The sequence below is a fragment of the Arachis ipaensis genome, chromosome B6, assembly GCF_059453495.1.
Source record: "Arachis ipaensis isolate K30076 ecotype BB chromosome B6, ASM5945349v1, whole genome shotgun sequence".
Classification (NCBI taxonomy): Eukaryota; Viridiplantae; Streptophyta; class Magnoliopsida; order Fabales; family Fabaceae; genus Arachis; species Arachis ipaensis.
This window is the reverse complement of record NC_142441.1, coordinates 72,813,114-72,882,955: the sequence shown is the minus strand read 5'-3', so window position 1 is coordinate 72,882,955 and position 69,842 is coordinate 72,813,114. Positions and strand designations below refer to the sequence as shown.

The 69,842-nt window shown below is 33.6% G+C and overlaps 9 protein-coding genes across 13 annotated transcripts; 6 read left to right on the top strand and 3 right to left on the bottom strand.

Moving 5' to 3' along the window:
• Nucleotides 1–998: 998 nt before the first annotated feature.
• LOC148561321 (lecithin-cholesterol acyltransferase-like 1) lies at nt 999–3,390 on the bottom strand. Its single transcript, XM_088489278.1, has 2 exons — nt 2,891–3,390; nt 999–2,005 (listed from the first exon to the last, which is right to left on the bottom strand). Exons 1-2 carry the CDS (start codon nt 3,322–3,324, stop codon nt 1,075–1,077), a joined length of 1,365 nt encoding a protein of 454 aa, XP_088345404.1. The 5' UTR covers nt 3,325–3,390; the 3' UTR covers nt 999–1,074.
• Nucleotides 3,391–10,094: 6,704 nt separating this feature from the next.
• Nucleotides 10,095–10,803, top strand: LOC107608515 (uncharacterized). The gene has a single exon (XM_016310285.3). It carries the CDS (start codon nt 10,206–10,208, stop codon nt 10,716–10,718), a length of 513 nt encoding a protein of 170 aa, XP_016165771.1. The 5' UTR covers nt 10,095–10,205; the 3' UTR covers nt 10,719–10,803.
• Nucleotides 10,804–15,561: 4,758 nt separating this feature from the next.
• LOC148561320 (serine carboxypeptidase-like 17) lies at nt 15,562–22,053 on the top strand. Of its 4 annotated transcripts, none has more exons than XM_088489610.1 (13): nt 15,562–15,834; nt 15,952–16,106; nt 16,529–16,610; nt 16,870–17,090; nt 17,182–17,219; nt 17,985–18,083; nt 18,193–18,279; nt 18,369–18,512; nt 21,018–21,089; nt 21,169–21,287; nt 21,383–21,496; nt 21,590–21,635; nt 21,718–21,983. In XM_088489610.1, exons 1-13 carry the CDS (start codon nt 15,656–15,658, stop codon nt 21,727–21,729), a joined length of 1,368 nt encoding a protein of 455 aa, XP_088345736.1. In that variant the 5' UTR covers nt 15,562–15,655; the 3' UTR covers nt 21,730–21,983. The 4 variants fall into 4 exon arrangements, with proteins under 4 accessions (XP_088345736.1, XP_088345735.1, XP_088345734.1 ...); XM_088489609.1 differs by having other exon boundaries at nt 15,563–15,834; nt 21,734–22,053; XM_088489608.1 differs by having other exon boundaries at nt 15,563–15,834; nt 15,952–16,163; nt 21,734–22,053.
• A 371-nt stretch (nt 22,054–22,424) lies between these two features.
• LOC148561319 (calcium-transporting ATPase 3, endoplasmic reticulum-type-like) lies at nt 22,425–38,211 on the bottom strand. The gene is made up of 34 exons (XM_088489607.1): nt 37,873–38,211; nt 37,439–37,489; nt 37,265–37,298; nt 36,912–36,929; nt 36,634–36,770; nt 36,305–36,379; nt 35,980–36,025; nt 35,485–35,544; nt 35,303–35,383; nt 34,485–34,570; nt 33,937–34,038; nt 33,068–33,121; nt 32,265–32,366; nt 31,946–32,004; nt 30,720–30,864; nt 30,075–30,182; nt 29,562–29,714; nt 29,350–29,454; nt 28,974–29,170; nt 28,120–28,231; nt 27,663–27,761; nt 27,430–27,575; nt 27,224–27,281; nt 26,800–26,892; nt 26,642–26,692; nt 26,385–26,516; nt 25,904–26,005; nt 25,716–25,770; nt 24,923–25,008; nt 24,135–24,283; nt 23,737–23,842; nt 23,563–23,616; nt 23,150–23,198; nt 22,425–22,844 (listed from the first exon to the last, which is right to left on the bottom strand). The coding sequence occupies exons 1-34, from the start codon at nt 37,903–37,905 to the stop codon at nt 22,777–22,779; spliced, it is 3,006 nt and encodes a 1,001-aa protein (XP_088345733.1). The 5' UTR covers nt 37,906–38,211; the 3' UTR covers nt 22,425–22,776.
• Nucleotides 38,212–40,186: 1,975 nt separating this feature from the next.
• Nucleotides 40,187–42,975, bottom strand: LOC107606355 (heptahelical transmembrane protein 4-like). Its single transcript, XM_016308413.3, has 4 exons — nt 42,779–42,975; nt 41,891–42,149; nt 41,275–41,560; nt 40,187–40,961 (listed from the first exon to the last, which is right to left on the bottom strand). The coding sequence occupies exons 2-4, from the start codon at nt 42,145–42,147 to the stop codon at nt 40,326–40,328; spliced, it is 1,179 nt and encodes a 392-aa protein (XP_016163899.1). The 5' UTR covers nt 42,148–42,149; nt 42,779–42,975; the 3' UTR covers nt 40,187–40,325.
• Nucleotides 42,976–43,191: 216 nt separating this feature from the next.
• On the top strand, nt 43,192–44,333 carry LOC148561318 (uncharacterized). The gene has a single exon (XM_088490097.1). The coding sequence runs from the start codon at nt 43,201–43,203 to the stop codon at nt 44,131–44,133; it is 933 nt and encodes a 310-aa protein (XP_088346223.1). The 5' UTR covers nt 43,192–43,200; the 3' UTR covers nt 44,134–44,333.
• Nucleotides 44,334–45,278: 945 nt separating this feature from the next.
• On the top strand, nt 45,279–48,666 carry LOC107606356 (uncharacterized). 2 transcript variants are annotated; one of them, XM_016308414.3, is made up of 9 exons: nt 45,279–45,596; nt 45,968–46,126; nt 46,227–46,320; nt 46,785–46,904; nt 47,024–47,072; nt 47,337–47,436; nt 47,552–47,613; nt 47,791–47,849; nt 48,276–48,666. In XM_016308414.3, exons 2-9 carry the CDS (start codon nt 45,975–45,977, stop codon nt 48,378–48,380), a joined length of 741 nt encoding a protein of 246 aa, XP_016163900.1. In that variant the 5' UTR covers nt 45,279–45,596; nt 45,968–45,974; the 3' UTR covers nt 48,381–48,666. The 2 variants fall into 2 exon arrangements, with proteins under 2 accessions (XP_016163900.1, XP_016163901.1); XM_016308415.3 differs by having other exon boundaries at nt 45,315–45,596; nt 45,971–46,126.
• A 6,224-nt stretch (nt 48,667–54,890) lies between these two features.
• Nucleotides 54,891–59,314, top strand: LOC148561317 (GPN-loop GTPase QQT1). Its single transcript, XM_088489402.1, has 12 exons — nt 54,891–55,339; nt 55,451–55,682; nt 55,805–55,849; nt 55,940–56,019; nt 56,352–56,426; nt 56,792–56,895; nt 56,976–57,132; nt 57,235–57,322; nt 57,987–58,059; nt 58,137–58,268; nt 58,765–58,855; nt 58,965–59,314. The coding sequence occupies exons 2-11, from the start codon at nt 55,591–55,593 to the stop codon at nt 58,819–58,821; spliced, it is 903 nt and encodes a 300-aa protein (XP_088345528.1). The 5' UTR covers nt 54,891–55,339; nt 55,451–55,590; the 3' UTR covers nt 58,822–58,855; nt 58,965–59,314.
• A 1,960-nt stretch (nt 59,315–61,274) lies between these two features.
• LOC107606359 (uncharacterized) lies at nt 61,275–62,487 on the top strand. The gene has a single exon (XM_016308418.3). It carries the CDS (start codon nt 61,437–61,439, stop codon nt 62,217–62,219), a length of 783 nt encoding a protein of 260 aa, XP_016163904.1. The 5' UTR covers nt 61,275–61,436; the 3' UTR covers nt 62,220–62,487.
• Nucleotides 62,488–69,842: the final 7,355 nt, after the last annotated feature.

The window sequence follows — 69,842 nt, the reverse complement described above, 5'->3', positions numbered from 1 at the left end:
TTCACATAGTGATTGGGTTTTGGGCTTTTGGCGACAATTCACCACACGTGTAGTCAGTCATGCATATAGTTCAAAGTTCACTCTTTCGAGTCAGTAGCAGTGTAATAACTAATAACTAATACGGTCATGTTTGCTTTTCTTCTTTAATGTGGTAAAAATTTAAAGTTTGATTCTCTTTGCGTGAGTTGTGGACCTGGGAGGGGACACCAATCTTAAAACTAAAGAGAGGCTGCGACACATAGTCAAAAAGGTTAAATAGATGCCACCAATCGAATCATAATATCCACATATTCTTCTCCATTGGTCCCAATAAGTTCAAACTCTGCCAAACTTTCACAATGTAATGGTTAAACGTATAGTATTTGGGTCAATAAAAAAATGTATTCACTATTTCGCATGGTCATAGAGTAGTCACTCTGTTTAAGAACAGGCACGATATCTTAGGTAGTAGGAGAGGCAATAGTTCAAACATTCAATATCGTAATGCACATAAAAAAAAAAACAAAAAAGATAATGTTCATGTTCAATACCATTTATGAACCCAAAAAATATTGCTTATTTATTTGAGCTATAAGTTTTCTCACATTGCTTATATGTATTGTAAGGCTCACATGATTCCTTGTTCTCGGTTGGTCTATCTAATCCACAGCACAAAATCAGAGGAGGACCATGACCAATTGACCATAGACATAGATACAAATAAAATACAGGGTTGAGAAGAAGTATTGAGCACTCACCCACAAAAAAGGCAAGTGCACGAGGGGTTGTTCCGCTTTCTTTTACTTAACTTCAAAAAGTAGTCAAAAGTCAAATGCTTCCATGAAAGCATTAGTTCCTATGCCAAAGGAAAGTGAATCTAGTCAAAAACTCAAGAGTGCCTTGTCTGAAGCCTTTGGAATTTGTACCCTCCACTTCCCTTCCCCCTACCGTTATGATGGAGTTCTCTTCAACCATTACTCAAATACATAATCTATTACTAATATTGCACATATGATCAATTATTCAATTACTCAAATACTATAAACTCCATAGGAGGCATTAATTTTTGCATACAAAAACATATATGACCATCATCTATCTACCTACAAAAATGTTGCCAAAACCAGTATGTGAGTGATGAGAATTAATTCTACTAATCTCACCAATTATTTGTTCAAGTGCAACTTCATCTTTTAGTATTGAAACATGAGACACACCATCAATCTTAATCACTTTGATGCTTTGGTTTTTATTGTCTTCTCCCACTAATGACTGAAGCGCCAGCAAGCTCACCATGTTCACCGTTCCATCACCATCCCCATACAAAATTTCTGGCCCTTCATCAAAATCACCATTCCTGTAAAACAAAATCTCCGGGGTTCTGACCCCACTCCCTATAACACAAGTAATAGGAACTTGTTCCGGTGCTTTAAGGTTCTCTATTAACGGCAAAATGCGTGTTTTATAAGGATAAACCCCTTCCAGAAAACCAATATCTATGAGAAAATCAGGCATGTCATGTGCTGAATAGCTTCTATTTTCAGTGATGAGCAACTTTTGATGATGACCATATACTTTGGGATTAGGCAAAAGCCATAAGTTACTCTCGGAGCTTCTCTGCTGAGGTCTAACTATCAATGGATCCACCAAGGGAACACCAAGAGTGTTGCCAGATGCAAAAGTGAGCATTTCGTCCATTGCACCACCCCATGGTGCAGAAAGTGCCACCAAGTGTTTGATGAATTTCCTGCTCCATGAAGGGTCGTTTCGGTTAAGGAGTTCCAAGGCGAATAGACCCCCTAAGCTGTGGGACACAAGAATCACTTCCTTCCCACCGTTTGAAGCGCTTGCTTCTTCTATCAAGTTCTTGAGATCTTCAAGGAACTTTGATCCCACTTCACATGGGTGCCCTTCGCCTGCAAGACCATAACGAAAATCATAGGGTGCTCCGAACAGTGTTTCACCTTCAATGTAACCAAGCTTTTCTAATGAATTTACCAGGGAAGCCATATATTCCGTCACATACCTGTAAAAAACTAAAGAGGTTAATGTTCAATGCTAAATAACCAAACTAAATCCCCAAAGTGGTTGTGAGATTCCACATTTAACATGCACACTGTAGGTACAAAGTAGGATTCGAACTTCTAACACTTATGTAAGCTGATTAGTAAACCAACCACTAGACGAACGCAATTTAGTTTGTATGCACACACGAGTTAAATCTCAATTTGATCCCTGAAATTTAGTCTGATGTTCAGAATGACCCCCACAATTTCGTTGGCCTCAATTAGAACCCCAAATTTGTAATTGTGGCTTCGACTTGCCCCTGCGATCATCTCCGTCACCAGAATGCTGATCTGATGCAATTGCATGACATGGCGGACACTACTTAAACGACAGCGCATTGGTTTCGCCTCCAAATCCTTTGGAAACCACGTCGTTTTAGTTTTTTGTAAGTTAAAATTCTCTTTCTTTCCACTACGACGATCATAAATTGCAAAACATCAAGAAAACCCTTACACTACGTGGTTTTCAAAGGGTTTGGGTACAAAATTAATGCGTCGTTGTTGAAATAGTGTCCACCATGTCATACAGTTGTGCTAGATCAGCATTTCGGTGACGGAGATGATCGCAGGGACAAGTTAGAGCCGCAATTGTAAATTTGAGGGTTCTAATTGAGACCAACGAAATTGTAGAGATCATTCTGAGTATCATGCCAAATTTCAGGGACCAAATTGATATTTAACTCATGCACACACACTTTAATTAAGTGTTTCTATTTTGATTGATCGAGGAGCACTGTGGTACCCAATGCTCCATTTTGGAATGACAATAGTGTAATTAAAACTTCAAAGATAAAATTAGTGTGCATGTGAGAGACCCATATGCGTAAAGAAGAATGAGCACTTACTTAAGACGAGGATTGAGATAAAGAAGGGAGGAGGTGGAACCAAAGTGAGGGACACGGGTGAGAACTCCAGGGGTATTAAAGTAATCATCTCGGTCTTGATTATAGTGAAGCATCATGCGGTCAGCGAAGCATTTGGTGAAAGGAGAAAGGAGGACAGAGGAATCGAACCAGAGTCTGAACCAACCATTCTTTTTCTTGAAAAGAGGGTACCAGGAGTTGCAAACGAAGCTAGAGGCTTTGTAGTCTTGGGTCAACTTAGCTTCTAGTTGGTTCCCTCCGGCGCCAGGTATTAGGATCAACGGGTGAAGATTGCTGTTACCGTTAGCGCTGGGGGTTAGTGTTATTGCTCCACATGTGCACAGCAACGATAACATCGCAACTGCCACTGTAACCGTGGCATCATCACTTCCAATGTTTAGGACATGCTGCTTCATCACAAGAATCAATCAATGAATGATCACCAATGGATATGTGGATATGAGTGTAGTAGTAGTAGTAAGATATCTGAATTCTGAAGCATGTGATTTTTAACTAGATTAGGTGACACGTGTAATTTATGCTACGGTGGATATTACTTGGCCACGGCGATGCCCCGTTATCACTCAACAAGACTCTAGCTGCGGGTTACAATAAAATACACAACTATTATATAACTTCATGATAATTTAAAATAAAATTGACTTTTATGTAAAAAAAATATTACATTATCAATTAATAATTTTTTTTAGTAATTAAGGATCTTTTATATTTAGTGAGAAATTTTCGATTCCATATTCATTTAAAACATATTTTTATATGAATATATAACATATACATATATAGGGTGCGGGTTGGTGGGGGTAGGATTCGGGTTGACCACAACCCTACCCGACCCGCACGAGAATACAACTCGTACCTTACGTTACTCGTTGCGGATCGGGTTGACAACCCTACCCGATCAGGTGGGGTCAGATTGGGTACCCACAGCCCGCGGGTAGAATTCATGTTGCCACCTCAATGAGATATGAGATTTCCGGCACATAAATTTAAAATTTTTATAAGATACGAAGAGACAATATATATAAAATATAAAATAATTTTAAGATAAATTATAATGATAGTTTGATCTTTTATATTAAAATATAAATTTATTTTTAATGTATTTTTTAAAATATTTTTATTTTAGTAAATAGTGTTGTTATTTCTAAATTTATTTTAGGGTAAAGTACTAAATTGGTCCCCTATGTTTAGGAGTAATCCTGTTTTGGTTCTTAAAGTTTAGAGTGTCCTATTTGAATTTAAGAAACTTTCATTTAGCTTCAATATAGTCCCACCTAGAGGTCAAAGTTAAATAATTAATGAAATATCCTACATGATAGCAGTACAAAAACAAGGTCGATAATCTGGAGAATAAGTACAAGCTCTAGAGGCACAAAATCAACCGTAGATACATCAATACAGTTATTTATCATTTTTCTTACAATTTAAATGAAATATTTTCTATAAAACTAAGAAGAATGATAAATAAATATATTGATGCATCCACGTTGATTTTGTGCCTCCAGAGCTTGTACTTATTCTCCAGATTATCGACCTTGTTCTTATATTGCTGTCATGTAGCACATTTCGTTAATTATTTAACTTTGATCTCACGGTGGAACTACATTGAAGTTCTTAAGGACCAAAACAGGATTATACCTAAACGTAAGGGATCAATTTAGTACTTTATCCTTTATTTTAATAATATATTTTTTTTAAATAATAGTAATATTTTATTTAATAAAAAAATAAATACAATATCTAAAAGTTAGGATAAGAAAAATAAAAAAAATTTTAAATATTAACGAACAAGTGAAATTGTAAGAAGAAAAATAACAAAAAAGTAGATAGGAAAAAAAATCTTAGGACACTGTACATAAGGCAAAATAGATAGCTCCTAGTTTAACTTAAGCGATATTGTTAGTATTTTTTTTGGAGGCTCCTGGACATGTTCGAATATTCGCGACACATCTCCTTCCAAATATTCCAAGAGCTCTTTGAGGGCTTGTTCCTTGAAATCCAGTTTGTAACACAGAATCTCTTCACCAATTGAAGAACAAGGAACATCTATGGTCTAGAATAAGCTAAGCCAAAGAACTCTTCTTCCCCACTAGATTATTAGCGTCTCCACAGAAAAATAGACAGTGCATGAGTGATTCTGGAGCTGACTTGTAGATTGGACAAGTTGTCGGAGTGGATAGAAACTGCTGATGGATGAAAAGCAGAACAGGAAGTTTACCATGGAGGATTTTTCACGCAAAGGATAAAATCTTGTTAGGGATTCTCAGCTTTCATAAATGGCTCCAAACTGGCCTCTGTTGCATGAAGTTCGAACAAAATTCAATAAAGGTATGGTAAAATTGGTAAGCAATCCTGTATGCTTATGTAATATCATATGTTTTTGCTCTGTTCATTACCCATTGAATTGTGTTTTCACCTTCTCATGGGGTTATGGAAAAGATTCGCTGAGAAATTTTTGGAGGAAAAATATTTGAGATTAATACTTGATTCCACTGTTTATTTGACAAAAAGTAGGTCTTTCACCCATAACAGATGGTAACTATCTGATAGTAGTGTTGCAGATGGTGGAACAGTGAAGGGGTAAGAAGGAGGAAGCCATGGTTCACTGAAGATTCGAATATCACCAGAACTTACTTTTCAACTAATGTCTTTCTCTACAATTCGCCTCTCTTCAAGAATATTTTGCCAACCCAAAAAGGCAAGGTTCTCACTTCTATTGTAAAGATAGAATTAAATTTGAAGTATTTACCTTCAAGTATTTTAGAAAGAAGAGAGTTAGGTTGAGTCACGATTTTCCAGCACTGTTTACTCAAAAGAGCCAGATTTTGAGCCCTGAGATATTTAAAACCAAGTCCGCCTTCTTTCTTAGGCCTAGTTATCTTATCCCAATTAATCCACACTATTCACTTTTCAGAATCTTGCTGTTCCCATCAGAACTAGGTTAGAATATTATGAATTTCATTTAGCAAACTGTTTGGAAGTTTAAAACATTACAATGTGTATATTGGTATGCTTTACCAACTGTTCGGAGTAATATCTGTTTTTTTTTTTTCATTAGATAACAAGCATATTTTTCATCCTTGTATCCTTTTGAGAACCTTATCTTTGATTGAGTTGAAGGTAGCTTTCTTAGAGCGATTGACAAAAAAAAATAAACTCAAATATTTATTCTATGCACTTATATGATAAATATTTAGCTGGCTGCTAAGGAGGTTCTAATAATCTCTGGAGTGTTATTATTAAAGAACATGGCTAATTTATTAATAAGATTAACTCTTTGTCTATTGAAACTCTCGTAAAATTCCAATAATTCTATAATAGAGGCACAACTATTTTTTGAGATTTTACTGAATAGAATAGAATCATCCGCAAATAGTAAGTGATTAGCATGTTAATATGTGTTAAGAATAATATCAAGCCACGTCAGTGCGTTGTTAATAGAAAACGAATTAAAAATTAATATGATACAATTTTTTTAATATCAGAAATATAATTAATGTAATTAAAATTTTAAAAATAATTATAGTGTACAGCAATAATATCAAAAACTATTTTAGAGATTTAGTCTCTGTTTTTGACATGACATTATAACTTACAAAATCATAAGTAATTTTCTTTTCTCTTAGTCAATATTCCAATTAAGATCCTTTTAAAAAATTAAGATTCATACTTGCAATCCTTCTTATTGTATGTAATTATGTATTCTTCGTAGGGCGAAATACTTGCCCTCTGGCGGTGTTAAAATAAGGACTATAATTACATAAGTGAGATGAGGACCATCTTTACTAGCTTATTATCAATAATACCATATCAAAAGTATTAATGTTGAATTTGAAGCGTCTTATGATTATTTTTCTTTGGTACAAGTCTCTTATTATGATTTAGTTAATAATAATGGGCATGTCTAACAACACTCATGAGCCTTTTCAACATTTCATGGAAGGAGAAGTTTGGATATATCATTAGAAATTGACATTATGGATTGTTGATTTTTTCCCTATTCAAACAAGTATTGATTCTTAAAATCAGATAAGGTTTTTTTATTTTTAAATATAAATCTTCGTCCGTGTTAGACCACAAAAGTGACGTAATTTACGTTTTATGCTCAATAATAATGTAATAATAATAACAATAACACATACAACTTGATCAACACAAGGAACTATATGAATAGATAAAAGCATACTCGTAAAAATGAATATAAATTTTAATCAATGGATTTAACTAAAGAATTTTCTAAAAATATTGGTTAAGACTTAAAGAGAATAAAACTACCGTAAAATTTTTTAGTTCTTTCAATATATTTTTTATATAAAAATATTTAAAAACTTTCATTTAATTTATAATTTCTATTTAAATTTTTGTGATTGCATTGTCTTTAAAATGTGCATGAATTGCACTTATTAGCAAAAATTTAATTAAGTAATAGCAAAAATTTACATACAACAGGTTGTTTTTATTTGAAGTTGATAGTTAAGAATTTTTAGATGACAATTTATTCAAATATATCAAATCATCTAATGATTCTCAGTTATAAATTTCACATAAAAATAAATACACATGAATTTTCACTTTAAGCAATTCTACACTACTCATTCATCTCCTTAAAGTTAAAAGAAGGGTAAATGAAAAAAAATTTTAATTAATAAAAAATATTATCTATATCTCCAAATTAATCATTAAAATCAATCATTATGTATTTTTGTACAAATATATATAGTTTAATTTATTTTTAATATATATTTTATATTTTAGTGTATATTTTATACTAGTGATTGAAGCTCTTATATATTTACTTATTTAGTATGATTGTTAATTAATAATATCTAAATACAACAATATTATTTATACACTAAAATTAATTTATTTTTAATGAATATTTTATATTTTAATATATATTTTATATTAGTGACTGATTTTAATGTATAATTTTAGTGTATATCTAATATAGTTCGTTGAGCTAAATATTATTAGTATAATTGAACAAAAATATTTTAAATATTAGAAAATGCAAATTTTGAAACTGATGATAGAATAGTTACTTATGTTTTGTACTTATTTATTCCATAGTTACTGATACAGTAATTTGAAATTTTATTTGGGTACTCATTATTATTGATGAAAAAGTTTAGGGACTAACAACTTTTTCAAATTCTGGCCAGTATGTAACGAATAAAAAAAAGTGAGCCATTTGATGAAATCTCACACCAATCTCATACTATTAAAATTATCATTGATAACTATTTGATGACTACAAATCACAAAAATTACTGTCCCCTAGCACTCCTCATTATTGATTAGGGACAGCTGCAATTATTGACATGTGCTCATTCTTGATTTCGGTTGTTGGTTGGAAAGTGGTGGTGACAAATCAAACATACATTTGTTGGTTAACAAAATAGTCCATCTTCTTATCTTAGTTGCCAAAATGAGAATGCGTTTAAATTCTACCATTTACTTGATGAGTCAAGCCTCCCGTTTACAGTTTTCAAATGCCACACTTTAATTTTCAATCATAGAGGCGTGCTCTAATTCTTCCTCTCACATTCTTTCGTTAATTGCCATGTTAGTTAAGTAAGACTTAAGCAAGACATATATGATATATATCAAAATTCAAGATCTTCATTATTATTACACACAAACGTCTTTGCAACTTTATCCATATCAGATCCCTGCTTACGCTAATTTTCTTCTTTTAATTAACTTGTTCATCACCTGACAATAAAGCTATCTCGATCAATAACTCCATAGAAAAAAAAAAAAAAAAACAAATAAACGAAAAGCTAGAACCAGAGAAGGAACTGTTCTTCAATTGAGAACACGTTTATTAATATTAAAAAAAAGAGCCACTCATAAGATTTTAAAAACGTCTTTTTTTAAATGTTTTTTAATAATTAAAATTTAACATGTATAATCAATTAAATCGTGTTAATTTTTGTCAAAATTAGACCAGACAAATTAATTTGACTAAAAAAAATGGTAAATTAAATTTTGAATTAGTCTAAATTAATATTATTTTTTATAAAAAATGACTATAATACTCCTATTATAAAAAATAATTAAAATACTCTTATTATATATATTAATTTTGAGAATTCTAAATTTTAGTCTTTTTTTCTGTCGTCATAGGATTAAGATTTAGAATTTTTAAAATTTATATTTATAATAGAGGTATTTTATTTATTTTTTATAATAAAAATATTATAATTATTTTTTATAAAAAATATTAAATTAGATCGGTTTAAAATTAATTTATTAATTTTTCAACAAAACTGATTTGTCTTGTCCTATGAAGCATGGACACTTCGTTGAGTTGTCGTGTCCGCGTGTCGGACACATTTGGGACACGACACTCACCGACACTCGTCCGACACGCGTGTCTGCTGTGTCCGACCGTGTCTTAATAAAAAATAAAAAATTCTTTTCCGGACACACCTGGACACATACACCTAAATACCATCACGTGTCAGCGTGTCCTGTTTTATTCTTAACATATATTTTTAAAATAAATTTAGATATAGTATATATTATTATTTATTAAAACAAAAATATTTTAAATACTTGATATAATTAAAATAAGACATTAAAAATAATTAAAAATTTTAATTTATATTTTAATATCAATAAAATATCAAAATATCATTATGATTTATCTAAAAAATACTTTATATTTTATATGAATGCGTGTTCTCGTGTCATGTAAGATTTTAAAATTCGCGTGTCGACGTATCCCGTGTCGTGTCGTGTCCCGTGTCCGTGTCAGTGTCTATGCATCATAGGTCTTGTCTAATTTTAATAAAAATAATACAATTTAATTAATTATATGTATTAAATTTTAATTATTAAAAAATATCTAAAAAAAAATACGTTTTTGATATGAGTAGCTCCCAAAACAACAACAACAAAAAAAAGTCAAATAAAAGATGTTGAAATAGTAGCGGTCCTTCGCTCTAATCTAAGCCACCTTTCGCTGTAATTGAAAATACAAAGTATTGAACGTAGAACCTCTACATGTCTTCATCAACAAATGCTATAACTATATCATTAATATATAATAATAATAATACGCCAACACGTTATTATCTGCGTAATTTTCTTGACCCAGCTTGCTCTGAAAAAGTCCATGGTAGCGTTCCCAGTTTCATATATAAATCCCATTTATTAGTGTCATTTTTCCACACTACTCGATCTTAGCTTGCTTTTGATTTTTGAAATTCTCATTCATTAAACTTCTTCAAAAAGGATAAAGCCATCAAAAACTGAAAAGAATTGAAAAATGAGAAACAAAGGTGCGCAGAACAAGTTGGTGAGGATCATAACCACACCTATAAGAGTTCTTGGAAAGGCGAAGGACATGTACGTTCGAAGCATAACACAGTGCGGTTACAGCGTCAGCTACGGCAACACCGGAGACGCGGCGGGGAGATTCCAGGCGGGGCTGCCGCGAAGCTACAGCGCCGCCACGTCAATGTCCGGTGCAGGTTCGGAGGATTACGCGGAGCTTGTGAGGGCAGCGTCGGCGAGGACCATGGGGAACCGAATCGACGTGGATTTGGTCCTGAAACTGCAACAAGAAGCTCGAGGTCGAGGTCAAAGTCAAAGTCAAAGTCAACCAGTGGGGTTGCCAAAGTCGGTGAGTGTTGGTATGGGTCGAATTGATGAGGATAAACCTTTTGATTTGAATGAAGGGGGTGAAGCTGTTGTGCCTAATTCTTACCCTAGAAGTAGAAGCTATGCTGTTGGAATTAGAAAACCCAGCCTTGTTCAAGGAATAATAATGGCTAATTAGTAGTTTTTTTTTTTTTTTTATCAAAGATATGAGACTCGAATCTGCAACCTCTTAATTGAGTATGAGGAGATTATGCCATTTGAGCTATTACTCATTCGCTAATTTGGAAAGATATGTGATTCAAACCCGCAACCTCTTAATTGAGTATGAGGAGACTATGCCAATGAGTTATGGCATAGTCTCCTCATACTCAATTAAGAGGTTACAGGTTCGAATCTTCTATCTTTGGTAAAAAAAAAAAACTGGCTAATTAATAGTTTAGGGTTACGTAATGCTACATGTTTATGTGTAATTACTTGCAAGAGAAAGTGTTCTTTGCAGGTATTATATATTCTTAATTATTATTGTTCTTCATGAAAATCATCCTACCGCTTTTCATCTTGTATAAATTTTGATAATTATTTCTTGAATTTTTTAATGAAAATTTGTGTGTATGCCACTTGAAATTACTTATTTTGGATTACTTTTCGATGAATGCATAGTTCATTTTGGCAAGTAGATTATTGATTTGATTGTTTTGCAATTTTCATTTTCTTTTATTTAATTTTAGGTTGGTTGTTATTATAATGTATATAATATGAATAGATGCTTATTTCGTTGCGGGAGACCGGCGAAAGAGTGAACTTGTTATGAATGATTTAACTGAAACCAAACAAACAATAATACAAAGAATTTATAACATCTGCTTAGTGCTGGAAGTGAGTCGAGTTGTGTTGACTTGGACTAAATTTAAGATCGACTCATAAAAATTGAGTTTGACTCACGGCTCGACTCATTAATAATTGAGCTTATTTTTTAAACTCAAGTTCGGCTCACCAAAAGCTTACGAATTTGTTCAAATAATTGGAACATAATCTATAATTTTATATCAATAAATTATAACGAACTTATATATTTTAAAAAATATTTAAAAAGATTAATTTTATCTATCAATAAATTATAAATTTTTTATTTTTGTTCTATATTAAAATTATATATAAAAAATAAATATAAAATTTTAAATAATTAAGATTATATATATATATATATATATAGCTCAAATGGTATAGTTTCCCTGTACTCATCTAAGAGGTCGCGGGTTCGAGTCTATATATATATATATAGAGAGAGAGAGAGAGAGAGATTCGCGCGCTACACATCCATGTAACCAACGAGTGAAAACAAGCATTCGGCAAGGAACAACCAGAAACGAATGAAAACAGCAATAGAGATTCGCCTTCCTCCTCCTCCTTCTTTTTCGCGTTCCTTCTTCTTTACGTGTTTTCTCCTTATCTTCATTCTTTTGTTGTTATTGCTGCTGTATTTTTTTTTTTGTCTTTTCCTCTTTCTCTCTCCGGTGAAAAAGCAGTAGAAGGTAAGGAGGAAGAGTTTTAAATTGTACAGAACAGAAATGAACCAAAATGGTCAACTCCACTGAACCGAACATCATTCATGTGCTGAATAAAATGTCATAAACATTTAATCATCAAAGAAAAATATTTCTACATGCACAAGAACTCAATTGAACACACTAACAATCAAGTAAATCAAAATGAGCAACTCCACTGAACCGAGCAACATTCATGTGCTAAATAAAATGTCATAAATATTCAATCATCAAGAATAACATTTTTCCATGCAAAAGAAGTCAACTGAACACATAACAATCAGCTGAACCGAAATGACCAACACCACTGAACCGAACACCAATCATGTGTTGAATAAAACGTGATAAACATTCAATTCAATCAGTAAGAAAAACATTTCTGCATGCACAAGGACTCAACTGAATACATTAACAATCAAGTGAATCAAAATGAGCAACTCCACTTAACCGAGCAAAATGTTGGTGTTGTTGGTGATGATTATAACGAAAGAAGAAGGAGGAGGAGAAGAAGAAGAAGAAGAAGAAGAAGAAAGAAGAAGGAGGAAGAGGAAGAGAAGGAGAAATACTATTCTTATTGATTGAAAGTTGATCACCATTTATTCACTACATGAACATTGTTTGGTTCGGTGGCCTTTGTGATTTTGATTCACCAAATGAATGTTGTTCGGTTCGGTGGCCTCCTTTTACTTTGTTTAGTGTTTAAGATTATTGTGATAGCATGCAGCAATCATTTTCTAGCTGTCTCAACGTAATAACCTCATTCAACTGATTTGAAGTTGAATCATTCATTGTTTCCATTCAGAAGTGTAGATCGAAGAAGAAAACGAAGAAGAAGAAGAACGACGGAGCTTATTACGTTGAATTCAATGCAGATCAATAATAAAGAATGCGAGCAGAGAAGAAGAACGCGAATAGAGAAGAAGAAGAAGAAGAAGAACGAAAACGTGAGAAGAGAATAAGGTTTAAGTTATATGAGGTGTGTGTATAAGAAACGCGTAAAGGGGTTGGGGAAGCGCGTTTGATTGAAGTTACTTGGATAGCTTGGATGAAAAAATTACATGGATGTAGAACTTTTCTATATATATATATATATATATATAGGTGAAAACACAGGTGCAGTGGACTTCATGTGAAGTTGATAGTTGAGAGTCGTTAGATAATTTAGTCAAATCAGTCAAATCATTTAACCGCTCTCAGTAATCAACTTCACGTGAAGTCGATTGCATCTGAGTTTTCACCATATATATAATCGAGCCAGCTCACGAGCTAATAAGTTGAGTTTATTCAAATTCAAACTCAGCTCTTGACTCACTTCTAGTCCTACATGTGGTCCTATATTTATTGGGCTTATTTATTGGCAGATATTAGAATGAGCAACACAGCTCCTAGATCAAATTGATATAAAGGGAGAGAAATACAATATACAAGATCTAATTAAATTGGCGTACTCAATTGAAGCAAAAAAGAAAAGAAAAAAAAAACAAATAGCAACTCAAATAAAAAAAGCAAGATATATTTAATTATCTTATGTATATTACGTATAAAAATAATCCTCTAATTCGTTATTGAACACTCCAACCGGGAGTCTTCCGTTCATATCTGATACTACATGTTTAAGGGATAAGTGCTTTTTTCGTCCTCAAAATCTAGAGTCGAAATCAAAATCGTTCCGACCTTTTTTTCTTATTAAAATCATTCTTAACGTTACAAAAAATGTTATAAAATCGTCATTTTCTATTTTTTTGGACCAAATTACCTTTAACTATTAATAAAAATAATAAAACCCCACCCCACCCACACCCAGCATCTCTTCGTCTCCCCTCACCCCAAACCCACCTCTCACCCCACTCCCTCACCCTCTCACTCCCGAATTCAAATTTTCAGGCAAACTCATGCTAAATTATCAAAATACTAAGATGCCAATTCACTAGGAACGAAAATTATTGAAAAAAATCAAAAGCTGCAATACACAAAATTGTCATGAAAAAATGTTGCCGCTAACCATGATCAACCGAAATCAAAGAACCCTCTTTGGCAAAAAAAAAAAATCACAAAAAAAAGTAATCACTTACAACAGATCCTCATGGAAATTCAAAACCCAAGTACAAGTTCTTTTCCTCAATTGAATCCAAACCAACAATCAAAACCGACTTAAAGCCACAGAAAAATTATTGATCCCACCCTAAAAACCAAAAAAAAAAAAAAAACTGTTCATGGTCATCATCATCATCATCAACAGAAAATTCAAGCAACATGCACTTTGAATAATAATAAAAAAATTCAGCAATAACAATATTCCAAATTCAAATTTCAGCAACAACAATATTCCACAACAAATTTCATCAAAAATCCAGAAATTTCACAAAAAATCCAGTTCACAGAAGAAGAAGAAGAAGAAAAAGAAGAAGAAGAAGAAGCGGTGGTGCGGTGCGGTGGTGCGGCAGGACGGCAGGGCGGCGATGCGGTGCGGCGTAGCAGGACGGCAAAGCAGCAGGGCAAGGCGGCGGTCCCCCTTCTCTCCCCTTTCCTCCCCCCCTTTTTCTCGCGGCTTCCCCCCTTCCTTTCTCTCCCCAGTTCCCACCCCCTTTTCTTCTTTTTTATTTATTTATTTTATATTTATTTTATTTTATAATTTTTTAATAATGAAGGGTAATTTAGTAAAAAAAAAATTGAAGTAGAAAAGGACAATTTTATAACGTTTTTTAACTTTGAGAATGATTTTAATAAAAAAAAGAAGGTCGGAGACGATTTTGATTTTGACCCAAAATTTTGGGGACGAAAAAAGTACTTATCCCACATATTTAATAGTGTCATATGGATTTATATTTTGTCTTTTTGTTTATAAATTTTTAAATAATAAATATTTATTAGTAATAGTTCAAAAATAGGTCATACCAGATCATTTGTGAAAAAATAATTTGTAATTAGTTTGAAATGCTAGTGGGTTGCCAAAAATTTATACTTACATAGAAATTGGACAGAAACAATTAAAGTCCAGAGGAAATGGACAAGACTCATTAGAAGAAAAATGGTGACTATATCTCACCATATGACCATATCTCATTGGTAATTTATTGATCAACGACAAATTTTTAAATAGAATTCAGTGCTGCGTCGGATTAATCTTTGACCTGTTGGGCTGGAGGATACCGTGGAAAAAAAAATAGAGTGAATACCCCACCCGGTCCCTGACAATTACCTCGAAAGGACAACGAGGCCCCAAAAAAAAAAACACACAATCCGTCTCCTGATATTTTTTTTTGAATTGACGTGCCAAAAAAAATTAATTTTTGGCATAAGAGTTTCGTTGTCCTTTCGAAGCAATTGTCAAGGACCGAGTTTGAGTTTTTTTGTTAAGGGTCTCGTTGTCTTTCGAGTTAATTGTTAGAGATTATTTTGGATTTTATTAAAAAAATATGACCATACCTCACCATGTTAGTAATATCATGTATAACATTCCATAAAATAGTTGGTCCAAGAAGAAAAAGACACATTCCTTAAAAAGTTAGAATGGATAAGGAATATGGATATAGAGAAGTGTGGTGCCGGAGAGTTAGCATAGGAACTCAAAATGGCACAGCTTAGTTTGTGTAATTGTTGTAGTGGCGGCAGAAGCTCCTTGTCTCAAGTTTTAATTGTCTTTGCACTTGTGTTAGAGATCATTTGCTCTTTTCAGCTTTCAACATCTCACTCCATAGTGCAATCCCTTCCTGGATTCCAAGGACCCCTGCCTTTTGTTCTTGAAACTGGGTGGGTATATTATGATTCATTAATTCCTAAGTCATGTTATGGTTATTATTCAATAATGATTGAATTCAAACTATGAAAATATGCATTACGTTGACATGGCATGGCTATGGCAATAAGGTATGTGGGTGTGGGTGAAACTGAAGAGGAGCAAGATGGTGAAGTGTTCTACTATTTCATTCACTCAGAGAACAACCCCAAAGAGGACCCTCTCCTTCTTTGGCTTACGGGTGGCCCTGGTTGCTCTGCTTTTTCTGGCCTTGTCTTTGAAGTAGGTAGGTACATACCAAACACCAAAGGCTACGTTACAGAACAGGATACGAGACATAGAGGTACAAAATCGTATTTGATAGAGGAGACATGGATAGATACAATGTATTTAAAGACATTAAATTAATATATTTTGTGTTCAAAAAGAACACGGAAAAACTAACAAAAGATACAATTTATTTTTTATTTTTTTATTATTTTTTTAATTTTTTATTACTATATTTTTTGTCTTAAATTTTTTGAATAAAAAAAATTTAATTTTTATAATTTATTTTAGTTTATCACCAAACAGAATATAAAAACACAAAATTTTATGTTTCTCTCCTATGTCTTGTTTTCGATTTCTTGTCTTGTCATGTTCAGCGAAAGGTAGTGTATAATGGGTTTAATCATATTTTTTGCATATTATATATGCGTATTGTTACAGGTCCTTTATCATTTATAAACGAGGAATACAATGGGAGCTTGCCAAATCTGGTTTTGAAGCCACAGTCATGGACAAAGGTTTAGTATTAGGTGAATACTTATAGGAAGTAGGAAAATGTTTCATGTGAAGATAACAACAGAAAATGATAAATAATTTGACATATTTGACTAAATTGTATCAACATCTTAACTATAATCTTTAATAAAGACATCTTCACGTGATTAGAAAAGTATTATAGTAAATAGATGTTTTAACTTAAAGTTGACCAAGTCAAATTAAACAAGTTTAATCTTGCTTTGAGAAAATTGATCATGTTTGCATGGTTTGGGTGGTCGGGTAAGCAGTGTAATATTCGTAGATTTACCTGTGGGTGCTGGATTCTCTTATGCCAAAACAGAACGTGCTGTTCACCAAAGTACCCGGAAAGTAGTTCAAGATGCTCATCAATTTCTTAGGAAGTGGCTGGTTGATCATCCGGAATTTCTATCAAATGAAGTGTACATTGCGGGCGATTCAGTGTCTGGGCTTCCCATTCCAGCAATTGTTGAAGAAATTTCAAATGGTTAAACTCCTCTGATCTAAGCTTAAATAATAGGTAGCTAATGGCCTAATGCCCTCCAATTTCTGACTGTTCAATCTCTCTATTTTCGCAGGAAATGAAGGTGGCGTCCAGCCACATATAAATCTCCAGGTTTGTGCGTTTAAAAAAAAAACCTGCTACATATACAAGTCTTTTTGGCTTACAAGTCTTATAAGTCCAACAAAACACACGCCTTACACTCCCACATTCAAGAGTAAATAAACGTACGTTATTCAACCATTTCCTGTTTCTAAAGCGCGCTACTCACCATGCATTATGAACGACTCTTCTTCTTCTTCCTCCATGAAAACAAGTTTCTTGCCAAATTTGAAGATAATGGAACTTCAGAAATACACCCAAACGGTTACAGGAATTCACCCAAACGATTATAGAAATACACCCAAAGGATTACAAAACTACACCCAAAGGATTTAAGAAATACACCCAAAATTCGTTGAATTACACCTTATGCATAATTCAGAAATCTTTCTCTTTTTCCTCCTCATCTTCTGCTGCTTCTTCTTCTTCAAAAACGATTTCAGAGCTTGATGTCAAAAAATAATGGAAATCGAGAATAACGAAAAAAAACACAGAGAGAAAAGCACATAAATGAAGAAGGAGAAAGAGAATGCAAGAAACGAAAGTAAAGAAGAAAAAGAGGAAGAGGAAGAAGAATGTGCAGCAAGAAGAAGAAGAAGAAAGTGTAGTGAAAACGTGCAGTTCGAAGCGCGTTAATATAAATGACTTGTAAAGACTTGTATAAAAAAACGCTTGTATGTAGAGAATTATTCTTAAAAAAAAAAGGTAATAACAACCTGTCTTTTTATATGAACTTATAATTTCAAGTAGATTGAATAGAAATGTTATTTTGTACAGGGGTACCTGCTGGGGAATCCCTTTACAACATTTACCGAAGATAACTATGCAGTAGCATTCAATCATGGCATGGGACTCATTTCTGATGAATTATACGAGGTAAATCATTTACTAATCAATTCTCAATAGGTGTAATTAATAATATTTCTTATTTTTGTTTTAAAATGCTAACATACATATCCGAATTATTTTGGTGCAATAAAATAAGTCACTAAATAGGAACTGTAAAGGAGAGTTCATTAATGTAAACCCCGGAAACAAAGCTTGTGTAAGAGACATGGAATCATACAAGGAGGTAAGCCAGCAGCCATGTATTGTTATCATTGCTTTTGATGAAACATCTGAGTGTAAATTATAAAGGTTAGAAAACTCGTGGGTCCTCAGACTATTTCAGGAATTTATGTATGCCACATTTTGGAGCCTAACTGCGAGTTCGCCTTGCGTAAGGCATGGAGGAGGAGATCTCTGACTCTAACTGATCAGCTCCACAAGTTTCCGATCCTTGCAGTCCCACCCTTAAGCTGTCGGGTAACTTTTCACACCTTCAAATTTCATTAATGGAAGAGTTTACATTTAAATAAATTATTCCCGTGAAATTGTCTTCATACGATAATGATAGTTAAGTGTTAAGCTCCATTTTGGTCCCTGAAATTGGTGAGATGTACTGATTTAGTTCATAACTTTTCAATTGCTACAATTTAGTCTCTCAGGTTCAAAAAAGTACGCCAATATAGTCCCTCGTATTTTTTCAGTATCGGAACTCAACGCCGTTAGTGACGTGACTCAAGTCTTGCCACGTTAGATTATTAACGGCCCGCTGAGCTAGAGAAAAATTCCAATAGCACTGACTTAGTCCTTTTTCTTTTTTCTCTTTTATAACATAAAACAGAGAACGTTCTATCCAATCTTCTTTTTATTGTTCTTCTTCTTTGTTGTGCAAAGTTGCTAGTATGGGATGATGATTTCAGGTGGTAGCCAGAGTTTTATTCATTCAACCGCTAGGGTCCAAGTCAAAGCAGAGCACCAAGAGTACCAGGGTGGTGTGGCTGCAGATGTCGCCCTGTTCTCTGCTGGTCAATGACGGAATCGAATCCTAATAAGTCATTTTTTGGATGCCCGAACTACAATATAAAAAACCATAACTCAACCTTTGTGGGCAAACACAAAAACCTTAAATCCTTTCTCAACCTCTACAGACGCCGATACACACTTTGCGAAAACCAAAAGGTGGCCACAAACATTTTTTTTCTCTAGCAACCTTTAATTCTTTTCACCATTGGATGGGATAATTTTTTTTTTTTTGAAGTTCAGTGAAGAAAGAGAAGATGAAGTGATCAAAAGGGAGGAGTGTAATATTTTAGTATTGTTGAAACCCTCAAACAATGTCATTTAGTGCTTTCTTTAGTCTAAAACGCATACAACATCGTTTTAATATGTCTAGCATGGCAATGTTTGAGCCACATCACTAACAGTGTTGGGCTATTGCGATAGAAAATACACGAAGGACTATATTGGTGCACTTTTTTAAATCCGAGGGACCAAATTGTAGCAATTGAGAAGTCAGAGACTAAATCAATGCAACTCGCCAATCTCAGGACCAAAATGGAGCTTAACTCGATAGTTAAAGATCATTAGATTGTAATTCAGTTATATATGTCAAACTATCTAATGATTTTTGCAATATCATCTTCAAATGATAACAACTTCATGTAACTAATTACCTTAAATTTATTGCTAAAAATGTATCATTTTAAATTTGATGAATGCTACCCAACCCCCTCTAAAATAACATGTAAGTTACCCTTTATTATGTGTCACATTGTAATTGGTCCTTATCTTAACCATAGTTGGAGCGCCAACGTCATCACTATCTACTGCTCTTCCACACAACCTCTCTTCTTAGTATAGCCAGCGCCTCTTTTTGCCATGGATCACTTCTTACCCACATAATTAATGGTTAATTTGGTTATTAAATTTTTTTATTAAAAAAACATATTTTTATTTAATTACGTGATGGAACATATATATATATATATGTAAAATATAATATAATAAAATAAATCTATTCAAAGTATTTAAAAGTATAATTAAAATCATGAACATACAAATATAATAATAAAATTTGTACTCCAAACAAATAAACATATTTTTTTATCATACATATATTATTTAAAAAATAAATATATTATTAAAATTAATAACAGAAATTTAAAATGATAAAATTTAATTTTTTTACTGTATTTTTTATAGTATTTTTATTTTTTTAATTTTTAATTTATTAGTACTTTATTATTTAATTAATAATTAAACAAATTATTTTTATGAAAATTTATTTTTTGTATTATATTAGAGAAGAGACCAATATAACAGTTTAAAAAATAAATTGTATAAATATTTAAGAGATAAATATGAAATACATACTTAAGTAATGTTTAGTTTGGTTATTAAATTTTTTTATTAAAACAAATCTTTATTTAATTAAACGATAGAACATGTATTCATATGTAAAATATAATATAATAACTCTATTTAGAGTACTTAAAAGTATAATTAAAATCAGAAAAAATATATTTTTTATCGTACATAAATTATTTTAAAAAAAATAAATTGTTAAAATTAATAACACAAGTTTAAAATGATAAAATCTAACTTTCTTACAAGTATTTTTTATAGTATTTTTATTCTTTTAATTTTTAATTTTATTCGTACTTTATTATTTAATTATATTTTACATATAAATATATGTTCCATCACGTAATTAAATAAAGATATGTTTTTTTAATAAAAAAATTTAATAACCAAATTAACCATTAATTATGTGGGTAAGAAGCGATCCAAGGTAAAAAGAGGCGCTGGCTATACTGGGAAGAGAGGTTGTGTGAGAGGACAGTAGATGACAATGACGTTGGCGCCCCAACTATGGTTAAAATAAGGACCAATTACAATGTGACACATAATAAAGGGTAACTTACATGTTATTTTAGAGGGGTTGGGTAGCATTCACCTTTAAATTTACTATTTTCCACATCCCAGAGTCATGCATATCTACTATGTACCTATTGGGCCAACTTTGAAGAGGTTCGCAAGGCACTAAACGTTCGAAAGGTATAATTGATTCGTTATACACGACGGTAACTTTAAATGATGTATATATATAACATGAATGGCTAACTCTTTGCTTCAGGGTAGTATAGGAAAATGGCAGCGCTGTAACTATGACATACTTTACAAGCATGATATTCGAAACAGCGTCCAATATCATGAAAATCTAAGCAGTAAAGGCTATCGTTCATTAATATACAGGTCGATATCATTAATTACTTACTTTTGCTTCCATTTACCATTGGATGTGTATAATTAAATTGTAAATGTGTATTCTTTTTTTTTTTTTATAATAGTGGGGATCATGACATGATAGTTCCATTCTTGGCGACCCAAGCGTGGATTCGATCTTTAAACTACACCATCGTGGATGAGTGGAGGCAATGGTACGTCAATGGTCAAGTTGCAGGGTAAGTGATATGTGCTCAAACTCCAAACTTGTTATACCATTGTTGTATTTGCATAACTATCTCAGAAGCTAAATCAATCTCATAATTTGATAGATATACTAGGACTTATTCAAATCGGATGACGTTTGCAACTGTGAAAGTAAGACCCTTTTTAATTCCTGCAATAAATTGCCTCATGCAATGTTTATCTAATTAACTTCAATTTAACTGTCGTTTTGGAGAAATATTTTTAACCAGGGTGGAGGACATACAGCTACTGAGTACAAACCTGAAGAATGTTTAGGCATGTTCATTCGGTGGATATCTAAAAGGCCATTATAGGAATACCCAGCAGAGCCAAGGTGGTAGTGTACCTATGCTACGAAGAATAATCACTTTGTACAGTGAATCTGAACTTGTTTGGATAAACTTCTAAAAAAAGATCTTTTTTTGATTTATTTTTTTTTAAAAGATCTTATGAAAAAGTAAAAGTAATTTTATGTTTGAATATCTCATGTAAAGATCTTTTTATCTATTAATTATGTTTGGGTGTAACAATATAAAAATACTTTTTTCTTTATTTATTACATAAAAAAACATATTTTTTCTAAGAAAAAAAGATCTTTTAAAAAAAGATGTTAATTACGACTTCTCAAAAAAGATGTTAATCACTTAGAGAAGATATTTTTTTAACAAAATAATAGCGCCCAAACAAGCACTTAGAGACAATCTAAAATAAAATCATTTTTAACTTGGAATGATTAAGTGCTTTTTGTAAATAAATTAGCATATACAATGAGAGTGGGACAAGTGATTGAACATGAATGAAAACAATTTTTGCTGGTTGTTCTCTGGCTTTTGTCTTTAGTTCCCATATAATTGACACATAACGATGTATGAAGTGTTTAAGCGTTTCTGTAATTAGAATTAGCAGATGCAATGGAACAAGTGATTAAACACGAGTTTTGTTATCTGATTTTCTGTCTTTGGCTGCACTGCACTCAACAAGGCCCGGCAGGTAATTATGCTAGCAAAATTGATTAAATACAGTCGAAAATTAAAAAAAAAAAAAAAAATCGAGTAACGGCCTATATCCAACTACATTTGGAATTTTCATAATAATATAAATATTACAGAGAAATCAAATATTGTACAGCATATCTATTGAGGTACCTTGCCTAAACTCCTTGACTGCCATTGCATATGGAGATTGATGATTTGAATCCAACCAAGGATACCACTGTGTGGATGTCTGATTCGTTGCAAGTGAAGGATTTGATCGAATAGTACAGCACATCATCTTACTTATCACGCACTTCTCTTTTTGGAAGTAGGTCGGACCTCCTAAACCACAATCTGAACCTCAAACCTAAACATTGGAATAATCAACAAATCAGCAAAATGGAAAATAGTCCATATAGATGTGTTATCATATATCACTTGATTCAAGCGAAATGTATCCCATGATAAAACACTTTCAAAATGTACCCACTTCCCACTCAAACTTTTTCCAAGATAACACCAAAGTTCACCCACTGAATTTGTTTCCAAGTTTTCAAATGAAAATGAGACTACTAATCCTACAATTTGCCACCTTAAGCAAAAGCTACTCCCACACAGAATCTTAGCAACATAGATTTAGCTGAAAATTTAAGATGATGGAATGAAGATTACCAATGGGATTTCTGGAGAAGAACTTTAATACTTCATCAATAATTATAACCTGGAAAATGAAAAAAGAAAAGAAAAGAAAAGAAATAAGATTAAACCGTTGATGAGTAGCAGGACTCTCAATCTAGGCAAAACAGAGCCTAAGGAAGATCCCATCAATTGTATACAATAACATACATTTTCACAACTTATATATTGAACATTTTTTTGTTTTTGTTTTTTTTTTAAAAAAAGTGAATTTAATCACTAGTTATAATAAGTTTTCAATTTAAAGCCCATTGTTCCAAAATTCAGGACATATATTACATCTACTCTATTATGGTTCATCTGAGGAAACTGATCTACTTAGATATCAACAACAGGTGCATAAAGGTCAACAAAAATACTATTGACAAAGACGAAAAAACACTACATACAGGTATTGAAAGATAAAAGACAACCATCCAGTCATCCCAGGATAATGGTGTTACCTGCCAAAACAATTGTTAATAATAATAAATTAATAATTCAGATTGCTTATAAACAGGACAACTAAGCAGAGTTGTCACTCCAAGAAAAATTGTGGTACACCATTATAGAAAAATACTCACAGAGAAAAGAACTGACAGCGGGTGAACATATAAAATTAGTATGTGAAGAAGCATAGTTATGATTATAGAAGCAACAAGCCACATGTTACTCCAGGGAGGAACGACCCTGAAACAGAATTAATATTGTTACACTACAAATATAACAGAAGTTTATTCTCAGTTCCTAATTAAAGCTGAACTACAGCTCATGCAAGTTCCACTGTGCTCCACATGCAAAACCTCCCCTGGTTCCCACGAAAGGTTTTGTTTTGCATGACAAAGTTATCTTTTAACCGATATCATCATGATGATTTCATATATGCAATCATGCACCCTACTAGTTAGTGACATTAATATATTCTGCAGAGAACAACCCCCCAAGACGAAGTCAAATTAAAATAGATAAAAATATTACTCACAAAAGAGATTGATTTTCACTAAGGTTGTTTAAAGCATTGAACATCTCAACAACGACAAGCACAGTCATTGATACAGTAGATGGATGTCGATCATCAAATATACTGCATGGATAAGTTGTCTCCCTTGTTGGGCAAGTGTCAAAATTCATCTGTAAGAAGAAAACAAGTGAAACTATAAAATACCTTAATTAAATTTATTTATAGAAAATTGGAAGAAATTATTACCAGAAAAAGCAAACCTAATATATACTGCTAAAGATTATCGCATCTACACGAACAAAAATATGTTGCCCAGGCCTGAAGCAGTAGAATTCAACTATGTAATTCATTGTAAGTTCACAATGTATAATGTGCTTTCATAATAAACATTTTAGTAGGCGGTCTAACAGTGATTTTCAACTCCATTCCATTACGTATGTTAATGACTTCTCCTTGGTCATACAGCGGTTTCAAGACCTTTTTTAATTTTTAGTGAATCTTGATTAAAGAAACAAATCAGTTTTATTATATAGTTACACTATACATTATGTCCCTAAAATATATCTTGTTTACGTCCCTAAAGTTTCTTTTTTGTTAAAAACAATAACTAGTAGAAAATTTCCATCCTCTCGCCTTCAAGGGATATAATGTCGTAACTTGAAAACTCTTGCTTCTTATTGTTGCTCCGAATCTTCACTATATCATTAATAGGGAGAATACTCGGGACTCAATTGGATACCGTACATTCTTTGCATCTCAGTCATTGTCTCCAAATCACTCACAATAAATGAGGATAAATAATATCTTACCAGTTCAACATATGGTAGTTTGGGGCCACTATCAGCATAAACAAACCACCAAATAAAACCAGCAACGGTTGCAAGGCCAACATAAGCTGCATCAAGCATGCGAGGTTAAAAGGATACAACTACCAAAACAAATTATGTGAGATGAACAACATTAAAGCATAAAATGGCTAGTTATGATTCATTTATAAAGCATGATCAAAACAACTTTTTCACTAACATGTAAATTTGGAAACATAATTGCTGCTCACAATTTTCAACTAGAGTAATTTCTGTTACCTAAATCAAGTTATGTAATATACACACTTTTTGTGTAGCATGAACGCCATTCATTAACATGTTATGATTTGTGAGTTGCAACAAATGAACTTATATATATAATTACCCAAACCACGAAAAATGACAAAATCTTACACACATCTTCCATTGACTGAATACACTATTACACTTGAAAAATATTTTAATTTGATTAAGTCAAACCATTGTTGTTTTGTTTGATTTTGTTCTCATAACGTGGATGTCTTTTTTCTCCCACCTTGTATCATGTTTCTATTAATAATATTCTTCTTTTATCCCCCCCCCCCCCTCCACCTCCAAAAAAAAAAAAAACAACACTCGGCATGCACAAAGCCCCGTGAGAAGAAAAAGAAACAGACACACATAAACCAGGTTACAGTTACTATACAAAAACTTAAAAAGTGTTTCTTTCATTAATAAAGAAGAAAAGTTATTGGACAAAGGAACTGACCAAAGATGTCTATACTGAATAAGTCATGGTAAAGAGTTAAGTGTTTACCTCCAATTACTAGATAACGGAAGAAGAGCCAACCTGTCACAACTGCTTCATTCACCTAGGATTATAAGTTCAAAATAAATAAAAACTTGCCATCATTATAAGACATTGTGATACCCAAGTATTTAAAATCTTGATTATTGAATTGTCGAATCGAATACAAGCCTCACAACTAAGTATTGCCAGAGTACCTTTCGAGGCTTAGCCTTCATCACATCAGAGTCTTGCTTATTGAAGCCAATAGCAGTTGCAGGCAGTCCATCAGTAACCAAATTGACCCAAAGCAGCTGGACCTGGTAAAAGTTGAGGCAAACAAGAAAAAGATATATTAATTCAACGAAAAAATAGAAACAAATATTAATGATATATTTCTCATTGAAACAATGAAAATATCTACTGCAATCAACTTTAAACAAACGACAAGACACACTGTACGAGATAAACACTATTACCAACTACATCTACAAGCCAGGGCCCAGGGCAAGAATCATTGAAACATAAATTAAGGATTTACACAGGATTGAAGCATGTATCAATATGCATCAAAGAAAAAATCAGTAATTTGATATCATATGGAAAATATATGATAGAACTTTTAATTTTCTATCCTTAAGACTTCTGGAAAACAACTGGCCCAATAAGATAACACAAAGACAAGCATTGTAAACTCACAGGAGCGAGAGTATCAGGTATCCCAAGCACAGCAGCGACAAATATACAGACTACTTCACCAATATTGGATGATATCATGTATCTAATAAACTGTTTTGTATTGTTGTATATAGCTCTACCCTCTGCTACAGCCTGCTTCAAAACAATCAGGTTAAAAAGTTGCATAGGGAAATTGCTTTCTAATTGAAAAGGTATGAAGGAAAATAAAGAGAGAGACAGGATACTTGACTTTAGGGAATTGATATAAGCTAGCTTACCGCAACAATCGAAGCAAAGTTGTCATCAGCGAGCACCATGTCTGATGCACTCTGTAATAAAACAACACAATCCCATAGCCAAGGATTATTGGGGGAAGAAAACACAAACCTACTGAGGATTATAGAGTACAAAAGAGTGTAATGACAGTAGATAACACCTTGGCAACAGCTGTTCCAGAACCCATAGCAATTCCTATATCTGCCTTTTTCAGTGCGGGTGCATCATTGACTCCATCACCCGTCATTGCAACCTAAAATATATTGTGAATTTCAAGAAATTGGAAGAAAAAGTTTAAAATATTGTAAAACTGATTATTCCCATGATTACAAGGATACAACAAAGTATTAACATCCGGAGTGAAACTGTCAAAGAATGATAAGCACTTAGTCCTCATATCAAGCAACAAGAAAAAGTGTAATGCACCATACTATCTTTAGATGAGAACATAATGCTACATAAATATGACAAGAAAATTAGAATAGAAGATATCTATGGATGTAAAATAGCACCAACCCTAAAGAAAAACCTTTTGTACAAAGCAATTGCAGTTTAACATTTTGATAATGGAAGCATTTTTGTACCACTTCATTCTGATTTTGCAAAGCTTCAACCAGCATCCTTTTATGAGAAGGCTCAACTCTACATGAAACAAAGACATTCAACTTTTAACTATTGAGTTTTTCACGCAGAAAAATGTTGAACAAAGAGATAAAAGAACTTCTCTTCATGTAATGCCATATCTTTTTAATGAAATCAAATTTTAAAGTATACACATAATCCGGCATACCTGGTAAAAAGTGCCATGCGTTGCAATGCTAGAGTTTGTTGCAGTGGTGGAAGTTCTTCAAACTCAGAAGCAGTATAAGAGCGCTCGGAAAATTCTATCATATGGTCAAAAGCGCCTATCTTGCGGCAAAGGGACTCAGCGGTGGACTGATTCAGCATTAAGTAATTTTAGATAGAAAGACATCTGGAATGTTAAAGCAAAAAAAAAATGGAAGTTTACAGAACTCCAGGAACCTTGTTATCTCCAGTGACAACTATAACACGTATGCCAGCAGTCATACATGAAAGCATGGCATTTCTAACTTCATCTCTTGGTGGATCCAGCATCCCAACCTACAATGGGGAGAAGAGCCGCACAAAACAAAACCAAAAGAAGAAAAAAAAGGTGGAAAAAGTTGACAAAAGATTAGTAGCAGAAATAACAGTAAGAAAATCAAAATATTAAGAAAAAGGCAAAATATAAAAGAGGTCATTTTGGACCCTCTGCTTCATTCACTTGTGTTCACTAATCAGATATGTTAAGACATAAAATTTAAAATAAACAGACTCAAAAGCATATAACCCATTCGATGTCTCAGTATATGAATATAACCATTCAAAGCAAAAGTATATGTTAAGAACAAAGGCTAGATTTGTTTGACTTGAATTCAATATTTGAACTTTTGTATTTGCCATTGAAAAGAAAGCATACCAACCCAATAAATGTAAGATCTCTCTCATCATCAAAGGACAACATCTGTTGACCTGAGGGCATCCATTTCAAAGCCAAAGCTAGGCACCTCAATGTTTCTTTTCCTGCAAAACTGGCCAACAAAATCATGTTCACAATGTGAAATAAAACGAAGTTCACAAAAGTGTACAAGACCAAAAAAAGTTCACAACTAGGAATGTTCTCTGAATCATCTAAATGGAACAGGAAGTGTATGCAAAGTTAAGATACATTATGCTCCACTTCCTCTGCTTTTCTGAATGCACTTTCCTCAATTATCTAAAAGCTTTAAACCACAAAAAGATTCTTACTTTTGGACGTTAATTCTTCAATCTCTCATATTGATGTAATCTAATTTTCTTCTCAATGCTGGTAGGAATAATTACAAGAGTAGTAATTGAACCTGAATCTTTTTTCATGGAAGCTAAACTAATCTTTACATCATCTCCAGAAAAGGAGGCAATGATTCTCCTATTATGAACGGCAATGTCATCTTATCACTTCAAGTGGCAGGATTTTTTTCACTTAAAATACTGTAGTTAAAGGTCAGTTAACTGTTGGAGGATGGATCACTATGACAAATCATCATGGATATTATTTTTTAATGCCTAACAAGTATCCATCAGGTATGAAGCATATAGTTCACTCGACTGTCCCCTTTCCACTGCTAAAGTGCTAATACTGATAAGAACTAAGCTCTCGAAAATTTCAGTTTCATTTTCCTGTTTTTCTCCATGTGTTATCTATTCTGAATGAAGGACAAAAGGGAAGAAAATAAGCTAGATAAGAAAAAATTAGAGCGTATACACATGCTAATTTATAATAAAGAAACCAACCTATGGAACCTTGAAGCCAGCTCTGCTCGAATATCAGCAGTAAGTGGCACAATTGAGCCATCGTCATTACACAGAATTGTTGTACATCTAGCAATTATGCTTTCTGGAGCACCTTTAGAGAACAAAACATTCAATTGGTTTCTGCTGCAAAGCACACTCATCATTTTCCGATCTCGAGAAAATTCCAGCACATCCATCTGCAAAGTATCAGAGTCCAAATGATGAAACTAAATATCCACAGCAATATAACCCCAAAAGTAAAGAAAATCAATTAGTAAAAATATGCAATTATTTGATATTCATAGTTTCAACTCATATGTCAAAGGATTAAGAAAAATGTAAAAAAAAAAAAGGTGACAAACTTGCTGAATCATACCTTTCTAAATTGTTCCTCCCAATAATGGTTACAATAAGAAGCTCGTTCATGGTTACTCAACATGTTCAAGGCTGATGGCATAGAATTAAAACCAGGAAGACCAACCTAAAGATGAGCAAAGAAGCATACTTTGAGTCCAAAACAGGGAGCTTCACACACAAGATTAACATAAATAGGAGAGACAAAGAAACATACAAATCACAAATACAAACCTTTTCTGCAAAGACACGTAGTGCCACTTCAGTTGACTCACCAATTTTTTCATACTTTCCCTTATCAGGATTATACTGCAGGGTTGATTCATTGCAAAGAGCAGAACACATTGCTATGTGAAGAAGACACGGCAATTGAGCTGGAAAGTCAATCTGCAAAATAATCAGATGCTATTATTTGAACAATAAAAAAAGCTGGATCACCAACCATTATAAGTTTCTGTTTTGAATATAAACATCCGTATTCATGAAAGCGCTCAATTTCTTAGTCACCCAAAGGTTCAAATATCATGCAGCATTGGATGATGCCCATCAAAAAACCGAAAAAATACAGCATATTTGGCATTCTGTATCCTTGACGAATACTGTTTAGGGAAGGAAATTAACCTCCCCAACTTAAGAGGAGCAGACCCATTCCTCTCCTTGTATAAGTCAATTAATTAGCTTTCAAATGTGTTGAAAATTTTGCCTGTCCATTAACACAAAAGCATGACAAATAAAGAAAAATAGTACCTGCATCCCTGTATTGTCAAAAATTATGCCTTCAGGTGCATATGTTGTCCCACTGACACTGTATTCAGTAGCAGCAGGACTACGTTGTGCAGATTCAACAACGCACACCTGTGAATATAAAAGCATATAGAGGAGGAAACCAATTTAAAGAAAACAGTAAAAATACTGAAAATGGAAAAAGAAAAATATTATTTAGAAACGTTGAAGTACTACAAAAGCATGGAAGGTATGACAGAGTCAGTCGAAATAAGGGAGGAGTCAAGTAGCACAATATTCATACCTTTAACATGAAGAAAGAGAGTTTAGTTTTGAAATGATAATAGAGGGCTCTATTAATTTCAGGAAGAAGCCACATATTTAACATTCTTAATTGAAAAAAACATCATGGGCAGTGAGATTTATTTTATTGATAAAAAGAAGAATTTTATTAAGATGAAGAGAAGGATTATATAAGATGGAGGATAAGAGGACCTCTATACAAATGTAAAACAAAATAATAAAGCAGCGTGACCATCAATAAGTCAATACAAGATCCCCTGACAACGGTAAAGTTCTCTGGCATATGGCACTCGTGGCAATTAAAAAATCCACATAAAACAAATAGATGAATATAATGTTCATTGATCAATGACAAATAACACTCACCTTTGCAACTGACATCATATTAGTAGTTAGTGTTCCAGTTTTGTCGCTGCAAATTACAGTGGTGCAACCCAAGGTTTCAACAGAAGGCAAAGACCGAACGATGGCATTCAACCTAGCCATACGCTTTGTTCCAAGAGCCAAACACCTATTAATAAAAAAGTAATCAGTACAAGAAAGAGGGAGGAAAACCTAGATCAGATTAGTTTCTAATTGAAAAATATCTGAAGCATAGCATCTCAGATTAAGGATAGCCCTACAATTACCAAGTAATTCCACTAGTGCAAATATATAAGGAGAATTCTATGACACAACAGCCTTTTCCTTTTCTTTTTCTTTTTTCTGTTATTGCCCATACTCATGCTAGTTTTGTCTCTATTTGCTGACAACATGTAATACAAAGAAAATAAAACGAAAATATACTAATGCGAAAATTAGTAATAGCACTTAGACTAGCCCAATATATAGACTGAAACAAAATCAAGTGGGGTTCAATACTATCAGGAAAAAAATCAAGAGGTTACAGGTTATCAAGATAAATTAAATTCACAAAAACCTATCAAGAGCCATAAGTACTTAGAGAAGTTCCCTTCTAACTTTGACATTTTACAATAATAAAGAGTTGTTTCAAACAACTGTGGTTGTTAAATGACTCAAAGTATATGGTGCAAGCTGCCTGATCTTTTAGAGTATCTTTCTCAGAGTTGCAGAGAGACTGAAAAGCTTTGCACTACTGCTGTTTTTTTTTTTAAATCCTAATTTTTTTTGTATCCATTTCTTTTGCACATCCTTCTCTCTTTGTCAATAATGTATCATCTTTCATAAAAAAGAATCAAAAGACCGTGATGATGGTTGAAATTTGAATTGAATACAAACTCCACCTTCAGCTCACAAAAATAATAATACCTCAACGACAGTACTTGATACGAGGAATCTTAATAATATGTTGCCTTATTGTTTCCTTCATTGCAAATTTGAGATTTCTTTTACAAATTAATTACTAATGAATACTATGCAAAAAAAGACATTAATTTAACTTTGTCAATTAAACACCATAGTATGCTTCATTTACTTCACAATTTTTAGATTCAACACAAACAATAACAATTAAGCATTCTCCTACTAAATTTCATAAGAAATCCCATGAAAAATGTCTATAGAAATAAAAATTAAAACATCTGAAAGATAGCATTGCTAATAGAAATGATAAAGAAAAGACCTAGACTCACGTTGTAACAACAGCTGGGAGCCCTTCAGGAATCGCTGCAACTGCCAGGGCAACTGCAATCTAGCAGGAATGTGATTAGAAGTTAAAAGACTTTCATGCTAACAAGACAATATGGTTATTTATACACAAGACCAAAAGTTGAATTAAGCATAGAAGAATACATTAAATGGTACATGAAAAATAAGACTCCAGCATGATTGACTGCAAAACTTGAATATCAGAAAACAAGAGTATATAAATCTTGAGACAGAACAGTATAGCTAATGAAACTCCAAAAAGATAAAGTAAAAAAAGTGGAGTCCTCATATTTGATTACAAACCTTAAAATAATGAATAGCACCACGCAAGAAACCACCATGAGCAGGGTCACGAAAATGACCAATATTTACAATCCACACCAATACGCAAATCCCTGCAATAACCTGATAACATAAACATTGAAATAGCACCATCACAATTTAAAAATAAATGAGAAAAGTGGCCCGCCTTTACAGTTAACAGTTAAGCAATAAAAATATTTGTCACATGAATATTACTTTCATATATTTGATTATCCGTGGTATAATTTTTAGTTGAAACATCTAGGTTTGTAATACAAGTTTCATCATAAACCACGAGTTCATTTCAAGAGGTTTCAAGAATAATTTCATAATTTGTTGAAAACAAAACAATAAAGATAATGATAAAATAAACCAATCTAAATCTGAATCCTAGGATCATACAAGATACTGTTTAATATTGTAATATAGGATAATGACGTATAATATGATACTATGATATGGAGATGTAACTTAACACTTTTTTGTAAAACACATTTAATAATTAATAATTATTTGCCTGGCTTCAAATGAGCTTTCTCATTAAAAGCCACATGTATCTCAATAAAGCAAAGTGTTGCTATTGAAGACACTTCAAACTCAGTCCCAAATCCTAAGTTCAAACTTTTCAAATGCAGAATTGGATGTCTGACAGAACGGCATCAGCTAAATTTGCCAGGCAGGGAACATAGAAATGCAATGATGGTTGAGTAGCTTGTCAGAACAGTTGTTATAAAACAGCAACATGCCCTAATAGAACAAATTTTATGTTTGACAAAATCTAAAATAAGACAATCAGCAATCACCTTGGCTAAAAAGGTACCAAACTCATCCAGCTTCTTTTTCAATGGTGTCGCCTCCTGTAACCAATCATACAAAGAAAGAACAATGGACAAACACTGTTAACCTATGTCTAACAGTCCTTACTAAACTTTCCTTTCGATGTATCAGGGAAAATACACAATACACATGCACAAACATGGCATACATATTAGAAACCTTTTATCATTAAACAAGGTCTTTGGCTTTAATATCACCGATGACCAATTGCAGCATGACGATCTCCAATCATGTCAATTCTTACACTATTGTTATAAAATTTAAACTGAAAAATTAAAAGATTCAACTTTATCATTCCGTAGCTCTACACTCTAACTACTCACCCAAAAATACAATTAAGAAAAAAGGGAAACTTATAGCAGTATTTTATACTTGTACAGGCTCTCACCCAAGACATCTCTACCTTTAAATTCCATACACAACATTAGAACCAACTATCACTGAAGTAAATCCCAACAAGAAGAAGGTTATGTATATTATCTCAAAGTATGTCAGCATTACAATGTTACATAAGAGAGAAATGATGAAATGAATCTCTACCTTTTTCATTATGCTAGACAGTTCTAGTTTCCATTTTCCATTTCAAAAAAGTTGGTAAATAATGCCACGGTCCAATAGAAATACCTACTTATTCCTAACTTAAATGTGCAGGAGGGAGAAATTTTTTTATTATAGATATGTACACAACACGGTCATTTTACTCTTGATGACCATTAAAGACAGCTGCTAGTTTACATATTAAGATGAAAAAAAACTATTAACTGAAGGTCTTAGAAGAAAAAATGGCATGAAGCAAATATAGTAAAACCATCTATATGGCAATTGCGATACTTACATCCTCTGTGTGCATCATTGAATCACGAATGTTGCCCATGGCAGTGTTAGGACCAACTCCCACTACAACAGCTCTTGCCCTACCAGCAACCATAACCGTTCCCTGATTTTTTTTTTTTTTGTTGAAAAATTAATAAATCTCATCTGGTATAAGGCATCTCAGACTGCAAAAAATAGTGGCCTTTCTTTTTGGCCACTGAATATTCAAAACCAGGATATTTTGAAACAAAAAAGTAGCTATGCTAAAATGGGACCAACGAAGTTGCTATTATTACATTTATGTGGCAAAATTATTGAAACAATTTTCATTCGCATTGACAAATATATTTGATATAATAAATAGTTTAACAATTAACATCAGCAGAATGATTAAAATTATAAAATAGCATTGAACATGTTGGAAGCTCCCCCCCCCCCCCCACCCAAAAAAACAACAAAAGAAAAAAAACCCAAAAAAAGGGCTGAACATATAATCCAGAAAATTATTCTTTAGAAACAAACTTAAAACTTATCAGCCACATAGTTCAACAAAGGATTGAACTTACATACCGAGAACAAAATATTTGTTTTGTCTTGGTATACAGCATTTGTTGTTGTGGTTGTTTTAAGCTCTTTCTCCACCGAGCTGCTCTCACCTGTGATAATTTAAAAAAAAAAAAAAAAAAAAGAAATTGATCACTCATTATATTGGCAAGGTGCCTCTTGATTATAGATACAACTGGTGCATGTGAGTGCAATAAACTGATACATAAATGTATCACTATCATAACAACTTAACATATAAGCATGTAAAAGAACTTGCAAGACATATATATGCATATTAGGGAGGAGAGAGACAGAGAATCACATATTTCATATAAGCCTGACTAAATTAATTATGTAATGCTCATTGCACAATACAGGTAGAGGTATCCTCTACTGCTTCTGTCAAACATATGTTCATATGAACAAATAATCATAGCAACATTGAGTACATTCTATTGTTAGCAAAGCTAAATCTCAAAGTTTCATCAAATTACTATGTTAGAAGTGGAATTCATCAATAGGATTACAATAGTAGTCAAATTGTCAAACCTGACAAGCTAAATTCTCGATTTGCCAACAAGTATAAACTAACAATATTACCCACAATATTAAGGATAAATGTCACCTATCATGCCCTCCTCTGATGAATCAGTAGAATGCATCGATTATGTTATATGTAACTACCAAACCATTATCTAAATGCCTGCTAATGTCAACCATAGGTATATTGGCACATGATAATTTTTCAAAATTTTCAGACATGTAAGAAGTAATTGTAGCTTTTTGTAGCAGGAAACATTCAATAGTTCCATTCACATTAAAATATACTACAGCAGGTATACCTGTAAGAATGGCTTGATCAACACGGACTTGACTACTTAGCATCTCAATCATCCTCATATCAGCAGGAATTTTGCACCCCACTATTTAATTTCAAACCAAAACAGTGTCAGCTTTCAGCTCTACAGGATTATGCAAACAAACCAGCTAGTTTGTAGGCATTTCATTTGCATAATCAGCTTACCAGAAACTTCCACAATATCACCAGGAACAAGTTCAGTGGCTGGAAGTATAGAAAAACAACCTGCAAGAAATAGACTATCCCATGCTTCAAAGCTGGTACTATCTAAACTTCAAGAAGACGAGCTTTGACCAATTCAATAACTTCCAATAATGTCATCATCACATATTACAAAAAATAAACAATTTGTACTACACTTCACTAGCATTTTAAGTTTCTGTTTTTTATTCTCTTTCTTCCACTAAACATGGAGGAACATTATTTTGATAGAAAATATGGAGATCAGTTTAGAAAAATGTAAAGGCACGCAACAATAATAAACTTAATTAAAATTACCAAGTTTGATTCTAACAAGATTGCTGGGATGAATGAAGACGTAGAAATATCACTTTCTCTACTTATTTATTTGTATAAAGAAAATTTATTTGAGCAAAGTAAAGGAAAAGAGAATAAGATGTACTCCAAGAAGAAATAAAATAAATAAATGATTCTTATTACCATTTCGCAAAACAGTTGCCACATCAGCTTGATAGGCACGCAGCTCCTAAGATAACACAAAAAGAAAGGAAAAGATGAAAGTGAAAGCAACTTGAAACAACCAGCTCTCTAGCATATGAAAAATCCAACCCGAAAATCATAATAAATAAGATGATTTTCATCATATAACAAGTTTAAATTAGGAACAAACAAAAAATTAGAAACAAGAAAGCTTTAGCCGCAAATTTAGGAAAGCTTCATCCAGAGCCTGTTAAAATTGCCATAACTAAATCATTATGAGTAAGATTGTATATGGAGGTCTACATTATTAGTCCTTTAAATTTACCTCGAGAGCTTTTTCAGCATTTGTTTCCGTAATCACCCCCACAGCTGCATTTGCAGCTAATATCAATAGAATAACCTGAACATGTAATGAATTAATGCATGAAAATATCACCTATTTGATAAACCAGATTCAAGTAAGAGCAATCATATAGCAATAGGAAATTTAGTACATTATCCAACTCAGAAACATTACTACAAAAGGAACTTTCTCAAGTCCTCCATTTCCAAATAGTTTATAATTCAGAACATGAAATATTTAAAACAATGATTCTTCACCAAATAAATTGTTCACAAAAAAGCAAATACAACATCTAAGATCAAATATCATACAGAAGGCTCCAGAAATGCCATTAAGCCCGTTTCTCCATTAACTAAAGCCAGAATAAATGATATCACTGCAGCTGCTATAAGTATCTTCACAAGCAAATCATCAAATTGCTTCAAAACCAATTTCCAAAACGGAGCTCCTACATACCAAATTTGACAGGAGTGAGTTAATTACAACCAGAATCAACTGATTTTATGTCATTAAACAAAATAGTTAAAGCAACACATGACAATGAACTAGAGTGAGAATGGAAAGCAAGAACTCAATGTCATATACTTACTTTTATCTTCAGGCAGCACTGGATACCGATTACCAAAGGATACCATGCAGTAAGAGAAGGGGAAATAAATGTTAATATACAACTACATTAGTAAAATATCAACTACTAACATGAAGCTGGTTAACTATATGCTACATGTAAATTTTCTTCTTGCTAGGTTCACCATAATGATTTTTTTATGTAATGTGCCATCAATGAACACAATGAGAACTCCACCATTTGCTTAGAATGCACCCAACATCCAATTTGTTTCAAGATAAAACCACAATTCTCTGATATCTATTTCTTTTCTGTAAAGCAAAAAATTACTAAAGAAATTAATTCATCGGTGCATGGCCATAGAGAAGACATACCGTTTATACCATACAATCGACCATGTTGAACTACCTGGAAAACAAGAGTTGTTTCTTTACTCTGATTGGGTATAAACGAAAAAGGGAAAAAGGAAAGGAAAATCCAGGCACTCCTAAACTTGATCAGACAAAAAAACAAAAGAAAAAATAGCAAAGAAAGGAAAATTGAAGTACCTGGGTATCTGATAGACCTTTAGTTGGGTCGACTCCAAAGTGATCAAGGACCTAACCACCCAAAAAAGATAGAACTCGCAAAGATTTATAAAGATTATAAATTGAGGGATTGCTAAGCAATGTTAAACAACTTAAGTTTCTCCAAGTGCAACCTAATCAGAATTATGCTAGATATATGCATATGTTTGAAGCTTTGCCGCTAAATACTAATGTAGCTGAGAATAGCTTTATCAACATCATCTATCACATTGCTACTCCCTATCGATATTCATACATCTAAATTCAGCTTCCGAGTAAGGAAAATTCGCATTCAATTTGTTTCGTAAATGTTTGCTACCAGATTCAATTATAAAAAAAAAAAAATGTTTGCTTCCAGATTTGGTGAAGAAATAATGCAATGAGATTTTTTGTTAGAAGGTGGAATAGAAAATAACCTCGGGAATAGATCTGGCAAATGCGTCCTCCATGGAAAGAGGATGAAGAATTTGGATCGAGAAAGGCTTTCCGTTACTTCACTTTACTTGAAGAAGGCTTCACACAGAAAGAGAAAGAAAAATGGAGCATGTGGATTTCATACCTCTAACAATTAATTAATTGATTAATCAATTAATTAATTAATTAATTAAAGATGGTAGTTTTCGTTTCACTTTCAGTGTGCACTCTTTCTCTGTGTTGATGCTGATATACTACGGTGATTGCTGAAGCTGAATTGGTTTGATGGTTTCCCTGAAACTCCAGAATCTCCAAATTCGACAGAGCAACACAGCCGTTACGTTCAAGCAACGTCGTATTGGGCCCATTAGTATTTGGATGAGCCTCCTAATTGGACTTGAGGATTTTCTAAGCCCAAACAAGTGGAATTATTTACTCTCAGAAAACAAAAATGTTGGGATTTGTTTCAATAAAGCACCACTTTTGAGTAGGGGTGTTATCGGTTCGGTTTGGTTCGGTTTTGGATTAAAAATTAACCGAACCGATATGTTCGGTTCTTACATATACACAACCATTCGATTTTCTGTTTTTACAACAACGAACCGAATCAACAGTGGTTTGGTTTGGTCGGTTTTTTTTGTTTTTAATTCCTAATGAGAAGAATATGAATCACAATAATTAAAGGTTCAAAATAGTCAATAAATTGAAATAATAAGAGTAAAACATTGAAATGGTTAGGAGTTGAAGATTTTTGTTGTTAGGTTAAAGGTTAAAATGGTTAAAACATTGAAATGTATGCATATATTCGGTTCGGTTTGGTTTGGTTCCGTTTTTATCGAACCAACCGAACCGAACCGATCGATTTTGTCAGAAAAAAACCGATTTTTTTGGTTTTTAAGTCGGTTGTTGTAATTTTCGGATCGATTTTGCGGTAATTTTCGATTCGGTTCGGTAACTTACACCCCCTACTTTTGAGTAAGCACCCAATGACCCAATCCGATCCTGTAAATCTCTTCAAAAAACGAGGTGATTTCTCTAAAAAAAAAATACATTTTAACCAACTTGAATTGATGAATGATCAACTCACTTGTTCGCTTAAATAAATGTCGAAGGTTTGAATCCCGTCTATCGAGTTGAGGGATACTGTGGGTAGCAAAAAATGGACATTTTGGCCTTTAACAAAATTATTTTGGGATAATACTGTTAACAAACTGTTAAATAATAACAAAAATTAGTATTGTAGGACTTGTATTTTTTATTTTTTATTTTTTTAGTATTAAAACGAGACACTTTTATTTATAATTTATGGGGTTTTAAACCCCACACAATTCTTTTCTATAATAGGACTAACTATCATCACCACTGTCAATGTCTTTCTCATTATCATCATTATAATTTTGACTTCTACTATTTCAATTATGCAATTATATCTTGTCATCATCATTATTTCTTTTACCACTGCCAATAACGACATCATCACCATTCTCTTATTTCAGATTCATAAGCCGTATTCATCTAAATTTGTTTGATCTCATTTTATTATCATTCTTATTTAGTCTTTGTTTACATATTTATATGGTCATTTCTTCAAGAATTTTTATTTACATTATTTACGGTCGATAAGTCCTGGTTCAAACTCACTTCTTTAAAGAAATGTGAAAACTCAGGTGAAGTTGACTTTACGTGAAGTCGACTTTACGTGAAGTTGATATCTGAGCATCGTTAGATGAAAATTTAGTCAAATCAATCAAATTATCTAACAGTTTTCAAGTATCATCTTCACGTAAAGTCAACTGCATTTTTACCTTAAAGAAATCATATCAACTCTGCGATTTGAGATTTTGAATACAAATTTTTGAACCGACACCTATGTCAAAGTATAACCAAAATCAAGCGAAATACTATTTATATGTCAAAGTATAACCAAAATCAAGCGAAATACTATTTATATGTCAAAGTACTATTTAATAGAGTTTTTAACACAAGAATGATATTATCATAAATAATTTTATTAGGGATCAAAATCGTTTTTTAGACAAAGATCGTTTTATCTTTAAAAGAACAGATAAGGACTGAATTACAAGTGTACTCACCGTTCTTTCTTTCTTTCTTTTTAAAAAATAAAAAATTGCATCCAAAAAAAATGTTTTCTATAATGATGTTATATTGTGATGGAGAATACATAGCTGTATGATGGCATGGCGCCGTATGTTTGTTTGAATCCTTTTCAAGTTTCTTCACTGTATACAAAAAGAAAATGATGTGTATAATATTATTTTTTGGAAAATTTTAGATGATCAATAAATCCGAGATATGACACTGAAGATTTGCTAGGATTTAATTTCTCAATATCTTATGTATCAAAGTTTAGCATTGATACATGCTTCTTTAATTCAAGAGAGAGAGAAAGAAAGAGAGAAAACTACAGAAAAGATTCACTGCCAAAGTAACCTAGCTAACAACCTTGGGAATCTCTCCATCTGAGGTAAACTAAGCCATCAAGATAGTGTGTGTAAGCTCCTGCCACAACCAATACATGGAATATTTGGTGACTGTGGCCAGCAATGTCAAACTTCCCTGGCATCCACCTTTCTGGTATTCTTGTTGCGTATACTAGAGCTCCCAAACCATAAAGAACTCCCATTAATATCTCATAGCTTGTCGTTTGCAATGCCTCTGGTTGATGCTTGTGGATTATCACCTTGTGCATTATTGGTGCTATCCCTGAAAACCCCATCAAGAAGAAGAGGGTGGCACGGTACTTCCTGAACTCCGATTTCTGGAAGAATGGGAGAAGAGAGAAAATAATGGTGGCTATGCCCATTACTGTTATGAATCCCAAGTACAGGTAGCAGAAGAATGGGTTGCACATGAATGAGTAGTAGACTGTAGGGTAGAATGAGGTTGCAATAAGTGCTGCAATGCCGGCATAGTCGATCCTCAGCATGATGTAGGAAAGGCGCTGTGAGTGGCAAGAAAGAAGGTGGCATGTGCTGCTTGCTAGCAAGCAGAACATTGCCCCTCCTAAGAATGCATAGAATGGCCACCTTGTTATCGGTTCCATCGATACCATGTCGCCTTTCATTGCATTCTGCAACAATTTAACTAGTCGTCAAGATCGAGTACAAATAATTGAAAACTCACGTGCAGGTGTCTTTTAATAGTTGAAATTGTTAGATGAATCATTTGATAGTACTCATCTAACTATTCTCGACTATCAAATTATTAACATGAAAGCAGCTACATGCGAGTCTCTACCCTTGATAACTAACATCAATCATTGTTCATGATTGCTTAATAACTAACAAAGCCTTTTCCACTTAGTGTAGTTAATTACTTCATCCTCATAAGTTTGATCTTTTAAAACATTCTTGAACAAAAATGTTATAGGAATAGGAACTTACAAAGGAATACTGCTCAGGCAAACAATTGGAGAGAACTTGCATGGCATTCCAACCTGATCCTAAAAAGTCCAATGGATAGAGAGATGCACTCAATTCATGTTTGAGTTTAAGGAGATCAGGCATATTAGGCAATTTTGGCAAGCAATCCAAGAGCTCTAGACGAATCTTGTTCAAATCAGATTTTCCCATCATCTCATGCAAGTTTATGGAATTTAAATCAACCATTGGAGCTTTCATGGCAGTGTAAATGGTTAGAAACAGGAAAAGGAAGAATCCAATCAAATGCCTGGAATTAAGCAATGACATCATTAGTAATAAGTTAATAAGGCTAAGCAAAGAAATGCACAAAGATTAGACACTTACAGAACTAACATTCCTAAAGTTGGGATACCTCAAGTATAGTATAGTGACATTTTTATTATCAAAACATAATTTAACTTCTATGCACGACAATGTAAAAAAGTTTTACAATGTTACAACATCATTAAAAGTAATTAATTTCAGAACCATATAAAATTTTACACTCTGAATATATCAAAATTGACACGGAACCTTTCATGTTAATTGATAGCAAAATGAATTTGTACTTTGTAGTTAGAGGGAAAAAAGTACTTACGTCCAAACGTTAAGTGTCTCATTATGAATAGCGAAAATGCTAAGGAAAATCTGTTTCAATGGCCACTCTGATCTATAATAACCCAAGATGTATTCATTGTCCCTTAAGTAAGTTGGCAGTGAATTGTATTCTACAAGCTGATATTTTAATCTTCTCCATAGTGCCAACACTCCCTTCTTTTCCTTTGAAGGTTCAATTACTTCTCCATAAATCATTTTAGGGGAAGAAACCAACCCTTCATATGCACCACCTATCATCTCTGCAACAATGTACGAAACAAATGCAAAAACATATACATATTCAAAATGCCAATTTCATGAAACCAGATCAGAATAGGATTTGCAAAAGCAATATTATTAGCAAAGATAAATAAGGGCTTGCCCACTAATATCTCTTAACAAAAGGATGCACATTTATATCAGTTTGTGACGAAGATCCAAGAAATTATATTATTCAATTCAAATTAAAGTGTCAGGTCCTTTTTAAGCTTCATATATAACAATGATTAACTTTACTCCATCCTTTAACGTTGCGTCAATTACATTATTCTCTATGGAAAAGTTTAGGGGCCAGCAACTTTGTTAAATTCTGACCAGCATATAACCAGCAAAGAAAAGTGAACCATTAGATAAAATCTCACGCCATTAAAACCATCATTGACTATTTGATGGCTACAAATCACAAAAATTACTGTCCCTTAGCATTCCTCGTTATTTATATATATTTCGAAAAATTAGAAAACAGGCCTTTGTTGCCCCAGATACAAATTGATCAAGGTTCTTGTAAAGAATTCATGATTCAGGTGTAATAATGTAAACAGAGTAGAATATCAAATCAAAGTTTATATAAATTAGAAGACACAGCAAGCTTAAGACAATGCATTGGTACCTGAGATAGATCTGAATTCTGAAACGTGGGGAATTTGTCTATTGGAGATGATAAGGTGGTGGCACCAGAGGATGGTGCCTGGGCATGAGTAAGCATACACCAGAAGAAGATCAGCGTTAGCAATTTAAAATAATGGCATTGCAGAACGATTATTGTGACACCTATTACCTATTCCTTAGGTTTCCTTGGATGCATTAAAACTGAATAGGATCTGTTATTTTCTATATAATGAAAAAATAAATGAATGGTATTAGCATGTGTAAGCATGCATGGACCCACTGTTTCCACGTGTCATGGTTGTTGAGCCTCGCCAACACGTACACATCGTACGGTTACAACTGTCACTTTCTCATCTCTCATATGTCACATTCCACACTCCTTTATAGTCCTCTCCCTGCATTCACACCACCACCACCACCACCATGATTAAGACCTTGAATCCTCGCCAAAATCCGGCGAAAACAATTGAGATCTTGTCAAGGTACAGGCCCATAGCACCAAAGCCCGAAACCGATCTTTCCCCAAAGATCAAGCAATCTTCTTACCTCAGAAGCCTCTGGGCTCAGCTCCAGGCCCGCCCCACCAGGACAAGAAAGAGAGGAAGACCACTCCCTTCTTTCAAGAGACAGAAAACTCACATCTTAGGATTTTGTCCCGCCACATGCCACCTCACTCCTCCTCCTCCTCCTCCTCCTCCTCCTCCTCCTCCCACTCCAAGATTAGTGACACTTTCACTTCTTCCATGTTCTTCTAATTCTCCTTCTCCTTCCCCTCCCATTCTCAATGAGCTTAACACAGCGGGTTTCAACGTGGCACAGAAGAAGAACATTCCAGAAGAGAAGGATCTTTTGAAGCAGTTGCAAGGAGGAGTAGTCAATGCGAGTAGCGTGAATTGCGTGATAGCGCCGCAGGCAGTTCGAGCAGTTGGATCATGCATAAGTGTGGGGTCCATATCCGTTAGCGAAAACGGAATTCTTGTTACGAAAACAGCAGAGCAAGTGGAGGAAGAGGTTGAGTCAGAGGCATTGCCAGCTGTCATAACAGACTCGAAGAACAGAGTGAGGATGGCCAACTCTGCCTACAGGGAGATGGTGGGTGAGCCCGTTTGTTCTTGGCTCCAGTCCGTGGTCACAGGAGCCACGTGCACCAGTAGGATCTGTGGTGACGTGGCGCTTCATCTTTGTGGTTCATCAAAGGTGCCTATTTCGTCCAATGGATTCTCATGCTGGGTGAGGATCGGGTGGAACAATCAAGGGAAGAAGATTGAAGTCAATTCTTTCTGTGATGTTAACAGATTATCGTGCCAATCCAGGGACTATCTTTTCAGCTGGAGATTCCACACAATCAACATGTAGCACTTCAAAATCAAATTAAATTAATATGTATATATGTAGGTAATAGTATTAGCTAGTGAATAGTGATCACATATATAAGCGTTCTGAGTTTAATGTTTACGTTTATGTTTAGATGTCATGTCACTATGGCAGCATGCTCCCTTACCGAAAATGTTTCTGTTAATAAAAGGAAATAATTTATCCAGGATAGTTGGTCTCAACACATGATCATCCTATCTATATTACTCTTAAATACGTAACTAGTATATATCCAAGCTCAAATTATTATGTTAGATTACATATATGATTAAGAAGACGATTAGGTTAGTATGTTAAAGATATAGTTTATGCATGATTGCTTTTGGGTTTAATTATTACGATAAAAGAACTAACAAATTGAAAAAGAATAACAGAATGAATCATATTATTTCATTCAAATACGTTTTGGAATATTTATCATTTTGTTTGGTTTTTCTTTGTTATTTAAGGTAGTCTTTTTTTTCAAAGATAGGAATCGGATTTAGTATTGGATGTAGTGGTTAGATATTAGAAGTAAAATTTTAGTTTTGGAATATAAATTTTTAGTTTTTTTAGTCAAAAAATAAAAATAGAATAGATTGAAATTTTAATAATATTTATTTTTAAAATATTTTTATCTAATTTTTTAAAGAATAAAATATTGTTTTTGTATCAAAGTAAGTTCTAAAATTGTTCTTAATATTTAAATCGTTCTATTTAAATTTCTAACATTTTAAAATTATCTCAATGTTATATTGCTGTTAGAAATTTATTAATAGAATTGATGTCCGGACAAAATTGAGATGATTTTAAAACGTTAAGAAGTTAAATAAGACGAAAATTTTTGAGACAAAAAAAATATACTAGTTAGCAGAGTTGTCAATTCGCCATAATGCGGGGTTGTGCTAGTTAGCGGGACGGGCCGTTTTATGGGGCAAAGCGAGATTGGGTGGGCCGGTCCGTTTTGTCACTCTTAATCTCTTTTTAAAAAATTAACACTTTTATTAAAATTTGACTTGTATATAACCAACAAAAGAAAAATAAGTAATTTTTTACTATTAGACATAACTCACATTATTAAAAAAATTACTAATAATGACTAATTAATGACTATAAATCACAAAATCTGCTAGCATATCGCTCCTCGGCAAAAATAAATAAATAAAACACTCCCACAATAAAGAACAAACACTAGTACACTTATACCACACCACACCAAACGGCTCCCTCTCGTGTCCTCTGGCTCTCATCCTCACTTCCTCAGCCACGAATCCCGCCGGCCAGGCGTCCGCTCCGAGCCTTCTCCAAAGACGACGTCAGTTTCTGCTCCAGACGCAAGCTCCATCGACGACGCAGCGATAACCTCCTATCCAGCCTCCAGCTCCATCAACGTCGCCGCCGCCAGACTCCCCTCCATCCGTCCTCTGTACGTCTCCTCTGCTTGGATCTGAGACTGCCCTCAGCTGGTAAGCCCTCCCATCCAACTTCCAGCTCCGTCAATGGCGGCGCCATCAGCCTCCCCTCCATCCCTCCTCTACTACGCCCCTTCTGTCTTCTGTGTTCTACTGTTATTGCTGGGACCTGTGTTGGATTAAATTTTAAAATCCACAACCATGTGATGATAATTGTAGATTTCAATTTGTTAGTGTCGTCTATATATATAGTAAAATTTTAGTTATGGATGTGGTGAATTAGAAATTTAGAACGCATTTTGGCAATTATTAGGGAAATTAACCATTTTTCTATCTGAGATCATATTTGCAAATCCCATGCATATAATCGGAAGCTTGTTTAATTGTTTTGGTGATTGATTGAATATTTGGTTGTGATTAATTAGCAGAATAATGGCGGAAGATCTGGTTCTAGATACTGCAATCAGAGACTGGGTGCTGATCCCTCTCTCTGTGGTTATGGTTCTAATTGGTGTGCTACGGTATTTTGTCTCTAAGCTTATGCGTTCTTCCCAAACCCCTGATGTCAAAATTGTCAAAGAAGGGTAATTCCCTCTCCCCATTCAACACTATTATGTAGCTGTTTTGCTTTTTTAATTATCTTTAGTGTAACATCAGAGTGATTTTCTGGTGATATTTATTCAGGCAAGTGATGCTTAGAGCTCGGAACCTGCGTGCCGGAGCGAATTTTATTCCAGCTAAAGCTTTCCGTGCTCGCAAGATTTACTTTTGTAACGAGGTTTGTTTACTCAAATTCCATATGGTTTAGATGTGTAATAATATCTTGATTGAGAGAAATTTAGGTTGCATTTACTGTCTGTTGTTGTGGGGGCAAGCAGTTAAAATCTCGATTTTACATAAAATCGAAGGATAACATTGAAAACGTAAAACATGAAATTGTAACATGATTTGAATTGTAAAATCATTTGATTTAATGGAAATTTTCAGAATCCATTGAGTTGATCAAAATAGTAATATAAAAAAAATGTAAGAGTTAAGTCAAGAATATAACCACTTATGTTGTGCGACTTTACGGCACGATCTTATTTGCTTTTGCTTGAACTTTGTTCCTCTGATCCGTTGCTGGATACTTGAGGAACAAATCTGAATTTTCATTTGACATCTTTACAACATTAGTCCAGAACTAAAATTCTTTACAAGTTAATAACCCTAAACTAGTTGTTACTTTTATATTTATTGAAGGAAAATGGGCTGTTGTTTGTTCCAAAGGGACAAGCGCAGAATCCGCAAGCTCAGATGTTCTCCGATCCAAACATGGCCATGGATATGATGAAGAAAAACCTTTCTATGATCATTCCTCAGGTGTAAAAATTAAACTTACATAGCATTTTTTTATAGGATATTGGATTGCACTCCTTACATGTTACAAATGTTATTTATAAGATGTTGTAATAACTTTGGTGTTTCCTCTTGTTCCACAGACTCTTACCTTTGCTTGGGTGAACTTTTTCTTTTCTGGTTTTGTAGCAGGTAACTTTTTACACTTTGCTCTCCTTCCTAATTTCATCCCCACTCGGCAATTCTTCATTGATTGGAATCTTTTTTCTGTCTGTGCTTCTATATGTTTCTCCAGTGTTTCTGTTCATATAAATTGTCTTAAGGTGTAATTTGAACTTTTTCATCATTGTTAATAACTATGCAACTGGCATTTTACATAGCACATACATTTCATTCCTTATGTTAGTGCCATAGAATCACTAATTTTGTTTTGTTAAATGTTTAACTCTCTTGCAGCCAAGATACCCTTTCCGTTGACACAGAGATTTAGGTCGATGTTACAGAATGGAATAGACCTAAGCACAGTAGATGTTAGCTATGTTAGCAGCCGCTCCTGGTAATTTTCATTTTAATGGAACTTGTGAATCCCCCCTCCCCCCCTTCTTTTTTTTTCTCCACTGGTATCCATCTACTTGTTTCACTCAAGTTTAACTGCTGTGATCACATTTTAGGTACTTCCTCAATTTGTTTGGATTACGAGGATTGTTTAGTCTCATCTTGGGGGAGGAAAATGGTTAGTTATGGTTTGAAAACCGGGTACTTTTATATATGTGCTTTTAGTTATATCCTCTATTTCATGAATTTGATTTTTTTTTAATAATATATTCTGCATGTTTTTCATTAGTTTTCCAAATCTTAGATAAGAATGATCACTAACTAGAATGCTGATGTGTTGTTGTTTTCGCTACAGCTGTGGATGATACACAACGTATGATGCAAATGGGTGGATTTGGAATGGACCCTTCGAAGGTACACACATATGAGTGACTTTATAGGTTTTCATAAATGAGAATATCAATATTTACTCTCTTGTCAAATATGAATTTTTTTTTTTCACTTTTTTATGTTTATGGCATTTCTAATTGAATTCTCCCTCCCCTTCTTTTGGATATTTCTAACAAAAAATGATAAAATCTGTCATATACATTTAGTGTTTTCTTCCTGGGGGAGGGGATGGAATTGTGTGTGCGCGGTGTCATCGTTGTGTAATTTGAACCATGTGTTGAGAGAAGGAAAAAAAACGTGGTCTATGCCCAAGGACTTGGGTAATCTGTGTTGTTATGGTTGTGCTTCAATGATGAAAATGGGAAAATAAATTGAATATAGTAAGGTGTAATTGGGAGTCGAATGAATATGCAATCTAAGTCTTTTTCCCCCTAAAAATTTTGTTTGCAGGGCTTGAGTGCTGAGAAAGACAATCTTGACATAACACAACATGATTGGGCCTTACCAAATTTCGAGCAACGCGCTGAAGCTGTGTTAAGGAAATTTGTCAATTGATCAATGTTATGCAATAGGGAGTTTAATTGCTTGCATTAACAGGAGGATACGAACCAAACGTATAACCACAGCGAAAGATGTTGCTGATCGTGTTGAAGCTATTAGTGTATTTTCAAAGCCAACACCTTTCATTATTATTAGAAAGCACTGATAACCAGAGTTTAAATTACACATTAGTTGCATTTTTTTTTTCTGAATGTCCATAATCATAAGAAACATGATTTTTTCCCATGAGACGTTCAACTTTGTACTGTGTTTTAAGTCATACTACTACTGTCTTTATCCATAACTTGCTGGCTTGATGCACCAACTTTATTTGTGGAAATTATTATTGTTCCTATTATTGTTCCTATTCAAGTATCTCGCTTGGCTGTGCTATGAATGTATATGTTACAGCCGTTTGAAATACACTCTCATTGCAGTGAACAGTGCCTCTTCCATTTAACAACCAACAACTGAGTAGGGATAAGGTATTTGTATTTCCCCTTCCCTCTTAATTTTGAGTCATTCTATTTGCTGCTGCACATATCGAAGTCTTGTAGACGTTTATTCCAAGCTCTATGAGCTCAAAACTTGTGCACAAATCGATTCTCAACACCCTACTTCTATCAGATCCTCTCGCTCTTGTGCATTAGGGATTGTATCAAGCTTGATGAAACATCATTGGATACCCTTTACTATTTTGAACTGTTTTGGGGTATGGTTTTCTCTTAGGATTCATTATTTTGTTTGTATTTTTATTTTTTCCTTCACAAAGGGAAAAACTTTTCAAGCAAATGAATCGTGTGAATTTGATGTTTTTATTCAAATCACTTTTCTATTGTGCTTATGGACGGTATTGTGCTGATTAGCTCTTCCTCACATCAGTACATAACATAAACATAGGCTATATCAACTCCTGCCATCGTGTGTCCCTTGGTTGTGTTGTTTTTTCTCCAAAATAAGCACATTGGATAAGAGTGTGTCCATTTTTTTTTGGGTCTCTTACAATATTACACAACACATTCACACACACTACAATATATAAGTTCTTTTTTCCATCAGTGAGATTTGAACTCGGATGTGGTTGTTTGGGAAGCATATAAGATGCCCACTTAAATCAAGCCTTCCAATCACAGAGTGTGTGTCTTTTAGCTATCTTTTCTGGATTTGATTTTTCTTAGAGGATGAGATTGGAATTTGTTTGAGAAGATTGTCCACTTTGTGTGCTTTTGCCATGCTTGAGGGATTAGTACAAAACAATTGCTATTCATCTTAGTACATAAATTTGAGTATAAAAATAAAAAGAAATAAATTTGCACTAATTTTCTTTATGAGATAAAAAATCCTAAATCGTCTTTCATTTATCGATCATTTTTAGTGTAAAATATACTTTTTATTCTTAACATTTGCGATATTTTTTAAAATATTTTTAATGTTTAGTTGCATTCAATTTTGTCTATAACATCTTCAGTTTGTGTCAAAAATATTTTAGACGTTAATTCCATGTAAAATATTAGGAATAAAATTGAAACTTCCAAAGATAGTTTTGACACAAATTTTAAACGTTAGAGATAAAATTGAATGAATCGAAAAGGTCGGAGACAAAATTAAATGAAATTAAATGTTAGAAATATTTAAAAAAAATTACAAATGGTAGAGATAAAAAGTATACTTTATCCAAATTTTAATATTAAAGTAAACTATGTAAAAAAAATACAAGTGATTTATATAACATTCATCTAAAATAAAAAATAGTTAGACTAAAATTTATGAAATCATTAAAATTTAGATTGGTGCTACAGTACAAGTGTTTTTGTAATCAAGTTCAACCAAGTCGGTGCAAAGTCCAACGAAAAAAAAAAAGCGCTCATTTTTCACGCTTTTCTCGGTAGACAATTTTTTGTTAAAAAGCACATAAACTTATTGATATAATACAAATTTCAAAGCATATCACACAATTTTACATATAACAAACTTATTGATATAGTACATAAATTTTTGCACATAGTGCACAAATTTTTGTTGCAAATGTATTTTGTTAGTTGGATGAGCCACTATTTTAGATATGTGGTCCTCCAAAAATTTCAATGTTGCACATCAAAATTTTTTATGCTATGCACTAAGATTTTTGTGTTGTACATCAAAATTTATGTATTGTGTGTATTTCATTAGTATGTATATAAATTTTTACATACATCATACAAATTTTTTTTTACATAACACACAACCTTTTGTTGCGAATGTATTTTGTTAGTTGGGTGAGTCAATATTCTGGGTATGTAGTCCTCCAAAAATTTATGTGTGGCTGAAAGAGTATTATCGTCAGTTAAGAATTTTTTTCTCGGTTAGAGGAAATAACTTCATTGCAACTATAGTTCCAAACCGACAAATAATACTCAATCAAAGTTTAATTTTGGTTGTTACAAGTCCAACCCAATAAAAATAACTGAGAGTATTAATCCCGGGTCGTTCTATCTAGGAAATGCAATCGAGTGCCTAATTATTGGTTACGAAGTTCAAGGGGGTTTAGGGTTGTTAAAAATGCAAGGAAATAATGATAAGAAAAGTAAAGCAAACAATTAAAGAAAGCAATTAATAAGGAGAGACATTCATGGCAAGGATTAAGAATATAGGCTTTCTATCCTAATTATCAATCATAATACAATAATTAACAAGAGTTAATCCTATTTAGTCATCTCTAACATTAGAAGAAGGTATAATATTATCTTTACATGAGAGAAAGTCAAATAAGACTAGTTAATCTCAATCCAAAAGTTCTAATCAACTTACTAATTAAATTAGCAAGAGATTAGAGTCAATGAAACAAAATTAACTAACAACTCTAGATCACCAACATGAGTTGGGTATTAATGACTCAAGATTGCATAGTTTCTCTTTCCAAGCCAAGAATGCTAAAAAAGCTACACTAACATCCAACCAAGCATTTTGTTAAACACTTGGAAGGCATAAAATAAAAGTATGGTAAAATTACAAGAATAATAAAATCTACCACTACCCAATGCAAAAAATTAACACTAATAACTCAAGAAAGCAATAAAAGACATGGAAATATAAATTACATTAAAGAAAATCCAAATCCAACAAGAGTTCATCAACGTAAAAAGAGGCATAAAAAGGGAAATTAACAAGAAAAACTAAGAGAATCAAAGCAATTGAACAAGGAAAAGTAAAGAGAATAAGATGAAAACAAGAAATTAAACCTAGATCTAAGAGAAATTAACCTAATTCTAAATAGAAGAGGGAGCTTCTCTCTCTAGAAACTACCTAAAGCATGTTTCCTACACTAACTAATTGCTCCCCCTTTGTCCAATCTTCAATTCTGCATGAAATAGCCTCAGAAATGAGTTGGATTTGGGCGTGGGAAGCTCAGAAATCGCCCCTAGCGAATTTACTTTAATGAGGTCACGTGATCAGCGTCACGCGTGTGCGTGGTCGACGCGTGCGCGTCGATGACAAATTTCCTCCTCACGCGTACGTGTGGGTGACGCGTGCGTGTGGCCATGAATGTCCTTCTCACGCGTACGCGTAGATGACACGTGCGCGTGACTCTCAATTCTCCAAATGCTCATTTCTTCATGAATTCTCCACTTTCCATGCTTTTCTCTTCACCTCTTCCATCCAATACTTGCCTTATGAATCTGAAATCACTTAACAAACATATTAAGGCATCGAATGGAATTAAAGTGAATTAAAATTGACAAATTTAAGGCCTAAAAAGCATGTTTTCACTCTTAAGCATAAAATTAGGGAGAATGACAAAAGCATAATATTTCATTGAATAAATGTGGGATAAGTTGATAAAATCCCCCTAAATTAAATACAAAATAAACCACAAAATTAGAGTTTATCAGCGGTACATCAAACTTTCTGTGCTATGCCCCAAAATTTGTGTTGCATATCAAAATTATGTACTATGCATATTTTATTGGTTGGAAGAAGAAGAAGATGAATACGACGAGGATGATGATGATGATAATAAAAAAGGCTGAAGAGGAAAAAAAGAGAAGAAGAAATTAAACAACAACAACATCAAGCAGTGGTGGTAGTGACGACGATGACGGCAGTGGCAACAGCGATGATGACGACGACAATAACGAAAGAAGAAGAAGAAGACCTATGTCCGAAAGAGAAGAGCGCATGAAGACTTGGGTTAAAAGTTTGGTTAAAAAAAGTGCTTGAATGTCTAGCATTTCTGTAAAATTTATAACATTAGGTACTTCAGCCAATTTGGTTGTTGTAAAAAACTGTCTGACAAAAAACTAATAAGAAAACTGGTTAAATTGATCGTTAATTGGTGAATTATGTAAATTGGTCTGGTTTTTAAGGTCACAGAAATTTAGTTAAACACTTTGTTCAAAAAATGCTTGGTAGCCTAACATTTCTGTGAAATTTATAATATTAGCTCCTTTGGCCAATTTGGTTGTGATAAGTCTAACAAAAAATTAATAAGAGAACTAGTTGAATTGATAGTTAATTGATGAAATGTGTAAATTGGTCCGGTTTTTAAGGTACAACGGATCAGAAGCCTATCCTATGAACTACGTTATTTAAATTTGATTTTTTTTTTGGTGACTTAAAAGAAAATAAACAAAAACTAAGAAAGAAAAAAAAACAAGAAACTGCTTAAGAAAGGCAGTCCCGCTGAATACTACTCTCAAACTTCTTCCAAGGCAATGAAAGCTCTACTTGGGGAGAAATAGTCCTCATTGCAGTCTTTGCCATGATGTCTGCTACTGTATTTGCATCTCTCAAGATCAACCGAAGATCAGCACGCCATTTCCAAGACATGATATCTCATTTGAGTTAATACTCATTTTGGTCTCTGAAATTGTAAGTGAGTTTTAATTTAGTCTCTGAAATTTCAATTGCCTCTATTTAGTCTCAAAATTTTGTAAACGTGACCCGCATTAGTCTTTGGATAATTTTTAGCACACAAATGTTAATGGAACGCTAACCTGAATAGGCATATACCACGTTGGAACTTATAAAATGACGTCGTTGTGGTTTTAGCGCTTAAATAGCCAAAAAGCGATGCCTGATCACTTATTTTGGGAAGAAAAGTTTCAATGAAACATCACTTATGATGTTTTTTGGCTATTTAAGTGCCAAAATAAAAATAACGTCATTTATAGAGTTCAACGTGATATTCGGATGTCAGTGTTTTGTTAACGTCTGTAAGCCAAAAATTATCTCAAGAACTAATATGAGTCACATTAGCAAAATTTAAAGATTAAATAGAGACAATTGAAACTTTAGGACTGAATTGAGGCTCAAATGCAAGTTGGGGATCAAATTAAATATTATCTCTTTAAATTTTTTAATTTTTTCTCTCACCTTAAACGGCTGAACCCACTCACCCTCAGTCCCTCATACATGATTCACTAGACCCCTTCACTTACCACCAGCAGCCCTAGCAGCCACCTTCTCCATCACCGAATTGCTCTCCTCGGCCAGAGGGTGCCGTTGCCGTCGGGATTGGGACAGACAGCGTGCCTTCGTCGCCAAAAATGGTCTCTGCAGTTCGGCTCTCTTCTCGACGTCGCGAAGGTCTGCTCGGGCCGGAACTCTTCTCCTTGCCGTCGCGTCTCTCTCTTCAAGCTCTCTCTCTTCGAGCTCATTCTGTGTCACTCTCACCGCGAACGCCTCTCCTCATGGTCACTTCTGTTCCACTGCTCGACCATCACCTCCTCGCGAACGCCTCTGCTAGTTGGCCGTCTTCCCTTCTCCGGTAAGCACTCCTCTAGACCTCCACTGCTTCTTCACTCTTCAGTGAGTTAATTTTTATGATTCTGACTTCTGAGTTAATTTTGTTGATTATTAATGGTATCTTGTTTTTATTTGTTTCAACATTATAGTTGTCAAAATCAGACCAAACCGGTAAATTAATTATGTAATCAGTTCGGGTGATGCATGCAACCGGATAAGAAAGAAAATCGGTTTGAACTAGCTGGTTTGGTGGAAAATCGGAGAACTCGGATCGGTTCAAATTGAAAAAATTAAAAAAAAGTAAAGTAACAATTAGGTCATTGAAGATTTTAACTTCGGACTAATTAGTCTCTAAAGATAAAAAAGTACCAATTTGATCCTCTAGGATAACAAACAGTGTTCATCAATTAAAACTTAACGGTGATACTTATATGTACTGTTAATTACTCTGACATATCTATTTATAAATGATAGTCATGTAGATAACAATTTTTGAAACAAAACTTCACTTATTTTAATAGAATTTGTGATAAATAGAAAACAATTGATAAAAGGCATATAAAAACTCAGAAGATAATAAATATTTCACTGTTCAAAACTATATGATTTTTCTACTCATGTGACATGAACGAGACATGCACCACTGTAAATAACAAAATATATGGACAATTCGATTTCATGTTACACTATTCATTGATATATACATGTCCAACATTTGTTCTAATCTAATTAATACTTTTTTTTTCGTCAAAAACTAATTAGTCCGAAGTCAACATCTTCAACTATCTAATTATCACTTTAATCTTACAAAAAATACCCCATCCCCAAACGAAACCCTAGCACTTACTCCCTCATTCTCCTTCCCTTCAGAGTTCAGAGAGACTGAGACTCTCCCCCATCCTTGTCTCCTTCAAGCTTCAGCTCCACCTTGCTACTCTCCCCCATTCTCTTTCGTGACTTCATCCTTCCTGGCCTCCTGAAGAACCGAACGGCTGAACCCACCTTCCAAAACGGCAGCCACCTCAGCTCTGTCTCTGTCACCTCGGTTCACCGCCACGCCGCCACCGCACGCTCACCTCCGTCGCAGCGCCTCTCGCCGGATCCACCAGCTCTCCTCCGCTCGCGTCTCCTCCTCCGGCCGCCTGCATCTTGCTCGCGTCTCTGTCTCTGTCTCGAGCTGTGCTTCCTGCAGCCTTGAGCTCTCTTCGTGGTGTGCTCCACTGCTCCACTGCTCCACTCTCTTTCCTGCCGTGAGCATTTACTTGTTTTTTCAGTTTTTTTTTTCCGTGAAATTTCTTGTGTTATTGCTGTGAATTTTATTGTTGATTGGTTGATGAGCTGATTAGAAATAAATATGGCAGGGTTGAATTGAAATGTTGAATTGGTTTTGAATTGCTGAATTAGTTGAATTGGTTTTGGATTGGGTTCTGACAACTATGTCCAGAATAGTTGGTTGTGCATTCTGGGAACTTTGATTTCTTTTATTTGAAAGGAAGAAACGATGGTTTTTGGGCAAGTAGTTGTTGGACCTCCTGGCTCAGGCAAAACAACTTACTGCAATGGCATGTCTCAGTTCCTCAATCTTATTGGAAGGTTAGCCTGACTCTTTATGGGGGAACAGGATTGAATACATTGTTTCGATAGTTGGATTAATTTTACGTTTTCTACTAATGTGGGTCTTGTATTAACCTTGTATATTTTCTTTGTGATTGCAGGAAGGTTGCTATTGTCAATTTGGATCCTGCTAATGATTCATTACCGTATCCTTCTCTACAATTTTTGTTATCCAGAATGTTCCATTTTAGTTGTATGTTCCAATTGATGTGTTTTCCCTTAATATAAAAATATAGCTATGAATGTGCTGTGAACATTGAGGAGCTTGTGAAACTCAGTGATGTAATGGTGGAACATTCTCTTGGTCCAAATGGGGGTAAGCCTAATACTTACATAGCTTTTCATGTTTAATGTGTATTTTTTTCTTCTTAAACTGAATTCTATCTGTTTTTTGTACTGCAAAGTGTAAACAATTGAATTGTGTGATGGACTGTTTGAAGTGTAGACATAGGACGAATGTTTTCTAGATTTTTTCTTTCTGGAAGCATGGATTCCAAGAAATCTAACTAGTTGCTTAGTGTGCAAGTTAATGGTTCTAATAAAATGTTCTGTGGATATGTTGCACTACCTAAACCCTAAACATAGGGTTCAGGTTTATATCATAGTCTCAGGCTGCACAGTTTGAAGTTTCTCGTCTTTTACAAGCAGGTCTCGTATATTGTATGGATTATATAGAGAAAAATATCGACTGGTTGGAAGCAAAATTGGAACCACTTCTAAAAGGTTGGTTTGCTATTATGCCATATTGTATAGATCTAAATGCTAAAAAATAAAAATTACTGGCATTATCCATAGCAGACTACAACCTGCTATTATCTTGCTTTGTATGGCTTTTTTTAACTCATGTGCCACCTTTTTCAAAACTTATTATCAAAATACCATCTTTTTATAACTATTACGCAAAGCCACCCTTTTACCACAGTGACAATTGATTTGCTATTTTTGTTTTAATTATGATTGTTTATAATAATATAGGAAGGGTGGCATGAGTAATTAATGTCAGAAGAGTGACATTTGGTTAATAAGTTTCTGAAAATGTGGTAAATTATGTTATCCATAGTGGGCTGACAATAGTATTAACATTTCAGATCACTACCTACTCTTTGATTTTCCTGGCCAAGTGGAACTCTTTTTTCTTCACTCAAATGCCAAGAGTGTTATCATGAAACTCATTAAGAAATTGAACCTAAGGGTATAGTTCTTTTCTTTGCTTCTTGTGATATCTAATTGTGTATCAGTTTGAGAACTTAATCTTATGTTCGCTCTATGCAGTTAACAGCAGTGCATCTGGTTGATGCCCATCTTTGCAGTGACCCTGGGAAGTATGTCAGTGCATTGCTTCTATCCTTATCAACAATGCTACATTTAGAACTCCCTCACATAAATGTCTTGTCAAAAATTGATTTAATTGAGAGCTATGGGAGGCTAGGTGCGGAAATTACTTTTAGAATTTACGGTTTAAATATATATTTGTTGATGCTGGTTATATTTGGCAAATTTCAGCACTAACTTTGTGATTTGACTGTTGCAGCCTTTAATCTTGATTTCTATACAGACGTAGAAGACTTGTCATATTTACAACACCATCTTGATCAGGATCCTCGCTCTGCGAAATACAGGTGGGATTTGTTCTTGGAGATTCTTTTACCTACTAGCATGTTTTGGATTCTAATATAATTTTGATGTTTTGTGACTATTGTTTAAAACTTTTAACTGTTTTCTTTCTGAAGTCATAGAATTCCACACTGTACTGTATTGTGTAATTGACTTGTCTACCATGAATCTATGATCATCTGCCATGCTAAATAACTGCTTAATGAAAATTTGGAAATGGTGGAAGTGGCTGTTTCAACTGGATCCATGGAATTTATTTTGTTGGTGTACTTCTGTAAACTATAATAATGAAGTACACTGACAAAATATATTTTTTTTATTTCATGAATTCTTTCTCCTGTGATAGGAATGGAGTGTCCTCTAACGGGTGTTTGCCAATTGGAGTTTTGGATGGAAAGGGAGAGAAGAGAATAGTTTAAAGCATAATGTATTTTTTACTCTTCAGACCCTTCCCATTCTACCCTTCCCCTTGAAAACTTCAACTCATAAATGCACTCTTAGGGTACAACCTATGAAATAGAACTGACTCAATAAGAAACCAATGACCAACAGATTGATGAAACATTTAGGATATGGAATTGAATGTTCTGATCCTTCCATCCTTGCATAGAATTTCTGGTTTATTATACACCGACTAGTTCTTTTTACGAGTAATCTATATTTTTGCAGAAAGCTCACAAAGGAATTGTGTGAAGTTATTGACAACTTCGGTCTTGTGAGTTTTACAACCTTAGATATTCAGGTACATAATATTTCTCTGGGTTCTTTGAATGTGTTCATGGCAGAGTTCACAATCCTAAACCTAGATTTCCTTTTCAGGACAAAGAGAGTGTAGGAAATTTAGTGAAGCTGATAGACAAAAGCAACGGGTACATATTTGCTGGCATAGAAGCAAGTGCAGTTGAATTTAGCAAGATTGCTATTGGTCACAATGATTGGGATTATTACAGATATCCTTGCTTTCTCGTGATATGCATATTTTGGATTCATTTACCTTTTACCTCATGGCTTACACTAGAAAATTTCATCACTTGCACATGTGCATTATGAAACTTTACTATCCAGCATTGCATTTTTCAGTGTGGTAAAGAACTTTTGAAAACCTTAATGAACTTAACCATATTTTATAAGTTCATACAAAAGGTTGTGATATTAATATTTGATATTAATTTAAATTGAACTGCATTGTGAATATAAATCTGATGTGAGAACATGACATTGCTACCAGCTACATTAGGAGAATTTTTTTTCTTTTTATTTATCGATTTACAATCTGGATCAAGTTTTCAACGTTAAATGATAATTCTAGTAAGGGTTAAGCGCTAGTGCTGTACTTTTATTTAGTGGCATGTCACAAATACATTGCATAATTTCCAGTAACTATATTACTGGAGGAGGCTTTACTTGAAATGTTTATTCCGAGTTTCCCTTGACTTAGCAATCTACAGTTGCAGCAGTGCAAGAGAAGTATATGAAGGATGATGAAATTGATTATGATGATTAATATGGAGGAACATTGGAGAGAAAATGACGCGTTGGTGAGTATTGTTACTTTCTTCATTACATATAAGTTTCTTTTATCTTGTGATTCCGTGGCTTATTAAACACTTGATACGCCGTACTGATAGTTTGCGACTATCACTGCAGATAGTGCGATGCCGATTTCTGTAGAGTTTGATTTTCTCTTGGGAAAATAATGAAAACAGGGAGAGTAGAGCATCTGCATTTTGGTTACATGGCTTGTTCAACACCAACAAAAGCAGCTATAAAAACTCTGTACATGTTTGTGGGAGGTAGGACCAATTTGTGAAAAAGAGATATCATATTGTTTTATGTCTCGTTGACATCAGATCTTAAGATTATAGAATCATTAAATATAACAAGGTTTTATGCCAGCAGCCAACACATCTAATTTTATTATATCTGATATCCAAATTACATTTTGAATGAACTCCACCAACGGTTGAGAGTGTTTATTTTAGCCTTTTATTTATTTACATTTTTTTATTCACTGAACGTAGTTTTTAGGAAGTATTCCACTTATATGCAGCAGGTTGGTATACTATAGTATATTATAGGTATATTATATAATATTGTAGAGATTCAAGTAAAGTCTTTATATTGATATATTACTACTAGTAAGAATGTTGTAGAATTGTAGGCTTATAACATATAACAGGACTTCAGGAGTTCAAAACAAAACTCTGAATGTTAAAGCCTAAGAAATTTCAGTGGACTGAAAAGCAGTGAGAATGACGAATTGAAGTTGAAAAACACAAATCATCCTTATTGATATAGGGATGATAATTAACGCAGATACAATATGATTATAAAAAAGTGAAAGACTTGTATATAGTTTTTATGTAAAGTTGACCGTTCTAAATTGTTCTAAATTATTTGATGATTTGACATTTAATTAAATTATTATTTAAACTATTATCTATTATCAATTTTATATAAAGATAATGTACATAAATTTCCACTTTATAAAAAATATTTTCCACAATTTCAGAGATATTATTACTGTTAAATATATTTATTTTTGCCAATAACGTCACGAATGTCGTGGCTACTAATAATTTAATTTAGTAAGAAGTTAAATGAGTTGACATAGTTGAAGCAGTCAGCCGATTATTTATTTATTTATTTATATTTTTTGGTTGAGCAAGTTTGCTATTAACTGTTGGTCACCGGGTGCTCTATATGACCAAGTCATTCAGAAAGCAATGCAAGTAACAGAAAAAAAAAATGATAATTGTTGTGTATCTAAAACTAGTGTACTAGTCTTGGCATATACCGAAAGTTGTGTATATAATAATAATAATAATAATAATAATAATAATAAAGAATAGACGAACTGTTTGGCTAATTGTAAATGCATCATATTAGTTTAAAAATATTATTTACACATTAAAATTAATTATTATATATATATATAATTTAATTTATTTTTAATATATATTTTATATTTTAATATATTTTATTTTAATAATTAATTTTAATACTACGTTTAATATATATTTACCATGATTGATATTAATTATTTTTCTCTTTTCTATTAGTTATAGCTAACTATTATTTCCGTGAAATATAAGTATGATCTCATAATTATTAAATTGTAATTATATATCTTTAATTAACAAGCAGATGATGGTTAATTTTTTTTGTTATGGAAGTTTAAAATATGTTATACTTAATTATGAAAAAATAGTGTGTTTTTTATGGATATAGAAATAATTTTTTTTTAAATTGAAATTCACAAAAGCTCAGTTTTATTTTTGGAAACAAAACTTAGGGTCAGATTTAGGGTAATAAAGAAATCTGAGCCTCAAATTTGTGTGGAGTGAAAATTATTTTTAAGAAATAAACAAATCGGTGGGTCAGTTTTGTGAAAAAAAAATTATAAATCACAAATCTAATCCTCATAATATCAAAAAAAAAAAAATCACAAAATTGTACCTCAAATTTGTGATTATCTATAAAAAAAAATACATTAACTATCTATATTATTTAAAAACAGCATCACAATCTCAATAATAAAAATAAAAAGTTCGCAGATGATAAAGGAAAATTAATGAAAAGTCTCAACAGTATCACGTTCCTTCTAGAAGACATGATCATGATTGATCCATGGCAAATATAAAAATGTTGGCTTGCAATAACTTGGAATACGTCCTCATATATATATACACTCAACAAAAGTCAAATCCCTCTTTTCCAAGGAACATGTTAACTAATTTCAATAATTTATGATACACAATCCCTTTTATATTTTTAAATACGAATTATTACTTGGTCTTGAAAAGAATAAACTACGTACTCTCCAAGAAGTCAAAGATCAAACAGAGCCACATTAGATTTATATTTTATATATGTGTGTGTGAAAGTTTCATAGGATTAAATTTCAAAACCTTACCCTTAATTTTGACTTTGAAGCCGTGTCTAGAAATTAGATCCAGTCACACTCTCCTCCAAATATATAAACTCTTAATAGTCTTCCCTCACGCAATAATCTTCCATTAACATACCTTCCTAGCTCCCAAAATTAAAGTTCCACAAAGCAACACAAACTTTCTTTTTTTTTTTTTCAAAAAATTAAGCTTTTTAATTAATTTCCACATGCTGAGTTCTTTAGTTTGCGGCTTCAATTTGAATCACGAAGAAGAAGATGGGGCATGTCAAAGTAGTTCTACTTCTACCCCAAAGAAGCACTCAAAAAGAAGGGATAATAACAGGGACAAGAATCCATACTCAACACGCGGATTAGACAAGTTTTCTGAACTTCTTGCTGAACTCGATGAGAGAAGGAAGAAGGTTTATTCCAAGATGAACCCTCACGACATATCCTTCGTTCGATTCGCGTATTCCGACAACGATGATTTTGTCCCCATCGTCGTCAAGGTGAAGAACAAAGACCAAAATCATAAGAAGAACAGCAAGAGAGATGATCAAGAAGATGAAAAGCTCAAGGTGAGAGTAAGACACATGACATCTTTCTCGGAGCCAATGCAAAAAACCTCAATAACTAAGGAAAAAGAATCAAAGCAGCAGCAACAACAACAACCCAAGTTGTTGGAATCTGATAACAGGAGCTTGTTGTTCTCTTTGGACAGGATGAAGTATCCATCTTTCTATGTTCCGGCTGTTATGATATTGATTTTGGTGTTCTTGACGGTGTTTGGTAGATCGGTGGCGACACTTTGCACGTGTGTTTTGTGGTATGTAATTCCAGTATTGAGTGATACCTCTTTTTCTTCTTTTTCTTCTTCTTCAAGTTCAAAACCAATAAGAAAAACTGTAAGGAATACAAATAAGAAGGAATATGTGAGAGAGTTGAGTGAAAAAAAGATGGTGGTGAAGGACAATGATTCTCCGAAACATGGCCACCAAAACAGCTGGTGATGTTGAAGAAATGGAGGTCTTGTTACAAGGTTTTTTGGGTTCTCATTCAAAGTTATTAATTAATTTTTTCCATTATTTCTAGGAAGGAAATTGGACTTTGCTTTTGCTTTTATTGTGTAAATATGTTCTAATTATGTTTTTTGTTGTTGAGACTGGTTAATTAAGAATTCATGCCTTCTCTTGATGGCATTTTCTTAGTGTAAATTGTTGTACATTTAGAGCTAATGATATGTGCAGTAATTAATCCACGCCATGTTTGGCTTGTACATGGATTCGAATGGCTTATAGTTGTTTAATCGAGCAATGCTACGTGTCCAATAAATATTATTATTTTTACACAATATTTGGTCAATAATAATTTATACCAATATTTATAAGATTTTGTATACAAAAAATATATAATTTATATATACATTTATTAGAATTTATACATAAATCAATATAATTTGAACCTATATTTTTTAGAATTTATTTATATAAATTAATAAAATTTATTTATCAAAGATAATTTAATGTTTGTGCTAGTTAAATAATAATAAAAAAAAACTAAGTTGCTAACGAACCCATATGAGATACCGAGGAATAAGCTATTCTTTTCTTTAAATTACGTTGACCAAAAGATGTTGAAGCTGCATAGATTATTTGAATTGAACCTAATAACATTAATCAGGAGGAAAATATGGAATGAGCGTGAGGTAATAATTCCATATTAATTTGAACCAATCCATATGCGCCCATTTTTAATAAGATTCCGGCTAAAAGCATATAAGTGCAATGTGCCTCTCCGTGGGTGTCCGGTAACCATGTATGTAAGGATATAATCGGCAATTTTACAGCAAAAATAAAAAGAAATCCCATATAAAATATTATTTCGAGCACCCAGGATATGATTGATTAGAACTCACAAAATTTCTTGTTGTGTAAGATTTCCATTCCATCAATGCCTTAAATGGCAGCTAATTAACTAAAAAATTGAAATTCGAAAGATGTATTACTAATACCTAGCACATATGAATAAGCAGAATTTGATAATTTTAACATCAATTTCGTTATGTAGACAATAGAAATTACAAATAACGTAAATAATGAGCTGCATTTTAAGTATATTGAACATAAAATACTTAATTACTCATCTTTATCTTTAATTATACCTTTCATTTTTCACCTTTTTTTATTATCCTATTTTCACCATAGCCACTCTACTCTCCCTCTCCTGTCACGCTGTCAATATTGCTGACAACGCTAAACCTCAGTACTGCAATAAAAAGAAACATTCATCAAACTTAAAAGAAATATCTAAAAAAATTTATACTGAAAAATATTCATGTATAATAAAAAGAAGAAAAAGTATATGGAACCAAGAAGTTATCAGGCAAAAACTAAACAAAACTACGTTAATTTATATTAATTATTAATTTTAAATTTTTAAAATTTTTAAATTCAAAATTGATTAAGTAAACCTAATTAAAACCTATAAAAACCTTCCTCTTCTCTATCACATTAACCTACCCACCTCCAACAATCACATACAGACCTCTCTCTCTCACCAATGCTGCTAGAAGCGCCGGCGACTTCCATGCTCTCCGCGACACCCTCAACAAGCACATCCAAGACAACTGCTTCAACACGAAGTCCACCTCCCGTTTGTTATTCTTGTTTTTTTTTTGGGTTAATTTTCAATCTTTTTTTCAATATTTTTTCTTCTGTTTCTTTTTTTTTTTTGCTTTTCCGAAGGGAATAGCAGTACTGCATCAGAAAATAGAAGCCTATTATTCCATACAAGATCCATGGAACTAGTTTTTATTATTATTAAGCGATAGCAACTGCCCTATGGTATGAAAGGAGTAGCCTCGTGCCTTGTTTGGGTAGCCAGATTGTGTTTGCTCCTTGTTCCTCAAAGCTTTCATGGAAGAAGAAATGTTCCTTACAGAAATATAAAAAAAACATTCATTTAATATGGAAAAAAAACATCCTAATACTTAACAAAAGAAATATTCAGTTATATTTTAGCAAAAATAATTAAATATCTATAAAATTTAAAAAAATTATAAAATTCTTAAAGAAAGAGAGACATTCACATTTGTAATACAAAAAAATTCGAAAAATATATAAAAGAATATCCATTTAGTATGAAAAAGAAACATTCTGATACTTCGCAGAAGAAACATCCATATATATTAACTCGTAGAGATTTTGAATTCACCCAGAGATATTTGGCTGATTTTTGGCTAATACCCTTTTAGTTCCCTAGCATTGTTCTAAAAAGAAACATCCATCAAAACAAAGGTAACACTCGAAAAAGAAAAAAGTTATTCATAGAGAAAAAACTACTTATTTAAAAGAAACATCTAAATTACAACGAAAAAAATCCAAATCACAAGAAGAAGAGAACGACAGAAGAGAGAGGGTCTGTGCGGTGTCCGACTTGTATGCACGGCGAGATGGAGGGTGGATGGCGCCTCGCATTGCGGAAAGAGGTGCCTTTGCGCCCTGATGATGCAGCATCAATGGTCCGTGAAGCTGCGCGATGCGAATGATGGAGGGTGGATGCTGCTGTGTGTTGCAGAAGGAGGTACCTCTGTGGTTGGAGCCGCGGTGCAATGGAGGATGGAGCATCAGCGATCGGCGGCGCTGCACGCGGCGGCAGTGGTCAGTCGGAACGTGGGGTGACCGCGAGGCAGCAACAACGGCACCTTCCGGGATTGCGAGGCATTAATGGTAACAACATAGGGATCGTGAGACAGCAGCAATGACGTCATGTGCGAATGGACGCACACCTCCCTCCGACGGCGACGGCACACTGTGAATGCGGAGCGATGGCGGTTTGAATGGCGGATGGTTAACGCGATGAGAGGGAACGAGACGTGGTGTGAGGGTGTGATGAGAGGGACGGAACATAGTGTGAGAGTGTGTTTAAAAAAGGTTATATTGTTAATCTTAATTATTCAAATTCAAAAATCTAATTATTCCTAATTAATTAAAAATGTGATTTTTAAATTAATTTAACACTTCTTTTTTAATCTGTTATTTACATTGTTATATAAATAATTTATTTAATAGACTGGTTTTTATATACAGGATAGTTAATATTATATTTAGATATAATTAGAAATAATAATAAACAAAGGTACTTCCTGAAGTAGTATATATAATAGTATTTCTCATCTAGCTATTTTCTTTAAAACACTATCCATTAGGGATGGCAATTTCCCATGATGCGGGAATTCCTGCGGAGACTACTCTGAATGGGGATCCGACTGTGAAAAATTTTTTCTGCAAAGATGGGGATGAGGGATGAAATTCTCACGAGGCAGGCGCGGAGACCCGAGCGGGAATCCCCGCCCCTTCTCTGCTATTCCCCGAAATTTATAAATTTACTAAATTATCCTTAATAGTTTATTTCTCATATATATTTTTTAGTCATACACACACACACACACACACACACAGATATATATATATATATAGAAACCCAAAACTCCTAATATTCATTTGCATAACCCTTCTTCAATTCAGAGATCTCTAACCCTGTCCATACTCTTTCCAACCTCTCTACAGCCACCCCCTCGCCACTCTCCCTTCTCACCGCATCGCCAAACCTTACCGTGCCATCACCCTCACCGCGTCGTGCTTTCTATTTGCGGCGTTCCATTTAATAACTCTGCCGTCGTGTCCATTCTCCTCTCTGTTGCTGCATCTCTCACCTCGTCCACTACTTTGTATTAGTAGGTCCCCAACCTCAAGTGGAGTCCACACAACTTAAATAAAAAAAAGGAAATAAATAAAAGAATGAAAGAAAGTGGCGTATAAGCCACAAGAGAGGATGAGAAGCTTTCTTTTAATTTTTGAAAAGAAAGAAACAAGGCCTTGTTTCGGCGCCGAAGAGAAGAAGGAAATTGGGGGGGGGGGGGAAAGGGCAAGCCATTTTGATCCAATTAAACGGGTAAATTCGCTCTATTTCTTATGAAATTTTAGTATGTTATTCCTGGTGTAGAAATAAACATTAGGATATAACTTGCTAGTTGTATTGTCTTCTCTTTTACCTGATTTGAGATACCCACTTTGTGGAGGATTTATGTTGATTCCACCAGTTTTGGTGATGTATTTTGTTGATTGTTTAAATGTCCTAGTTGTAGAACCTATGCACAATTACTCAAGAGGGGGGGGGGGTGAATTGAGTATTGCAACAACAATGAATCTTTTTGCGAAAGTTAAAGACAATATACAAAAGTGTTATTGTACTAGTATTTTTCCAAGAGCTTAACTCAATTGCTAAGCATTTATAAGGAGCTTTTACTTTCCAATAGACACCAACTCAAATAAATTGATCAAGCTTTTCACCAATCGGACTTAAGCCATTCATTAAGTACTTACGAAGCTACTTTTCGATCACAATTTATTTGCTCAAAGGTAAAAGACAATAATATTGAAGAGATGAGTTTGGAGATATGCAAACGCTATTTAGAGTGGTTCGGCACAATCCTTGTCCTACGTCCACTTTCTTTCTCAATCGCTATTGAGAAGTTCCACTATTGCCAAGCTTCAAGGTGCTCGCGCAAAACCTCTTACAATCCGAGTCCTTAGTTTCTAACACCTCACGGTATATGATCACCACTCGTATACTAACCCACTCCACTTAGAGATACCTCCTCTAAGATTTGCCTTGAGTACTTAGTATACTTCTTTGGTATCCTCACCGACTATAGTGTTTATAACTCTTGACTCAACCTTGGAGATCACACTCCAATTTACAAAGTGTTACAAGAAAACAATTCTCAAAGAATTGTTGAGACGAAATGAGTACTCTCTAGAAGAGTGTATGATTACAAGTTTAGCACTATTGAACCAATTGATATTGCTCTCTCAAATTGTGTATTATAACACCTTAAAAATGTGTAGAATGAAAGAATATGAACAAGATAGTTTGCAAATACTCACTTGTATGAAATAAGGCTTCAATCCATCTATTTATAGACTCCCCAAACCTTAGAAACGTTTGGGAGTTAATGGGATGGAGCCGTTTTGTTAAAACTAGCCGTTTTTTATGTTTTTGAATCATTTGCATCGATGCATAACACTTTGCATCGATGCAAATGTGTCTTTGAAGCTGAAATTTGAATTTTCAGCTAGGTTGCATCGATGCAAACATCTTTGCATCGATGCAACAAGTCGTTGCATGTTTTGCATCGATGCAAGATGAGTGTGCATCGATGCAAACCTTAAAGAAAGGCTTAAAATCACTTCAAAATGCTTAGGATTGATCTCAAACTTGTTGGAGTCAATTCCTATGCTTTTGTACCTTTGAAAACAAGTTTTTAAACCATTTGGCTAGCATCGAATTGCAAGATGTGCATCAAAACATTTTGTGAGTGTGTGTTGAGAGATTTAGCAATTGGTTCTTAACAAGAAGTTACCTAAGTCCTAAGACACTATACTTGTCTTCAAATGTTGTGGACTTGAGTTTCTTGTTGTTGTTGTGTTGCTTTCAACTCTTCATTCCTCAACGTTGAATGTTGGTTGATCTTTCAACATGCTTGTTCATTCAAGTTGTTTGTTGGTTTGTCTTTCATGTCATTTGTTGGTTTGTCATTCATCAAAACCTACGAATACAAACTTCGCATACAAGCAACATGATTTACAATTTCCCCCTTTTTGATAATGACAAACCAATTTTGAGGATATGCATTTATAAATGATTTTGAAAGCAACAATAATGCACTTTGTTTTATAGAAAGCTTTGGAGAAGACTTCACACAAAAATTTTGCAGGAGTTCCCCCTAAATATGTGTATTTGTTCCCTTAAAGGGCGTTTATCAAAGAAAACGATTTAGATATCAAAGTTTTTGCTTAGCGGAAGTCTTTTTGAAAACATTGTTTCGCAAACTTATTTCTTCTTTTCAAATCCTCAAACTTCTTCTTTTTCAAGAGTTCAAAATTTCAAATATCCTCAAACTTCTCTCTTCCCCCTTTTGACATTATCAAAAAGAAAGGAGCTTGAAATGTGTCATAGAAGCATGCATAAAACAATGTATTTTTTTAAGTTCAATTTCTCTATTAATTTCAAGGATGAGATATTCCCCCTTTCAAAAAGAATTTGATTTCCTCTTTTTATATATATAAAAAGCATGCATAATTCCCCCTAAATAAGTGAAATATATTAAAGCATGCTCATTAACTTAAAATAGGGGTACCAATCCTATTTTGAGTTATTCACCAAATAAGCATACAAGCATTAATCATGAAACAAAATTATGAAGGAAATATCAATTAAACCATTATAAAGTTCAATTTGTTGATCCTCCATTGTTTATAATCCTCAAATTTTTCAATCTACCTCAAGATCAGCTCATAAATCTACAAAACAATGGCTAATTGGATATCTCCAATGCTTAAGTTAGTAAGAGATACAAAAATAGTAATATCAATGCAATGAATTCAAACAAATCATATTAGATTAGAATCCAAGATACCAAGTTCATTTCGGATGTTAAAAAAACTTTCTTTACATAAAGGTTTAGTGAAGATGTCCGCTAGTTGTTTACTAGTTTCGACAAATTCAATAACCACATCACCCTTTTCAACATGGTCTCTTATGAAGTGATGTCTAATCTCAATATGCTTGGTTCTAGAGTGTTGAACCGGATTCTTGGTTAAATTTATTGCACTAGTATTATCACATTTGATAGGAATGTGATCAAGCATGAGTCCATAGTCCACAAGTTGTTGTTTCATCCATAAAATTTGGGCGCAACAACTACCGGCGGCTACATACTCGGCTTCGGTGGTAGACAAGGCTACACTTACTTGTTTCTTACTATGCCATGAAACAAGAGAGTTTCCTAGCAAGTGACAAGTGCCGCTAGTGCTTTTCCTATCCAATTTGCAACCGGCAAAATCGGAATCGGAATAACCAATCAAATCACAAGTGGATCCTTTCGGATACCACAATCCAACATTTAATGTTCCTATGAGATACTTCATAATCCTTTTCACCGCACTTAAGTGAGATTCCTTAGGATTAGCTTGGTATCTCGCACACATGCATACACTAAACATGATATCTGGCCTACTTGCCGTTAGATAAAGCAATGATCCTATCATGCCTCTATACTTCTTTACATCTATGTTTTTACCTTGTTCATTTTTGTCAAGGTAGCAAGTAGTGCTCATTGGTGTGTCCATTGCCTTAGCATTGTCCATTCCAAATCTTTTGAGCAATTCCTTGCAATATTTGGTTTGGCCAACGAAAGTTCCTTCTTTTCCTTGTTTGATTTGAAGACCAAGGAAGAAGTTGAGTTCGCCCATCATGGACATTTCAAATTCACTTTGCATGAGGTTTGAGAAAAACTTGCAAAGTGATTCGTTAGTTGAACCAAATATTATGTCATCGACGTAAACTTGTACCAAAAGGATATTTTTGTTTTCAATCATGATAAATAAAGTTGTATCAACCTTCCCTCTTCTAAAACCCTTTTCTATTAAAAACTTGCTCAAACGTTCATACCAAGCTCTTGGAGCTTGTTTAAGACCATAAAGAGCTTTCTTGAGTTTAAAAACATGATTAGGATTTTCATAATCCTCAAAACCGGGAGGTTGTTCAACATATACTTCTTCTTGAATGAA

Coding starts and splice junctions, on each gene's coding strand:
- LOC148561321 (XM_088489278.1), bottom strand. CDS start 3,324: ATGAAGCAGCATGTCCTAAACATTGGAAGTGATGATGCCACGGTTACA. Junction 2,006..2,890: donor TATCTCAATCCTCGTCTTAA/GTAAGTGCTCAT, acceptor AGTTTTTTACAG/GTATGTGACGGAATATATGG.
- LOC107608515 (XM_016310285.3), top strand. CDS start 10,206: ATGAGAAACAAAGGTGCGCAGAACAAGTTGGTGAGGATCATAACCACA.
- LOC148561320 (XM_088489608.1), top strand. CDS start 15,656: ATGGCACAGCTTAGTTTGTGTAATTGTTGTAGTGGCGGCAGAAGCTCC. Junction 18,084..18,192: donor TTTCTGATGAATTATACGAG/GTAAATCATTTA, acceptor CAATAAAATAAG/TCACTAAATAGGAACTGTAA. Junction 21,090..21,168: donor AGGCACTAAACGTTCGAAAG/GTATAATTGATT, acceptor TCTTTGCTTCAG/GGTAGTATAGGAAAATGGCA.
- LOC148561319 (XM_088489607.1), bottom strand. CDS start 37,905: ATGGAGGACGCATTTGCCAGATCTATTCCCGAG. Junction 27,762..28,119: donor ATCTTACATTTATTGGGTTG/GTATGCTTTCTT, acceptor TCCCCATTGTAG/GTTGGGATGCTGGATCCACC. Junction 23,843..24,134: donor AGTGAAAATCAATCTCTTTT/GTGAGTAATATT, acceptor ATTCTGTTTCAG/GGTCGTTCCTCCCTGGAGTA.
- LOC107606355 (XM_016308413.3), bottom strand. CDS start 42,147: ATGATAGGTGGTGCATATGAAGGGTTGGTTTCTTCCCCTAAAATGATT. Junction 41,561..41,890: donor GAGACACTTAACGTTTGGAC/GTAAGTACTTTT, acceptor GCTTAATTCCAG/GCATTTGATTGGATTCTTCC. Junction 40,962..41,274: donor TGCCTGAGCAGTATTCCTTT/GTAAGTTCCTAT, acceptor AAATTGTTGCAG/AATGCAATGAAAGGCGACAT.
- LOC148561318 (XM_088490097.1), top strand. CDS start 43,201: ATGATTAAGACCTTGAATCCTCGCCAAAATCCGGCGAAAACAATTGAG.
- LOC107606356 (XM_016308414.3), top strand. CDS start 45,975: ATGGCGGAAGATCTGGTTCTAGATACTGCAATCAGAGACTGGGTGCTG. Junction 46,127..46,226: donor GTCAAAATTGTCAAAGAAGG/GTAATTCCCTCT, acceptor ATATTTATTCAG/GCAAGTGATGCTTAGAGCTC. Junction 46,321..46,784: donor AGATTTACTTTTGTAACGAG/GTTTGTTTACTC, acceptor TATTTATTGAAG/GAAAATGGGCTGTTGTTTGT.
- LOC148561317 (XM_088489402.1), top strand. CDS start 55,591: ATGGTTTTTGGGCAAGTAGTTGTTGGACCTCCTGGCTCAGGCAAAACA. Junction 57,323..57,986: donor CCTCGCTCTGCGAAATACAG/GTGGGATTTGTT, acceptor ATATTTTTGCAG/AAAGCTCACAAAGGAATTGT. Junction 58,269..58,764: donor ATGATTGGGATTATTACAGA/TATCCTTGCTTT, acceptor TAGCAATCTACA/GTTGCAGCAGTGCAAGAGAA.
- LOC107606359 (XM_016308418.3), top strand. CDS start 61,437: ATGCTGAGTTCTTTAGTTTGCGGCTTCAATTTGAATCACGAAGAAGAA.